Raw genomic sequence first — 72,089 nt, 5'->3', positions numbered from 1 at the left:
CTCCTAAAAGAAATCCTCAAATGAAAATTCCCAGGAACATAATAGCCAAAATCCCATTTCCAAGGCAAAGAAAAAAATAATGCAAGCAGTCAGAAAGAAAGAATAAGAAGGATCACACACCTGCCATAAAGGAGTAGAGAGTTTGGAATATGTTATTCCAGAAGGTAAAGGATATAGTCTTACAGACAAGATACTAACACAGCAAAAGGGAGTATCATCTTTCAAGGGTGAAAATGGCCTTTTAGTGAAATAGTAGTCTTCTAGGCATTACATATGAAAAGACCAGAGCCACATAGAGATTATGAAGTACAAACAGCAGCTGAGAGGTAAACACAAATGAATAATATTAAAAAATGAAGCAAGGATAAGCTGATTACATTCTAATATAGGAAATGATACAAATATCCCATCTGAACCATATCATCAACAGAGGTCAAATGAGGGAGTATAATTAGGACCTAGAAGTGGCTCTACTATGGCTTTTTTTTTTTTTAGTTTTTGCAAGTCAATGGGGTTAAGTGGATTGCCCAAGGCCACACAGCTAGGTAATTATTGTGTCTGAGGCCAGATTTGGACTCGGGTACTTCTGACTCCAGGGACGGTGCTTATCTACTGCACCACCTAGGCACCCCTAGGATTCTTTAAATATACCACCATACCATTTGTAAAGAGTGAGAGTTTTGTTTCCTCATTGCCTATTCCAATTTTTTCATTTTCTTCTCTTATTGGTAAAGCTAATATTTTAAAAACAATATTAAATAATAGTGGTAACAATAGGCACCCTTGTTTCACCTCTGATATTCCTGGGAATATTTATAGCTAATCCCCATTACATATAATGCTTGCTAATGATTTTAGATAAATACTACTTATCAGTTTAAGAAAAACTTCAATTATTCCTATGCTCTCTAATGTTTTTAATAGGAATGAGTACTATATTTTTGTCAAAAGCTTTTTCAGCATCTATTGAGATAATATAATCTCTGTTAGTTTTGTTATTGATATGGTCAATTATACTGATAGTTGTCCTAATATTGAACCAACCCTGCATTCCTGTTATAAATGCCACCTGATCATAGTATATTATCTTAGTGACAACTTGCTGTAATCGCTTTGTTATATTTCATGCATCAATATTCATTAGGGAAATTGGTCTGTAATTTTCTTTTTCTGTTTTGATTCTCCCTGATTTAAGTATCAGCAACATATTGATGTCATAGAAGGAATTTGGCAGAACTCCCTCTTCACCTATTTTTAAAATAGTTATATTGTTCTTTAAATGTATAGTAGAATTCACATGTAAATCCATCTGACCCTAGAGATTTTTTCCTTAGGGAGTTCATTGATGGTTTGTTCAATTTCTTTTTTTCTAAAATGGGGTTATTTAAATATTTATTTTTCTCTTCTGTTAATTGGGACAATTTATATTTTTGTAAATATTCATCATTTCACCTAGACTGCTGGACTTTTTGGCAAAATATTCTGAATTACTATTTTAATTTCCTCCTCATTGGTGGTAAATTTGCCCTTTTCACTTTTGATACCGGCAATTTGGTTTTTCTTTTTTTAAGTCAAATTAACCAAAGGCTTATGATTTTTTCATAAAACCAATTCTTAATCTTATTAGTTCAATTCTTATCTTTTAATTTTATTAATCTCTCCTTTGATTTTTAGAATTTCTAATTTGGTATTTAATTAGGAATTTTTAATCTGTTCTTTTTCTACCTGTTTTAGTTGTATGCCCAATACATTCATCTCCACTTAGTATTTTATTCATGTAAGCACTGAGCGATAGAAAATTTCTCCTAATAACTGCTTTGGCTTTATCCCATAAATTTTGGTAGGTTGTCTCATTATTGTCATTCTCTTGGAAAAAAATTGTTGATTATTTCTATGATTTGTTGTATGATCCATTCATTCTTTAAAGTTGTTATTCAGTTTCCAATTAATTTTTAGTCAGTCTTTCCATGGTCCTTTATTACATATAATTTTTATTGCATCATGATCTAAAAATGATGTCTTTAATACTTCTGCCTTTCTGCATTTGGCTGTATAGGTGCCATGTACTGCTGAGAAAGAAGCATATTTCTGTCTATTCCCATTCAATTTTCTCCAGAGGTCTACCATACTTTTTCTAAAATTCCATCTCCTTAACTTCTTTCTTGTTTATTTTGTAGTTAAATTTATCTAGTTCTGAGAATGGAAGTTGAGCTCAATTTTACTATGTCTCCCTATACCTCCCTGTACCTATGTACCCTGTATCTCCTCTAAGAAACTGAATACTATACCACTTGGTTCATATATGTTTAGTATTGATATTACATCATTGTCTATGACATATTTTAGGAACATGTAATTTCCTTCCTTTTAATGAAATCCATTTTTGCCCTTACTTGTCTGAGATCAGGATTGCTACCCTGCTTTCTCTACTTCAGTTGAAGCTTAATATATTTTGCTCCAGCCTTTTACATTTACTCTCTGCTTCAAATGTGTTTCTTATAAACAACTTATTTTAGAATTCTGGTTTTTAATCTACTCTGCAATCTGATTCCATTTTATGAGAGTTCATTCAATTGGCATTCACAGTTATAATTAGTAATTCTTTATTATCTTCCATTTCCCCTTTCCCCTTTTTTTACTTTTTCCCTCCCTTCCTCCTTCCCCATCCTAACTCCCTATAGGTAAGACAAATTTCTAAATCCAATTTAGTTAGGAATATGTTATTCCCTCTTTGAGCCAAATTTGACAAAAATAAGATTCAAGCAATTTTCACCCACTCCCTCCTTTCCCCTCTACTGTAATAGCTCCTTTGCAGCTCTTCATTACAATTTACTTCATTCTACCTCCCCTTTCTTCTTTTCTAAGTATAATCCCTTTTTTTAAGTCATAATGTCTTTTAAATCATCCCATCAAAATCAACTTATATATTTACCTTCTAAGTATATGCCTTCTAACAGAGATAAAATTGTCAAGAGTTATAAGAATATCATCCTCCCATGTACTGATATAACCAATTTAATCTTATTAAATAGGGGGCTGAGCCAAGATGGTGACAGGAGAGGACCATATCTTAGGTGCTCTCAAAACTTATAAAATAAGAAAGAGACCCCCAAAAACCAACCCCTAGGAATATTATAGCCAAGTTCCAGAACTCCAAAGTCAAAGAGAAAATATTACAAGCAGCCAGAAGGACACAATTCAAACATCATGGAGCTGCAGTCACGATCACACAGGACTTAGGAGCAACTACATAAAAAGCTCATAGGGCTTGGAATATAATATTACAGAAAGCAAAAGAGCTCGGAATGCAACTGATAATCAACTGCCCAGCAAAACTGAACATCCTCTTCCAGGGAAAAAGATGGACTTTCAATGGACCAGGGGAATTTCGAATGTTCCTGTTAGAATGGCCAGAGTTGAACAGAAGGTTTGATCTTCAAATAAAGGACTCAGGTGAAGCATAGAGAGTGGAGGAGAAGGGGAAAATATGAGGGACTTAATGACGATGAACTATATGTATGCCTGCATAGAAAAATGATACTGATAATACTCATATGAACCTTCTCTCTCTTTTTTTTTTTTGGCAAGGCAATGGGGTTAAGTGGCTTGCCCAAGGCCACACAGCTAGGTAATTATTAAGTATCTGAGGCTGGATTTGAACTCAGGTACTCCTGACTCCAGGGCCTGTGCTCTATCCACTGCACCACCTAGCTGCCCTGAACCTTCTCATTTAATTTGAGCAGGTAGAAGGAGATTTTATAGATGAAGCACAGGAGAGAGTTATATTTGAAGATAAAATGTGGTATAAAAATGGAGTCAATAGCTAAAAGGGAAATGTAATGGGAGAAAGAAAAAGGAGAGGTAGAATAGGCTAAGATGATAGGGCCAGGGATCTTTCTGCTGTACCACTCAGCTACCCTACAGCAGAGACAGAGTGAAAGGAGAGAGAAAATATAGTATATGGTAGTGGAGAAGTACAAATGGAGGGAGTTGTGATCAGCAATGGCAATGGTGGAAAAATATGTGATGGACTTATCATAAAGAATGTGATCCACCCACAACAGAGCTGGAGGTGCTGGAACATAGACTGAAGCATATTTTTTATTATTTTTATTATTATTTTTTGGGGGGTACAAGGCAAATGGAGCTGGGTGGCTTGCCTGGGGCCACACAGATTGGTGATTGTTGGGTGTCTGAGGCTGAATTTGGACCCGGGTGCTCCTGGCTCCAGGGCCGGTGCTCTGGCTGCCACCTGGCCACCCCTACTAGGTTAAAACGTTTATTATTACAAAAAACTTTATTATTATTATTACTATTTTATTTTATTTCGGGTCTTTTTTTTTTTTTTTTTTTTTTTTTTTTTGGTTTTTGCAGGGCAATGGGGTTGTGGTGGCTTCCCCAGAGTCACACAGCTGGGTGATTGTTGGGTGTCTGGGGCCGAATTTGGGCTCAGGTGTTCCTGGCTCCAGGGCTGGTGCTCCGTCCACTGAGCCACCTGGCCACACCTACTGTTATTACTTTTTTAATTTTAATTTTTTTCCTCTCTCCCTTATTTTATCACTCATGTGGTTCTATATTGTTTGGGGGGAGGGGTATTATGTTTACTCTTAAACAAGAATATTTTAGTAATGTATAAAAATCATTATTTATACAAAATAAGAATAAATAAAATAAATAAAAAATACATTAAAAATCTTATTGAATAATATTATTTTTCTTTTTCCCTGTTTACCTTTTTACGTTTGAAAATTGAATTTTCTCTTTAGCTTTGGTTTTTTTCATTAGGAAAATTTGAAAGTCACATATTTCTTTAAATGTCATCTTGTCAACTGAAAGAGTATGCTGAGCTTTGCTGGGTAATTGATTCTTGATTGTAATTCAAGTTCCTTTGCCCTCCAGGCCCTTCCATGCTTTAATGCTGATGCTACCAAGTTCTGTATAATCCTGACTGGGGATTCTTGGTATTTGAATGGTTTCTTTTTGGCTGTCTGATAATTCTGGAATTTCGACATCTGGTTATGATATTCTTTGTTGCTTTCATTTTGGTATCCCATTAGGAGGCGATCAGTGGATTCTTTCAATAGCTATTTTATCCTCTGGTTCTAGGATATCATGATAGTTTTCCTTGAAGATTTCTTGAAAGATATCATCCAGGTTCTTTTTTGTAATTATCTTAAATCATCTCTCCTGATTTTTTGGCAAGGAAATGGGGTTAAGTGACTTGCCCAAGGTCACACAGCTAGGTAATTAAGTGTCTAAGGCCAAATTTGAACTCAGGTCCTCCTGACTCCAGGGCTGGTGCTCTATCTACATGCCACCTTGCTGCCCCTCTCCTGGTTCTATTTTGCAGGTCATTTGGTTTTCCAGTGAGGTATGTTACATTTTCTTCAATTTTTTCACTTTTTTTAAATTTTGCTTGAATGATTCTTGATATCTCCTAGAGTCATTAGCCTCTACTTGCCCAAGTCTATTTATTAAGGAATTATTTTCTTCAGTTAGCTTTTGAATTTCCTTTTCCATTTGGTAAATGCTATTTTCAAAGGAGCTTTATCTTTTTTATATCTGCCAATTGTATTTTTGAAGGAATTATTTCCTTTTTGCATTTCCCAATAGCATTTTTAATGATTCATTTTCTTCAGTCAATTTTTGTGCTCCCTTTTACAAGATGCTGAATTTCTCTTACATTTCTTTTCCCAATTTGTCTACTTGACTTTTAAAATCCTTTTTTTAGCTCTTCTAAGAAGTCTCTTGGGGCTGGAAACCCATTCATATTCCCCTCTGGGCCCTTCACATGTTCTTATTCATTTTCAGCTCTGATTCTGGGTCATAAGGGTGCTGTCCCAAGCTTTTTATCTTAGAGGAGGGGTGCTCTAGCAGAACTTCTGTGTTGAGAACATTAGAGGCTTGTTCACTGAGTTGGGACTATCTAGGGATAGAATTTCCACATTGAGAATACTAGCAGTCTACTCACTGGGGATGGAGTCTTCTGAATTGAGAACTCTGGTAGCTTGCTCTCTGGGTTGGTCTATCCAGCCTAGTCATGCTGGTTGAACAACAGGTGGTCTGGGATACCTGTGTAGGAGTCCTGCCAGCTGACCTGCTGCCCTTGGCCTGCTGAGTTGGGACCCCAGGGTCCTCCACTTCAGATCTCTGCTGACCACCACAGTACCTTGCCTATGCTGGTTCAGTTCCATGCCTTGGGCTTCATTCACTTCTCCTGGTCATGCTGTCCCTCACCTGAGACAGATCTTGCTGGAAAATAATTCACTCGGTTCTTTTGTGGGTTCTGTCACTCCAGAATCCATTTAGAGGCTTGCTTAACTTTGTTTCTGAGGGAAGTCCCAGATTCCTTAGGAAGTTCTGGCTTCTCCCATCTTCTAAAGCTGATTCTTAAAGGAAGGCTTTTGTCCTCTTTGAGGCCAAGGTAAGGATGAACTCATTCTATTCTTGGGGGAATGATCAGTGAACAAGCAAAGAAATGAGAGATGGAGTACTGAGGAACAAACAATTAGCTTGACTGCACTAAAGGAGTACAAAAGTACAAGAAGTAATGTCCACTGCAAATGGAAACAAGTTGTGAAGGCCTTGAAAAAAATAAGCAAATAAGTTTGTATCTTTTTTTAGGGGTAATAGGAAATAAATTGTGTTGATAGAACAGAGGAATGATATGGTTGGCAACTGGGTGGAGGATGGACATGACTGGAGATCTCTTTCTCTTTTCTAATACTCTTTTCTCCCTAGGTTTTCAGGACACCACTCTCTGCTAGCTCTCCTCCAACCTATCTGACCATTCCTTCCCTCTCTCCTTTGATGGATCTTCATACAGATCAAATCTTTACCTGCAGGTGTGCCTCAGGGTTCTATCCTAGGCCTTTTTCTTTTCTCCTTCCTTCACTTGGTGAATTGAATTACTCTCTCTATGCTGATGATTCTCAATTTACCTATCCTACCCTAAACTCTATGTTGATCTCCAATCTTGCATCTCCAACTACTTTTCAGACAACTCAAACTGCCCATCAAGTAAACATTTTAAACTCAACATATCAAAGACAGAATTCTTTATCTTTTCCCCTAAATTATCCCTTGCCCCCATTTTATTTTCCCTATTTCTATAGAGGGCAACACCATCCTCCCAGTCCCTCAGGCTCAGGACAGAATTATTGCTAAATTCACCTTTCCAAAAATACCTCACAAATTTCCCCCCTTCTCTCCTTTAACAGTTATCACTTGAATTCAGGCCCTCATTATCTCACACCTGGATTTATAATACCTTCTGGTGGGTTTGCCTTTCTCAATTCTCTTTCCACTCCAAACAGTCCTTCATTCAGTTTCTAATTATTTTTCTTAAGAAAAAAGTCACATCATATCATCCTCCTACTCAATGAACTCCAGTGGCTCCCTACTGCCTTCAGGATCAAATATAAAATTCTCTGTGGCTAAAAGCCATAATTAGTTTCCTCCTAACTTGCCAGTCTTTTTTAACCTTATTCCCTACCATATACTGGCCTCCTGGCTATTCCTCAAACAAGACATTCTATCTTTTGGCTCTGTGCATTTTCTCTCACTGACTCCCTCTCTAGTGTGCTCTCCCTCCTTTACTCCATCTACTGACTTCACTGACTTTTGTTAAATTCCAACTAAAATTTCATCTTTCACTTGAAGTCTTTCACAAACTCTCTTAATTCTGGTGCCTTCATTAATTAAATACTATCTATCCTATATGTAACTTGCTTTTTTTTTCTGTATTTGTTTGCATGTCATCTCTTCTATTCGAAGCAGCAGCAGCAGCTCACAACCTCAGCCAAGAGACAGTAAAAATCAGTCAGAAAAAAAAAAACCAAGGATTCTTTTGCTGGTACTGATTAACAACTGCCTTCCAGGATGGAGAAGAGTGCTAGGGGTTTTGAGAGGGCTCTTGGCTGCAGTTTCAAGGCTTCAAGGGGCCATAGAACCTTCCTAGATTAAAAACCAGAGTGCAGACCAATAGAGTAATGACATACATCTTCTGTGGTAACACTACCTTGGAAGCAACAAACACTTGCAGATCTCCAGCATGAACAGTACAATTAAAAATAAAAAAAGCCTGAAGCTTGGGAGAGTGCCACCCCACCCCAAGGTGAGCAGAGCCAACTTTAACATAAAGTTCAAAGTCAAGGAGGAGTCTGGAAAAAACGAACAAACAACAAAAAGAATGTGACTATTAAAAAGCTACTATGGTTTCATGGAAGACCAAGAGACAATAATGTGGAAAATAGTTACAAACAAAACCAAACAAGAATCCCTAGAAGAGGTTAAAGAAAGAGACAAGGAAAATAAATTGGTGGTGCTAGAAAATTTGTATCATGTTTATATCATAAAAGAGAATTAACAGCTTGGTATTTTTTAAAAGATACAAAATATACCATAGAAAATAAAACTTCATAAAAAGAATAGACTATGAAAAAAGGAGGTATAAAAATTAGTGAAGAAAAGAGCAGCTTAAAAAACAGAATTGGTCAAATGGGAGGGGGGAATACAAAAGTTCACAAAAGAAAATAATTCCTTAAAATTCAGAATTGGGAAAGCAGAAATTAGTGATTGCATAAGACATCCAGAAACAATAAAACAAATCCAAAATAATGAAAAAATAGAAGAAAATATGATCTATCTCACTGGGGAAAAAAAAAGTGACCTGAAAAATAGATCAGGGATAGGTTAAGAATTGTTTGAAACCAGGGGCAGCTAGGTAGTGCAGTGGATCAAGCTGGTGCTAGAGTCAGGAGTTGCTGAGTTCAAATTTGGCCTCAGACACTTAATAATTTCCTAGGCTGTGTGACCTTGGGCAAGTCACTTAACCTCCCCCCCATTGCCTTGCAAAAAACAAAACAGAATTTTAAACTACCTGAAAGCCATGAGCAAAAAAAGTCTAGCTATCATATTTCGAGAAATGGTAAAGAACTGGAAATTGCAAGATCTCATCAATTGGGAAATGGCAGAACAAATAGTGGTATAAGATTACGATGGAATACTACTGTGCTATAAGAAATGATGAGCTCAATGATTTTAGAAAAACATGGAAAGACTTGCATGAAATAATGAAGAGCAAATCTTTTGAATTCAGTAACAACAATATTGTTTTAAGAATGACTTTGATCATGAACTGATGGACTTCAGAAATGCCTGGAAAGACTTGCATGAACTGATGCTGAGTGAAGTGAGCAAAACCAGGAGAATATTGTGCACATTAACAGCAACATTATGTGATGATTAATTCTGAAAGACTTGGCTCTCCTCAGCAGTACAGTGATCAAAGACAATTCTAAAGGACTTGTGATGGAAAATAGCATCCACATTTCAGAGAAAGAACTATAGATTTTGAATGCAGATCAAAGTATACTATTTACCATTTTTAAAATTTATTTCATGCTTTACATTTTCCCCTCACATGGCTTTTTCCCTTTTGTTCTGATTCTTCTTGCATAACATAAATAATATGAAATATATTTAACATAGATATACATGTATAACCTATATTAGATGACTTTGTGTCAAGGGGAGGGGGGAGGGGAGAGAGAAAAATGTGAAACTAAAAACCTTATAAGAAATGAATGTTGAAAACTAATTTTGCATGCAGTTGGAAAAATAGATTTAATTTTTAAAAAAAAATGACCGAGCAAATAAGTCATCTTGTCTTTTATAAATACCCAAATTAATTATAAAGGACATACAAAGAGGCAGCTAGGGGGCATAGTAGATAGAACACTGGCCCTGGAGTCAAGAGGACCCAAGTTCAAATCTAGCCTCAGACATTTAATAATTGCCTAGCTGTGTGACCTTGGGCACGTCACTTAACCCCACTGCCTTAAATAAATTTTTTTTTTAAAAAGGACATATGAAGACACCATCTGTATCCAGACAAAGATCTGATAAACAGAAGTACATATATAAAAATTTTATATATGTATATATGTGTGTATATCTAATGGTAGTCATTTGGGGGGAGAGAAGAAAAGAAAGAAAATGAAATTTACAAGATAATTTTGTTGTAGTAAATTGTATATATTATATTTGTAATTTATATACAATCATATTTTTTATTATATTGTCTTATTCCATAAATTAAAAATTAAAAAAAAATTATCATGGAAAACTGCTCTTATATCTTAGACTTGATGGGCAAAATAGAAATTGAAAGAATCCACTGATCCTTTGTGGAAAGAAATCCAAAAACTGAAAATTTCCAGGAGTATTATAACCAAATTCCAGTACTCCAAGGTCAAGGACAAAATATTGAAAGCAGTCAGAAAGAAATAATTCAAATATTATGGAGTCAAGATTTAGCACCTTCCATATTACAGGAACAGAGGGAATTTTTTTTTTTCTGGAAGGCTAGGATTACAACCAAAAAAACACCTCATCAGCAAAATGATATAATCCTGCAGGGGCAGGGGAAATGGATATTTAATGAAATAGATGAATTTCAAGCATTCCTGAAGAAAAGTCTAGAGTGAATAGAAAATTTGAGAAACACAGGACGCAAGAAAAGTATAAATAGGTAAGCATGAAAGAGTAATCCTAAGAGGTACAATAAAGTCAAACTGTTTATATTACTATATGAGATGTCACAAGGAACTCCTAAGAACTTTATCATTATTAGGTTATATGTAAAGTGGTTTGGAATGAGGTGAAAACTGGGGGGAAGCAGAAAAGGCCTCTTGAAGGAGGTGGCACTTGAGCTGAGACTTGCTGGTGAAAGAAATGATCATTTCTCTTTCATGTTTAATAATCAATTAAATATGAATTAGGATGAGGATTTTTTCAGGACATTGCTGATAATGAGATTGAATTAACTTCTTCCTCAGTCTTGTTCAGACCCCACCAGGAGAGGAAGCCCATTATGCTCTACACAATTTTTTGGGGGGGAGGGGAATAAATTCTTTTGATTAGTGCCCCAAGCTGGGCAACTTCCAAGTAAATAGCATCATCAACGTTACATACCCCTCCACTTCCTTGCCTCTTATTGTAATATTTCATTCTCTCTCGCTAATTTTTAACCACTCAGAGCTGACTGCCAGCCCCAGGAACAGCCGTGCCTCCTCCAGCCTGCCACTGGCCCATTTTACAGATAATAAGCTAGCAATTTGGGACTTTCTACCTAACGCTTCAGTCCACCGCATCATCTAGTTGTCTTATTAATTATAATTCTAGCAAGTGGTGATAAGAACCCAGATTAGACATAGAATTATAAGGAATGGTCATGTGGGCTATAATAAAAATACAAATGTAGTCATTTCGGCTCCATACGGTTCAGCTCATAATACTTTTTATGAAAACATAAATGTTCTAAGTTAATTATTCCCAATTATTAGTATTCTAATTCATAAGGGCAAATAAATGGCACAGTGGAATAGAGCATGCTGATACTTTTTCATGAAACTTATGTTTTAAAGATTTAAATATCAGGACCCGGGGAGTTGAACAGGAAAAGAAAAAAAGGTCATAATGTGTCGTTTTCCTGGGGTGTTACTGCTCCGGGTACGGAGTTGGAGGAATTACCGTCATAAGGATGCCACTAATCGGTTATCTTGATTATAAAATTCTTCACGGGGACGGAAAGCTCGTGTGGAAAAATAATTCGAATGCATGTGGGGGCCAAATTCCGAATTTGCAGCCCCTTGGCGGCACTTTCTTGGGGGGCTGGGTCTTTGCAGCGCCTGAGAAGCACGAGTGCCCCCAGGGCTCTCGTGCCGCCTCCTGGAGGCCCGCCTTCTAGCCAAGGCTCCACGGCGGGGCCCGGGCGGACGGCAGCCTGGTTTTTTCCAGCGCTGAAAGGCCCGCAGCGCCGCTGCGGCTCGGGCGCCTCCGTCCTCCCATCGCTCTCCCCCTGACCTTGGAGGTCTGCCTCTCTCGGGGCTCGGCGTCACGTGCTCCCTGCCCACGGCCGCCGGCGCGCATGGCAGCAGCGGCCTCGGCGCTCCGGCCGAGGGCGGGCGCGGCTGCGCAGGCTCCCGCGTGCTGCGGGGGCGCAAACCGGCCCTCCACGGCGCCCACTTCCGGCGCAGACTGCGCACGCGCGCTTCCCCTCCCTCAGCCGGCCGCCCGGCGCAAGAAGGCGGGCTCAATGAGTCACCGGTCACATGAACGCGGAGAACCGAGAGAAAGGCGGGGCCTGCCGCTGGGACTGCCACCCGGAGTGGAAATTTCCCGGAGGCCTAGTCCCCCGCAGGCCCCACCCAGCGCCCCAGCCCTTCCGCCGCCGCCCGCTCCTCGTTGTGGCCCCGCCCCTCCCTGCGGCTGGGGGGGGGGCGGCGGCCCCGGGCTCGGAGACTACCACGTGACCCCGGGGAGCCCAGTGTGGGGGCGCTGAACCCTGGGGAGGGGGATGCGAAAAGGTGATCCAAAATGCAACTGTGCCCTACCCGCTTTTCATCCGTGTTCTGGAAAGTTTCATCACTGACATTTTGGTGGTTTTCTACTATTGTGTAAATTCATTATTCTTTCAAAATTGCAGAGCAGCTGCAGATCTTGTCTTTAGGGCTAAAAACCTTTCCCCACAGGAAGTTTCCTCTCTACCAAGGAGCTCAGGTCTTGGAATTGGAAAATAATGATGCTCCCCCTTTAATCTCAGTTTATTTTCTATTTATAAAAACAATTCCCTATGAGAGCAACTTTATTGGTCCAAACACCACAGAAGACCTATACATATCATTTAATCATGAGATATATAATGTAGCCGTTTATATTTTACGCAGAATTCAAAAATCACATTAAAAAGTATTATTTTTTCCAAGGAAGTTAAACTTCCCAGAGTGTCACTGTAAAGAGTGGGCAACAGGCCTTGGACGACCACTAGAGCTGCAGCAGACTAACTGCAGCAGACTAACTTGGGCAAAAGTCCCAAGTGACTTATGCCAAGCCAGTAGGAGTTTTACCTGAGTAAGGATCTCAGATCCAAACCATATTTATACATGGTTTCCTTTTAGGGAACAAGAATTGCAGGTATGTTAATGAAAATAAATCTCCACTCCCGCTTTCTGGCCTTAGGCAAAGAAAGATCCAGAAGTGACTAACAAAGCCAAAAATGTAATTTTCTTTTGGAATATGCTCAGCTTTGGGAAAAGGGAAATCAGGGAGGAGAGAAAGTGTCATTTTACTGCTATTATTTCTCTTTTAAGTAATGAAAAGGTAAAAGATGACACATCAAATTAATCTTTCATGGTGGGAGAAAAGAGTTGGGAAAGTTCTACAGGCAGGGATGCATTAGGCATGGTTCAAGAAATTACAGATTGACTTGTTAGCGTTCTTTAGGAATGTATTTGGAGAAAAAGATGTATGTGAGGGGCAGATTGTGGTGGGTAAGGAGCCACTGAAAAATGATAAACAAAACAATGGAATCATGCTGTGGTTTCTTTTTTAAGAAAAGTGAATTTTGTTTCTAAAGTGAGAAGATAGTGGGAGCATTTGAAAAAAAATTTTAATGAGATGAGGAAGAAAAGCACACTTTTCATCAGAGCAGCTCAAAATAAAATGACTCAGTATTTTAGGGAGGACAACAATAAAACAAGTTAAAATAACAACATTTTTGTGCTATATCAACAGGTAAGTTTTTCTGATTCCTATCTTATTGCTATTTGTTCAATGGCATGAAAATTATGAAACATACTCCCTTTTGTTTTCTTACAAGTTTTTGATATAGTTACGATAAAAATAGGAATCTCATGTGATATTAGCTCTTGTTCTAGTTCCCTCCTCAAAGAGAAATAAAAAAATTTGTTCTTAGACTCATTCAAAAGCTATTTATAACCTGAACTCCCAACAATTAAAAGAATTGATCCAATGCCCTGTCTCTTTACAAAATGATAACAAAAATGTCCTACAGCACAGAGAGAAGGAATTTATACCATATGTAGCATCATGAAATAATAATGATGTTTCTTGCACTTTAAAGGACTGCTTTAAAAAGAGGTAAAATAGTTTATTTGTCCTGAGAGAGAAAACTGACAAAGAAAATGTAGTAAGGGGTTGTACCCCAAGTTTTGTTCTAAGAGAGGCTTTCTGGGCTCTTCAACCGCTTCCAAAGACTTCTGTGGCTCAGCATTGGAAGACTCTGCATTTTAAGAATCCATCTCTATATTGGCCTTGAAGCAGGAAGGAGGAATGACTCAGTGCACCTTAAAAGGGGAATGATCCACCCTCTGCCTTTTTTTTTCCTTCTCATATTGAGTGGCAAGTACTCTCTCCCACCCCACCCTTTTCCATGAGGGGTGGAGGAGTCAATTTGTGCCCTTTTCTCCTACCCTGATAGAAAATGGAAACTTCAGGCATGTGGCAGCTAGAGCAAGTTCAACAAAAACAGTTGGTTGGGCTTTAGTTGTCTCCTTTTCTTTGTTTCTTAGGTTAAATATTGCCAGCTATGAAGGCAACCTTCTGGGTTCGAGAGCACTGGAGATCCTGGTCCCTTAGTCAGTGCTTAGAGAGGCCTCTTAGTTTCTCCAATAGTAACTACTATCATAAGGATTAGCCCAAATCCTGATTTGACCTGCAAGATGTAATGGACCTAGAGAAGTTGTTTAGGCAAGTACAAAATTAAGGTAAAATTCAAATTCAAAATGCACAATTTAACAGTTCCGCGTTATGTCATATATACTTAATATCTTACACTCTCCTAAGAGAGTATTTCAAAGTTACTAAATTCTTTTTCTAGTCAGGGTAGGAGACCAGTTTTGTCTCTTTAAGAACTCTGGGACATAACCCATGTCTGCTTTCCTCTTCCAAGACATTTGATAAGTTCCAAGTTGCTGCTCAGTCCTAAAAGGGGAACACTGACCCTGTGAATTACATACTCCAAGTTCTCACACCCCAAATACATTAGATTTGTAAGTTCCTTGAGACAACAACATTATTAACAAATGGGGGGGGGACTTACTAAATGATTATTACTGTGCCAAGAATAAAATTTAAAAAAAAATAAATAAATCTTTGTCTTAAAGGAGCTTATATTGCATCAGAGATGAACAATGCATATATAGGAGTGGCAGCCAGGGAGATGTTTTATTTTGGAAAGTCACAGGGAGAGGGAGTAGCCATAGCAGTGCTGATTTGATTAGAATTACACATTGGAAAAGGATAAGTTGGAGACTTACCAGACAGTTGGCAAGAAGGTAAGTGGGGATAAAAATGAAACATGACTTGAGCTAGCCAAAATATAGCAAACCACTTGAGGAATTAACTAATCATGATTTAGGAAAGGACTGAGGTCAAGGCAGGAGTTCTTGAGCTGAAAGAGTCAAGATCTACAGGACATGTCTTCTAGGCAGCAAGATGGCTAGTAAGCCCAGAAAGAAAAGATCTCTATAGTTTTTTTTTATCCTGTACTTCCTTACACATGATAGGTACTTAATAAATGTTTCCTGAATGAATGGAGTGAATGAATTCTCACAACAATGCAATCTTTCTCAGCCTCTGAGAATAAAAGAATGATCTTTTCATTAGTCTTTATAAAGTCCCTTTGGCATAGCTAGGTAGCACAGTGGATAGAATGATGGCCCCCGAAGTTAGGAAGACTGATCTTCCTGAGTTCAAATTCAACCTTTGGGACTTTTCAGCTGTGCAAACCTGGAAACTTTACCCTGCTTGCCTCAGTTTTCTCATCTCTAAAATGAGCTGAAGAAGGAAATGACAAACCACTCCAGTATCCTTACCCCCCCCAAAAAAAATCTCTACAAGGAGTCAGGAAGTGTTGAACATAACTGAACAAGATAAAAAAATCCCTTCCAGCTCTAGATCCTATTATCATAATCCCAGAAATGTCATAGTAATAATAGACAATATTTTTGTATATTATTTTATTTCTATCTTACATCCCAATGAGGTAATGTTCTAAAAATATTTCTGCTCATTTTGTAAATGAGAAAATTGATGCATATTGAGGTTGAGTGACTTGTCCATGGTCACAAAGTTAGGAAGTATCAGAAGCAGGATGTGGATTGTTAACAGAATATTTTTCTTTGTTTTTGTGAGGCAGTGGGATTAAGTGACTTGCCCAAGGTCACATTAGTGATTAGTAAGTATCATGTATCAGAGGAAGAATTTGAACTCAGGTCCTCTTGACCCCAGTGCTGGTGCCCTGTTAACAAAAGTTTTACTGAGCCAGTCTCTAACCTGGGCATAACAGAGAAAGGCAGAGACAGAGTACCAGTAATCAAGTAGGAGTTTAATTAATTTGCTTTCGTTGCAAGGAATCAGTTTGCTAATCATGGGATTTGCTAATAGTGGAAGCAGACTCTTAAGTGAAAAGAGTCTCTTAAAGCATTCAGTATTGGAGCTTGGGTAATTTTCTCAGTGAAAGATAGTACAATAATCACAGCAAATTTTGGAAGTCTTGGCTATCCAATTAGGACAACACAGACATTGGGACTCTGTAAATTGTATATTCTAGGGGGTACTTGGTTAAATAACTGGTTATACTAAATCACTTCACTTATCACAGACAAGTCCAGGTCAGAAAAAGAATGCAGACTTGTCAGGATTTAACAAATTGCTCTTGCTGTTTTATAATTCCCAGGCCAGAGTCTACCTATAAAAGGGAGCTCTGAAAAAATCCAAATTATTAGTATATGCATTATACAAATCATATTGATCAATTTAAAAACCATAATTCTCTTCATCAGATCCAAGACCATCAATCTTTCTACTATACCAGACTGTCCACTGAGAAAAAGCTATAAATTTTCCGATTTCAGTACAGAAAACAAATTTCATATAAGCGATGAAGAATCAGTACAAGAAACTACAGAAGACAGTAAATGTATCTCAGCAGGTGTGGATGATGAATGGGCAAATGAATTACATTTATTGAAATAAAGGAACTCATTAAATGTCCCCCAAATGAATTTAGTATTTTGTACAAAATTCTTTAACGTTGGAAAAATAGCCAGTAATACAAACAAAAGGGCTAAAGATTGAAATATAATGTCAAAAATGCCTCTTTCAATTTCTTAAGTATAATCTGCATATGATTTTTAAGTAAAGAGAATATATGAGCAGTGAACATACATATATATGTATATATATATATATATATACACACACATATGTTCATTTAATACACCAGTATTAGTTCTGGAGAATCAAAAATAAGATCAAGTGTTGCCTTTGTGCATTACAAACACATTTGGCACATATACACACACACACATATACACACACACACACACACATACACACACAGAGGGAAAGATAAATACTTTAATAACAGCATTTTAAACTGACATTGCCTATACTTTACTCATTCAGCATACCCATCATAAGTAATTTCTCCAAGGATACTACACAATCCTTCAAATATTCTCATTCATTTCTCATCTAGGTTCTCCCAATTCTGGACCCATTCATTATTGAATAAGAGAAAGAGCAAGGTAGATTGGATTTGGTTAATTTGCAGCACTTTCAATGATCCCAAGCTATTCTGTGATACAGCTTGTATTTTTATATATTACATTTGCTGCTTTTGAATACCATCTCCTCTTAGATGTTATTTTCTCTATATTGTTTTTGTAACACTGATCTTTCTTAGTTCTCCTTCTACTTCCTTGACACTTCAATCTCTTATCACCCAAGGCTCTATCCTGAGCCTCCACTCTAGTCAGTCAAGTTCACAACCTCAGTCTTCACCCTTAACTCCTCATTCTTATTCACCCCCACATATCTAGACATTTAGTTGCCAAATATTGTCATTTCTGCCTCCTCCATATCACTTCCATACAATTCCTTCTCCACATTTACACAGCCACCGTCATGTCATAGTTCATGATGTCATTACCACTCAGACTATTGTATAGCCTCCTAATTGATCTTCCTGCCTTGTTTCTCCCCACACCAATCAGTCCACTGCACATCACCAAAGTGATTTTTCCTGAAGCACAGTTCTGACCTTGTCATCCAAACTCAACAAAGTTGGTGGTTTCTTATCCTCATTAGTATCAAATAGAAACTCTTCTGATTTTTAAAGCTCCTTACAAACTTGTCCCATTCTGTTTTTTCAACCTTTGACACATTATTCTTCTCCATACATTCTAGAGTTCAGTCACATTGTCTTTCCCTTACACATGATACTCCATCTCCCATTTCTGTGCCTTTGCATAAGCTAGCCCTGCGGTAGGAATGCTCTCCCTTTAAGACTCAGCTCAAGTACCACTTTCTGCATAAGTTCCTTCCTGTTCCCCTAACTTTTTTTAGTACTTTCCCCTGCAAAGTTACTTTTTATATGTTTTGTATGTCTTTTCCATGAACCTGTTACCTTGAGGTTTGGGGGCTATATTTCTCTCCCCGCTTCCTCCATTTATTTATTTATTTTGTCATTCCCCTCCACCCTCAAGTTGAGACAATTCTTTGTCTCCTGTAATTTTTCATTTATGATCTCTTGAAATAAACTTTGAATAAATAGGCTTTGAAAAAAGTCCATTGTGATTTAAATGAAGCTACTTGACCATGCCTTTAAATCCAAATCACTCTGGCTTTCATTGATTGTCCAACTCAAGCCACTCTTGCTCATAGTTGACTCAGAGTGAGTTTAAACAGCAATTGGTTTTTGGTTTTGGCCAGTCACTGAGGATCTTCTCCTTCCAGGCTGATTTTCTTGTGATGACACCAGGCTATCTTTTGGATCAGTTCTTACCAATAGGGTGGAGCTAAATGGTGCAGTGAACAGAGCACTGGTCTTGTAGTCAGGAGTATGGGAGTTTGAATCCAGCCTCAGATACTTGACTCTTGCTAGCTGTGTGGCCTTGGGCAAGTCACTTAACCCTGATTGCCCACCAATCAGGGCCATCTCCAGTCGTCCTGTTCCATATCTAGCCACTGGACCCAGATGACTCTGTAGGAGAAAGTGAGACTGGTGCCCAATCAGCACCCCCTTACTCAAATCCAATTTATGTGCCTGTTACGGTCCTCTTTGAGAATGAAGGACAAACATCATCATCTTACAAAGACCTTATCACTGTTGCCTCAGACAAACTGAGACCTGGAAAAGACATTTTTCCCCTGTTTCCTTTTTTTGTGTTTTTTTTTGGGGGGGGGGGGAGGCAATAGAGATTAAGTGACTTGCCTAGGATCACACAGCTGGTCTGTGTAGTGGCATTTGTGAGGCGTCATTGAACTCAAATCCGCCTGACCCCAGGCCACCATACATCTATTTATCCACTGAACCACCTAACTGCCCTTCTTCTAGGACACCCTACATCATGACCAGTGGTCTTGACATATGTCTTGCCACTAGACTCAGATGACTCTGGAGGAGAGAGTGAGACTGATGACTTAGCACAGCTCTGTCTCACTTAAATCACAGTCTACTCACAAGTCAACATATCTCCCTCATGATGTCACTGGTCCTCTTTGAAAACAAATGACGAACAATAATAATAATAATAACAACCAGAAACCTATAAGAATATACATTGTCTCCCACATTAGAATGCAAATACCTAGAAGGAAGAGACAGTTTTCCTTTTTTTTTCTACATCCCCAGAATCTAACACAATACTTAGAAGGTGATTGATTTACAGGGTTCAAACAAATGTTTTTCCAGTGATGCCATAGGAATATCAATTATTAACAATGCAATTTCTGAAGAATTAACTGGATGAACAAAAAAAGACATAGTAGATACAAGTAGACTTCAATATATGGTCAAAGGTGAGAAAATGTGAAGCAATGTAGTAGAATAGAAAAGAAGGCAAGATTTAGAAACAGACTGGATTCAAATCTTAGCTCTGCTATTTATTTATAGCAGAAATAGTTATATTTCATCCATGAAATGAGGAGGTTGTACTAGATGGCCTCTAAATCCTTTCCAGCTCTAAATCTGTGATCTTATGATTAGGAGAAAAAAATAACATTAATCCAGGAAATGTGTGATGAAAAAATTTAGTGGGTCAATCATGAAAATAAGAGCATGGGATGGATAGCCCAAGTGGTGCATTGGTGCCCAACATACGGAGAGGAAGAGCAGAGCACTATGTAGCATTTTTTTCCTAGGCCATTTATATATCTGTTCTGTTTCTGGTGTCAACTTCAAACATATTTAACTGTTTGGGGTTCACAAACCACCCAGAAAGTTGTTTGATAACAACCAATTAAAAAAATTAAATTAATAGTCAACAAGCACTTATTAAGTGCTTACTATGTTCTTGTATTTACAAGCAAAAGGCAAGGCAGTCCTACATTCTTATAGGAGAATAAAAAATAACACATGAAAGGAAGCTGAAGGGGGGGTGCAGTTCTGAGTAAAGAAGAAGGTACCTCAAGGAGGGTAGGTCAAAGGAGAAGTCCCAAGAGTAGCTCCTGGAGAAATGAAGAGATGACTGAGCAGTACTCTCTTTTACTGGGCCTTTTGAGAAGAGTCATCCAATTAGAAGGAGAGATCTCTGGGAAGAAGGTTTTTCTGAGTTGAAAATTTTAGAACTAAGTTGATTTTCCAGGATGAAGAGGTTTCTGAGCATAATGGAGATGTTCAGGGCACAGTTTTGATGAGAAGTGAATAAAATTGCTTAGAAGGAATTGAACTAGGTAATCTCTAAGGTTTATTCCAAATCTAAATCCTATAATCCTCAGAGGTATCATGTTATAGGGGAACGAAGACTGGTCTTTGAATCAAAATACCTAAGTATGAATCCTAGTTCAGCCATGTCAGCTAAGTGGCCATGGAAAATTAACTTGGCTTTTTTTGTACCTTTATTTCATCATATGTAAGTTGAGGATAATACAACTTTCACTACAAATCTCATAGGTTTGTTGTGAAGAAACATTGTCAATCTTTAGACGCTAGTGAAATGTTTTTCTAGTAATAAACTTTTTGCTTTGTGTATACAATAAAAACCTGTATCTAAAGAATGTCACTGGTTGCTGTTTTATCCTATTTAATTTTTGTATAGAGGAAAACAGCTTCAAGAATTTCAATGTCAAAGAAAAGTAAGATGACACAGAACTGCAAAAGCATGGTTTTATGTTAAATAAACTGGTTTATGATAAACCAGTCAATCCAAAGCAAGAAAACCAGATAGTATCCCTATTTGTCTTTAGTGTGACAATAAGGACTTTATACCCTGTACAACAACCAATGAACATCAAAACCTATTTCAGCTGGGCAATGCTCAATAAATATTTATTCGGTGCTTATGGAATAGCTAACATTGTTCTTGGACAAAGTTACAGGAAAAGGATTACCTCACACTTTATACAGCACTTTCCTGACAAATCTCTGAGGTAGGTGGTAAAGGTACTATTTCTATCTGGCAGATATGGAAACTAAAGCTTAGACAAGTTATCTGACTTTCACTGTCATACAGTAGACAGAGCCAGGATCTGAACACAAATCTTGACTCCAGGTTCCAGCATTCTTTCTTACAAGGTACTAACTCTTCCATCCTTGCCTAGCATGATGCCTGGAACCCAGTAAGTACTTAATAAGGGACTGTTGACTGATTTGTTGAGGAATTGAATCTTTAATAGAGAAGATGGTAGCTTGTAAAAAAATAGAATTGACATTTATAAATATAGATAAATCCAAAATTATGCAAGTAGAAGTAGATAAACAATATCGCAAAAAAATGAAATTTATTATATTGAAGCAACTGAAATAAGACCTATCTTAAATATAAACATTATTTTTGAGTCAGTATCAGCACTCAATTTAGAACTTACAATAGGAAGAAAAAATAGTAATAAGAAAAAGCCATGTACGGCTAAGTGCATTTCACTCTGGATTAAACAACTGAGAGGCAGTGTTGCATAGTGGATAGAATGTTGTGTTTTGAAGGCAAAAAGGCCTCAATTCAAATCCCATCTCTTAACACACTGTGTGATCGTAGTTAAGGCCTTTAACCTGTCAGTATTCTAGGTAGTTCTTTAATACCATAAATTACAGAGCATGCTAGATCACATGGGTTGAAGCAATTTCCTTATTTCTTTCTACAATTTCCTTAGGAGTTCCCTATGCCAGTGAAATTATAGATACAGTCTTATCCTTAAATATAATGAAAAACAAAAATGAGAAATTTACAATGACATTGACACTTACTAAATAATTTCATACAATTGTTAAAGGAATATAAATTAATTGCTACAAAAAGGAGGCCAGAAGACTTTCAAACACCTCAACACTTAAAACAATTTAGTAAACATTTCACTTCCTTGTCAAATAGAGGGAGATAGCCACCAAACAGTACTGGATTAGCAAAGGAAAGCATAAGAGAGTCAACCCACTCTAAGTGTAAAGAAGGTTTGACAGGATATAAAATTAAGCAAAGTAATCCCAAGTCATTCAAGAATGAAAAAAGAGAAATGGAAAAGATTTGCAAGAGTTATATTATTACAATAAGCTATTTTCTCCATCAAAGATAGTAGGACCTCCACACTTAGACTTGAACATCACAGTCCCTGAGATGCTTGCACATGTATTTAAAATGGAATGAAAGAAAATAAATCTGGGGAAAGTAGGTCTCAAAAATCTTAGTGCAACATTACTAAGGGACAGCCTGTATCAGGGAAAATCTAGTCTAGAGGCCATAAATTTGTGCAAAGTAGGTTTTAGTAAATGTTAATTGAATATATATATATATATATATATATATATATATATATATATATATATATATATAGTTTTAGATTTTTCAAGGCAATGGGGTTAAGTGGCTTGCCCAAGGCCACACGACTAGGTAATTATTAAGTGTCTGAGGTCGGATTTGAACCCAGGTACTCCTGACTCCAAGGCAGGTGCTCTATTCACTGTGCCACCTAGCTGCCCCACGTTAATTGAATATTGATTGAAATTATATTACCCCTTTTAATTTAAAAAATTCCTTTTGCAACTCCACCTCACTTTACTTGATTGTCTCCTGTGACTCAGTTTTTGCCCATTTTTGTAACCTCTATTTATGCCTAATCAAATGGATTTGATACTTTACTACAAAAGAAGATGGAGAATCTTATGACTTGGAGGGCTTGTCTAAGATTCAGTCTTTTTTTTTTTTAGGTTTTTGCAAGGCAATGGGGTTAAGTGACTTGCCCTAGGCCACACAGCTAGGTAATTATCAAGTGTCTGAGACCGGATTTGAACCCAGGTACTCCTGACTCCAGGGCCGGTGCTTTATCCACTGCACCACCTAGCTGCCCCTAAGATTCAGTCTTAAAGTAACCTTGACAGTAAAAAATTCAGAATACTTGACCTTCATGTTTCTATAGTGACCCACTGGGTTGCTGAAGAATGCTGGAGAAAAAGCAGGATGAAATTTTATGAATTAATTCTGTTTAGTGTTTCTTTAATGTAATTTTTTATTCTAAAACCCCTGATTTCAATTATTTCCATCCTATGTAAGATCCAAGCAGGTGGGTCCAGCAGCCCTGTGGTAATTTGGAGAGGGAAAGGTAGGTAAAGAACCTAACTGAATTCTCCATTTAGCTTTCTTGTGGGCCTATTCAGTCTAACTGATGACCTACATGTCTCCTGGAAGGAAATACTGAAGAAGTTTCTCTCTTAAATCAGTCCTGGATCATGTAACTACCATTTGTCTTAAGACTTAGCCACTACAACCATAAGTATAATAGAAATTCATGGTTTCATGAATGATTCTTTTCTTGACTTTTTTTTATATGGAAAATGTTTGCTTTGTTAATGCTAGTTTACTTCACAACAAACAATAAAATTTAAATATAATAAAAAACTTGGGAGGGGGCAACTAGGTGAAGCAGTGGATAGAGCACCGACCCTGGAGTCAAGAGGACCTGAGTTCAAATGCGACTTAGATAGTTGATACTTACTAGCTGTGTGACCTTTGGCAAGCCATTTAACCCCCATTGCCTCACCAAAAAACAACCAATAACCTGGGTAAAGAGACTATTCTATTAGCTTCTCTGAAGTCCAAGAAGTTAAAGAAATTCATGAGCTACCTTAAACTCTAACCAGAGTACTGTCTCCTGCTGGGAAAAGATGTCACGTTCTTGTGTCACCCACCACAGGGGTCTAAGAGATGGCATGAGGGTTATTAAGAAGTGGAGGATAGGGAAGGGAAGGTTGGGGGGGGGGCGGTTAACAAATAGATACCAGAAGCAGCCCCCTGGCATAGAAAGCTAGGAGGATAGCATTAAGCCAAAGGTTTTTATGGAAGAGTTGAACTGTGTCTTAAGGAACTCCTTGAAAATAGACAGTTTTCAGTTTTTTGTCACTGAACCCACAGTTTCTGGTATCATGCCGGGCATTTAATAGATGCAATCCTTTCTCTGCAGTACTGGGTAACCATAAGCTGGAATTTAGAAGCAAGAGACAACATATCTTGAAGAGGTGGGGGAGTCTGCCTGGCCCTGAGTTGAGCTCAGCCTTCGCTAGGTCCTCAGGCAGCGTGTGACCCTTTTCAGGAGCCTTAGTTGTTGGCTATCTTCTTCTTGCACAAGGTGCAATGCCACTTATCCTGCCTCTGTTGCATCTTCTCCACATGGACCGTGGACTTCTCCCACTGCCACTTCCTCTGGTCTGACACTTCTCCCTGTATTTCAAGGTTGGTGGCCTTCAATCAGCCTTATACAGGAAGTTTGTCCACTTTATTTTGGTCTCCATTTCCTGAGCCTTCGCCTCATTCTGTTCCTTCAGCTCCTCGACCTTATTCTTGTGTATGTGTACATACTCCAACAAGTGTTTGTAGGCTTTTCCCGTGAGGGGTTGGGGTCAGGTTCCCCTTTAATTGCTAACTTTTCTTTCTTCTGCACCATGCTGACCTCATTTAGTCCCCTATGGGGGCTTTAGGCTAGCCTCCTTAGTTCCAGTGTCACCTTCAGCAGGCTGCCCTCTCCTTAGCCTTTAGCTCCTTCGGCTTACATTTCTTCCTCTCCAGTTCTAGCTTCCTCTGCTGTCTCTTCTCCAGTGCAACCAGAGACAGTTATTTGGTGCTACCTTGACCATTGGCCTCCTGTATTTTCTCTTGCAGCCACTGGCGAAGAATGTCCACTGGCGAAGAATGTCTAGGGAAGGAACCCTGCCTGCTGGCAGGAACAACTGTGGAGTGTACAATGGAAATGGAACCTGCCTTCCTTTCTGTGATTGCAGATTTGTTGGCGCTAAGAGCCTCAGCTTGCTTGCTTTCAGAGGACTCATTCTAAATTCTGATTGTCTTTTCATCTGGGATTTTTTTTTTTGCGCTCTTCCTTTTTCTTTTTCAGGGCTCCAGTGGTTTCTAGATCAACAAGTTTGGGAGCTCATTTTCATTTCTGTAGTTCCACAGTCTGCTGGGAACAGATTTTCTTGACTAGATTCTGCAGGAAGGAGTCTTTGGCCACTAAAGTGAAGCCAGTGGGAAAGGAAATGAATCACTGAATCCTATTAGAAAACCTCAACTATCCCTTGAAAGGCATAGAGAGGGTCCTTGGAAGAGTTTTCCCACTGTGTAGCCCCCAGCAGGCACAGGGTCACTTCTCTCATTTAGGTTTTTAAATAAATGTATTTGAATTTACATCTTAGAATTGTTGTGATACATATTTTTTGGTTAATTTATATAACCGTACATTGGTTCATTATTTTTGCACTGTGTTTATTTCTCATTATTTGAAATCCTGAAGAACTAAATATAGTGTGTCCTTGAAGTGACTATTCTGCATTGGTATTAGTTCCCCTGTGGAGACTGTAAAGTCCTCCTTAATCTAGTGCTGAGTCTTTTGTCATAACTCTAGAAACTTGTTGTCTCTTTGGTATTAGCAAATTTGTTCAACTAAAAACAAGTATCTATCCCCCTTTTTCTGTAGATTAGAAAATTGAGACACAAAAGGTTTAATAATCTCAGGGAATACAGCCCTCTGGAATAGCCCATCTCTAGAAACTATGGCACCTGACATTTAGCCTGGCATTTGTTTCCTCATGAATGAAATGAAATGATGAATGAATGAATGAAAATAAATTGATGAAACCCTTTCTATGTGCCAAGCAGAGTGCTAATTAATATTTGTCCTTCATTTGTGAAGAAGACGACATCAGGGAGGTGATGCCATGACAAACATATAAATTGGATTTGAGTGAGGGGGTGCTGTCCCAAGTCACCAGCCTCACTTTCTCTTCCAGAGCTATCTGGGTCCAGTGGCCAAATATGAATGAATGTAAATGTCTTTGGATGTAAGACTATCGGGGTTAAGTGACTTGCCCAAGGTCACACAGCTAGTAAGAGTCAAGTGTCTGAGGCTGAATTCCAACTTCTGTTCTGCTGACCCAAAGACCTGTGCCCTATCCACTGTGTGCCACATAGCTGTCCCTATAATGTTAATTGCTGTGGATACAATAGAATAGAAGCCCAGACAGTTCCTGCCCATAAGGAAGTCCAATGAGGGAGACATACAAATATCAGAACTGTGACCAGAAAGAGGCATTATGGTTCCAGGGATCTTAAGAGGGACCATTGGGAAGTAGATTAATTTCCTTCTAGGAGCAATGACAGAATAGAGTTAATTTTTATTCTAGATCTAGTAGGGAGCAGCTATGTGACCCAGTTGATAGTATTGGCCCCTGAAGACTGGAAGCCTCATCTTCCTGAGTCCAAATCTGGCTGTCTGTATACTAGCTATGTGATCCTGGGAAAGTCACTTGACCCTGTTTGAATCAGTTTCCTCATCCATAAAATAAGTTGGAGAAGGGAAAGGCAAACTACTCTAGAATCTTTGCCAAGAAAACCTCAGATGGAGTCACAAAGAGTCAGACATGACTGAATAAAAACTAGATGTGGAAAACTAGAAGTTGGAAGAGTATATGCGATAAAGGCAAGGCAGTAGACAAAAGAAGACTGGAGAGAGGGAAGTAAAGTGAAGAGTGAGTGTGACTAGGCTCTACCAGAAAATCCTCTATGTATTTGGCCTTGTGTAGTGAATCAAATGGGAATTAGATGCCATTTTCAGCGTCATCCTAAATAATAGGTCTTCATACAAAGTGAGAAGTTAGTTCCAGTCTTGGGAAATATCTGGAGCCTTATACATTTTCATCATACAGACAAGAACCGCATTAACACAATCTAAGAAAAATAAAGTGACAAGGCTAATTTTAATAATTACCCCTTTAAATTCAGATCACATTTATTGAGACTAGCTCTTATTTTGGGTAGTATATTATTTCTTGACTAGGACATTAGAGGTAATAATTTTTATCCTGAGATTGCACAGAAATAAGATAAAACTGTAGTGCTTCTGACCAGATACACTTTGGAACTCATTGGTTCAGTTTGCTGGAAATTAAGGGATTACACATGGACTCTAGCACCAATGTCAGCTAGAGTCAGATACTCTCGACCTCAATGTTAGAGTACCTAAATAAGAAATTGTGCCTCAAAATAGCTGATTCAGATTGTCAGATTGTCAAAAAAAAAGTTCCCAACTCACAGTCCAATTTATCTGTGTCCATGCTTTTGAAACTGCCTAAAAGGGCAAGGTTATACAGCTTCTGTATGTATTCAAATGACTCCTGACACTAATATGTGTTGCAAGAGAATCTAAAAGAAGGTCAAAACAAAATAGCTAACATTTGTAAAGCTTCATCACCCTTGAGGCATATCAGCATAGGATTTGCTCTTTGAGTCATACAGCAAAGGATGACCTTTGAGGACCAATTCCAGCATTTTACAAATGAGAAAACCAAGACCAAAGGAGATTATATATTAAACAGTTATATAGTGAATTTTTTGTCACATGGTGACTTAAGTGGTAAGAACTAGGATTTGAAACCAGATATCCATCACTTTTTCCACATCAGCTTCCAGCCCAGAGTGCTGAGGTACTAGAATAGAACTTTAGCAGAAGACTTATCTGAAATGAGAAAATAAGACCAGCAAAGTATTGGTTTAAGTTATAATAATAACTTTACTATGATGATGATGATGATGAAAAAAGTACTTTAAGATTTGTATAAAAGGAAGATGATTGAGTAAATCAAGTAAAGTTGATCCATTCCATTTAATGAAAGTGATAAGATGCTTACTCAAATAGTTAATCTCAATCATGAATCAGTGTGAAAAGTCTTTGGAAGTTATTGCATTAGGTGAAATGACTGAAAACTCTGCTTCAGTTTGCTGAAGGATTTGCTGAAGAATCAAAATTGTTGAAATCAGTAAGTTCTAAGAGAGAACTGAACCTGGAAAGAGAGTATCTTAGCAAACTCCTGAGAGAAACTGCTTGAGTGAGGAGAAGCCTCTGCCTAGATTTTCTCAAAAACCTTTTCTCAATCCCAGGACCTTTTGAGCTTTGAAGGGTGCACAGCACATTGGGCTTCTCATTGCTTCATCAGTATCCTAGTGGCAATTCTGGAACATCTGATGGCAATGTTTATTTTGGTTCCTCGGGGAGTCCAATAAAGAAGCTACATCATGCTTAAAGGAAATTTCTTGAGCATCCCAGGAATGAAAGAGGACTTCCAGCAGCCAGACATTTTGAGTTATTCTTGTGACACACACACACACACACACACACACACACACACACACACACACACATATATATGTATATATATATTCTCTGCATGAGTTCACTTTCCCCCAAATTCTGTGTGTAGTTGTGAGAAAGTATGTAACTGTGAGACAGTATGTCACAGACTTTGGGGATGGGAATATTTTATATCAACTATTCTTTACTGAACCACTTTTTAAAAATTTATTTTTATTTATTTATTTAATTTTTAGGTTGCAAGGCAAATGGGGTTAAGTGGCTTGTCCAAGGACACACAACTAGGTAATTATTGTCTGAGGCCGGATCTGAACTTGGGTACTACTTGACTCCGGGTCCGGTGCTCTATCCACTGTGCCACCTAGCTGTCCCTGAATCACCTCTTTCTAAGAGAAAATACTCCTTTATAAAAAGCTACTTAAATGAAATTGGTTGACAAAAATGACTCTCAAACTTCAAACGTATTTTCTTAGAATAATTTTATTATTCTCATTTTATAATTAGGAATTTGAGATCCCTAATTCAAGCAGAATTTAAAACAGAAACTTTCTGAATTTGTATCCAAATCCCCACTTCTTCAGCTTGCCTTTCTTGTACAGACAATACCTGAAGAACTTGATGGAAGAGAGAGATCAAAGATGGATAGACATGATAGTAGAGAAAAGAACTTATTCTCTGTCATAAGTGAAAGTCTTGAAGGAGGGAGCATGGAGTTGGGAGGGACCATAAGGAGACTGATTTCCTTTTGTGAAATGTTGGAGTAAACGAAATATACCAATAGAAAGGGGAGAATTCATACTATCTTCTGATGTTTGTCTGCTACTTCCACATGCTATTAGTGCAAAATAGAAAGCTTTGGAAGACTTCAAAAGATTGATAGTCTTTCTGAGCTACCAAAATAGAAAATTTCACACGTCTCTCCAGGAAAAAACATTAAAAGAAAAAAAAATTCATACCCCCAACTTTGTGTGCTCTCCACAAGCTTCCCAAGGTTCAAAGAAAAAGAGCAACTGGTAAGATCGATCATCCTGAGTGATCCTATTATCTATCGATATTGAGAATCTTGATGTTCCTGTTCCAAAATGCAGATGTCTACAGTGTCTGCACCTTACCAAGACCATTATAAAAGAAAGGGGAGTGAGGTAGAGCTGATTTGTAATCCCAGTTTGACATTCCAACAAATGGAGTTTTATTTTTAAAAAAAAGCTCTTTAAATGAAAGGAAATCAGGAAAAGGGTGGGGAAAGAGAAGAGATGACAAAAGTCTGAAGAAACCCTGCAGAGGACTGAAGCATCCACACACAAGACACCTTTTGCAGGTTTCTAGTTTATTGGTCAAGTTGTGAGTCTCGCTTCTCTGCTCTCTCCTCCTTCCCTAGTCCAAATCCGGAGGAACCGAGAACAACTCGGGAGAACTGGAAGCGGATTTGGAGAAGAGCGTGGCGAGGGACTGGCCGTGTCTGCGCGGGCAGTGCTCGGGGATCCTGGCTCGCTTCTGCGGCGGGCGGCTGGAGGAAATGTGGAGGAAAGCAAAGCGGGGCGCGGGGGGCCGGCCCGGGCCGGGGCCCAGGCGAGGGTGGAGCGGGGGGCGGAGCTCAGGTGCTGTTGATACACAAAGGAGAGAGCCCTCTCGGCGGGCCGCCCCCTCCCTCCCGCTGACGTCGTCTCTTCCTTCCGAGCCTATAACCCCGAGCTGGGAGGAATTCTTCAGAGCCGCGCGCCGCCCTCCCGAGCCAGTCCTTCCTGCGGCCCGAGTCGCCCGGGCCCGCGCTCCGCCACGCGCCGCCCTTCCTTCCCCGCACACGGCTACCTGCGCTTCCCCCTTCTTCCGGACCGCTCGGGATTTGGGTGGGGACTCGAGGGTTTGAGAGGTTGTTGTTTTTTTTCCTCCCGATTCTCATTTTGGGCCATTTGTAGTTCTTTTGTTTGTTTGACGGTTTGCGGTTTCATTGAAAACTGATCGGCGGCGCGGCCTTTTTTTTGGGTGGAGGTTCGGAAGCAGAGCCGAGGACCCCGAGATCATCGGAGGTAATGCCCGGGAGCCCGGCCCTGTGCGGGGAGGGGGGAAGGGGCGAGGGAGCCGGGGGGTCGCCGGGCGTTGGTCCAGGATGAAGGCCCGCCGCGCCTGGCTGGGCTCTGTGTGTGTGTTGGGGTGTGGGGGAGCTGGGGCCGCTGCTGCATCTTTCTGAGGGAGGGGGAAGGGAACCCCGAAGCCGCCCCCCCCCCGGAGGTCCTGTGACTCATTTGCATTTATCCTTTCTAAATCCCGGGGGCCGGGGTCTGGGAAGGGTGAGGGATGCAGCTTCGGGGGCCAGGAATGGGAAACGCAGGTCGGAGGATGTGACAATCGACGATCGATATTGCATCAGTTTCCTGGCGTAGAACGGGCCCGGCCGGGAAGCTGCCGCCTTTGAACCCTGTTCCTGTAAATGTGTAAACAAACGCAGCCTTCCCGGCTTGGGCAGTTATTTTATTGTCTGGCCGAGCATTTTATCATTATTAAAAAAAAAGGAATTGGGAACTTTTGCTTTAGTTGATTTTTTTAAAAAAAAAAAGTAAATTCTCTTCCCGCGGTTTATCCTTCAAGCTTTGTTGCTTCCAGGAAAAGTACGTGTGGGTGTGGTGAGGTGTGTGGGGGGGCTCAGGACGGACCCGAAGAAAAGTCCGAGACGTGTGAGATGTGTGTCTCACACCCCCCTTGTAGGGCCAGGGCCGGGGGAGAAGAGGGGCCAAGCCAGCAGCCCGCGAGCGCTTCTCGGCCCGGTCCGGTTTGCGCCGATGTCATTAGAACCGCCCGCACGGGGTCCGGGCTGCCCGAGGATGAGTCCGGCCCGGGTGCGGCGGGGGGAGATGATCTTTGTTCTCCTCCACAGACTGTCTTGTACTTTTCCTCTCCCTCCTCGCGCTCCCCCGCCCCTCTCTCTTCTGGTACTTTTCCACTCCTCTGGCTGAGGATGAATCAGCCCTGATGAGCTTCCCTGGCGGCGGCGGCGGCGGCGGCGGCGGCGGCGGCGGGCTGCCACGTGACCCAGCCTGGGAGACCACTGCAGTATTGACGTTTCCCTCTTCCCTTCCCCAGACTGGGCGAGTGCGCGCTGCACCCAGCCGCAAAGGACAAAAGGAGCCGAGCCCAGCCCAGCCGAGCGGCCGCCTCCGCCCGCAGCGCTCCAGGGACCCCGGCCTGGGACGCCGCGAAGCCCCGACGCGTCTCCCCCCCTGCACCCCATCATGACTAAAGCAGAAATGGGCAGGTTCAACATCTCTCCGGACGAAGACAGCAGCAGCTACAGTTCCAACAGCAACGACTTCACCTATTCCTATCCCACCAAACAAGCTGCCATGAAGAAGAGGTCAGGAGAACTTGCGTGTTTTTCTTTCTTTTCAAAATAACCTTTCCAGGAATTCTCCTTTTAGAATTTCCTTAAGAGTTGTGGGGAAAATACATTCCCATCCTGACATTGACAATGGAGAAACAACTTACCTTTCTTTTCTTTATCCTCCCCTTGAAGTAAATGTTTGCATGAATGATCTACACGATGTTTTTGTGTTAAATCAAAAATATTCTAGCATATTTGGGATGCTTGTGACAAAACAGTCTCATTTGCAATAACTTTTCTTGCAGCCATTATGTAGACATGGATCCCGAAAATCAAAACTTTTTGCTTGAATCGAATTTGGGAAAGAAGAAGTATGAAACAGACTTTGTAAGTTGAAAGCAATAGAAAAATATGCGCATCATTTTTTTGAGGAAAACAATAATAGTTTTATACTTTGGATCTCAACATTTTAATAGCATTTTTTTTTAAATAAGGTTTCTGTTTTTTTTTTCCCCCTTTGAATTGACAGCATCCAGGTACGACTTCTTTTGGTATGTCAGTATTTAATCTGAGCAATGCTATTGTTGGCAGCGGAATCCTTGGGCTTTCTTATGCCATGGCTAACACTGGAATTGCCCTTTTTGTGTAAGTATCTGTTCAAAAAAAATGAGCATACCTGATTATGCTGTATAATTAATACATTTTGTAGTTTCATTTAACAGTTCAGGTCCTTTGAAAAAACAAAAATATCTTTTTTATTGTAATGTTTCAGTATTTGCATTAAGGTGGGGTGTTTTTTTAAGTTAGAATATATTCTAGTTATTGAAATCATAAGTTCAGAATATCTAATACATCTTTAGATGTTATGCCATTGCTAACATAGGAACTGTTTTGTTTGTTTATTCTTTGTATTGTTTTCTAGTCAGAAACCAAACATATTGGTTTGAAGGTTGTGACCCCCATAAGTTCTTTAGGAAATGGAACACTTGTAATGAGCAGAACATAATCATTTTTATATCTCTTAGACTTAGTTGGTTTAAATGAAATATTCTAGTTTTCTTTAAAATGATAGAATTTGTTCTGATCATGTGGAGACTGCCACTTTTTGACAAAAAAGGATAGTGAATATATAATTGTATCTTCAAGTTGTCCCACTTGGAATCAGCCGATTCTGATTGTTCCAGCATATTGGAGAATATTAGTAAAAAGGGGCCCTAGAGCTTGATAACTACTAGACAGTGGATTTGTCTTACTGTTTTAAATAAGTGTCATTATAGTTTTTCCTGTAAACAATTTTGGCATTATTTGGGGCGTTCCCTTTGGTTGGAAAATATATATTTTGAACAAATTTATTTTTGCAAAGCTGTGCTTTATGCTAAAATTTCACTGGCCTAAAGTTCAAAATACTGCAATCTCAGAGTCTTTTGATTATATTCAGGGCATTCCAAATTGTAAGATACCTGGTGGGAAGCCAGGTATTCTAAATAGAGAGGAATAAGGAGGGGAATAAACAAAAGCCTAACATTAAACCAAAAAGTTGGTAACATTGCTTCTTTGCCCTTTTCAAGACACTGTATATTATACAGTTGTTGATGCTTTGATCTGTTTTAGATAGCATCATTGTTATATATCAATCTCTTGTGAAGATTTTGTGTGTGTGTGTGTGTGTGTGTGTGTGTGTGTGTGTGTGTCCATATTGTATAGTAAGGGTGGATATAGTAGTGATGGGGGTGTACATACATGTGTGAATGTACATAATACAATGCTTAGTCTAATTAAATAATTTATACTCATGTTTAGTGTTTGCTGAGTCTTGGGAACTATAAAAATATTATTTGTAATGCCATTGAAATTTGTTACATTTCAAAATGAAGATCAGAAAACTATTTTGAAAAAAAATCACAGGTATGTTGATAGTGCATTTAGAAATCACTGTATATTTTAATAGGTATTTTTTTTAACTTAATGGTTCAGGGATAGTAGAATTTCAAAATCATCTATAGATGTATTGAGTGAATGAGATTGAGTGGCTTTTTTTGAAGATTATGGATTCATAAAGAGTTCTTTTGGTATTCCTCATAAGGAAAGAGATTTCCATCATACCTACTTCAGTTTGTAAGAGAAAGTCTGTTTTGACAAAACTGCTTTCCCTGATTTCAGCCCTCAATGAAGAGTAGGGGGACATTAGGGAATTTCTTGTAAAATTCATTCCTAAAGCTCCTTCGTGAGCAATGCCCCTGCCCAGTCAAGTGAAGGGAAAGAGAAGGAATTTGGGCAAATGGCAGTATCATGGATGATCTGTTACCTTGATAAAGTTTATTTTGAGTTTTGGGCACAAATAAGACACTCATTCTTATTTCTGGAAAAAAATGAACATATCATTCTTAAGAACAGTAAGAATTTTAGCACAGGAAATATCACCAGGTCTGTCTTAAGGACCACAAAACTCTCCCATTAATAGGCATCTTATTTCTTGTATATAATTGCTGTGTGTATACAAGCATGCATCCCTCATATACAGAGATAAAAGAATCATACTTGTTTTGCCAAATTTTGTATGGTACATAAATATGATCCTACTTTTTGATAAGCTAGCTGATTGCTCTGTCTTTCTTTTACCAGAATTCTTTTGACATTTGTGTCAATATTTTCCCTTTATTCTGTTCATCTCCTTTTGAAGACAGCTAATGAAGGAGGTATAGTAGAATTAATAATTTTTTAAAGATAATTTTAGCTATTTTTTGTTAAAATACATATTTATAATTAATGTATTTAAATTTACAGGGTCTCTATTATATGAGCAATTAGGACATAAAGCATTTGGAATGGTTGGAAAACTTGCAGCTTCTGGGTCAATTACAATGCAAAACATTGGCGGTAAGGACTCTTGAAAAGTCATTTGAATCTTACTGTACTTTAAATTAATTTTGTTTTTTGGCAAGGCCATGGGGTTAAGTGATTTGCCCGAGGTTGTACACCTAAAAGTAATTATTAAGTATCTGAGGCCAGATTTGAACTCAGGTTCCTCCTGGTTCCAGGGCTGGTGGTATAGCCACTGTGCCACCTAGTTGCCCAATCTTGCTGTACTTTAACTGAATTTGGTCTTCCCACTCCATTTATTTATTTATGGCATAGCACATCACCTCAATATTTGAATATTGACACCATTTGATGATTGTGGATACTAGACTTGTAACGGTATAATTTTGTTTTCCTCCAGCTATGTCAAGCTACCTCTTCATAGTGAAATATGAGTTACCATTGGTGATCCAGGCATTAATGAGCATTGAAGACAATAAAGGGTAGGTATTAAGATTCCTCATAAGAGAACTAATATAGACTTAAAAAGAAAACCAACATAGAGAGTTGAATTTTGTTGTGGTTAAAAATGTGGTAAAAAAAATTTAGAGGAATCAGGACTTGTTTTCCATATTAATCTGTCTATAACCCATTATGCACAGATAGTAGCTATATCATATTTCCTACTAAGCTCAGATGAAGTTTTACTGTTTTGACTTACAAATTTACAAAATTATTATTTGTATTTGTACAAAAATTATACAATTATACAAATTATAAATAGTTGTACAAAAAAATCACAATAACAAGTCTTAAATTTTTTTGGCTGGTATTAAAATGACTAAATGGCAGAATCAAATTTTTATAACATTTACAAGTGAAAAGCAGTAGTGGAAAATTTAGACTGAGTGTATATTTAGGAGTCAAATGTATTTTAATACTTCTCCACGAGTTATCACATAATTACGACTATTAATTTCTTTGGTAAATACCATTACCTAAATAGACATTTTATCGAGTAGATGAATTTCAGCAAAGAAGGCTGTAACATTTATGATTTACCATCTATAAGTTTTAATGCTAATTAGAAAATTGATATATATGGTCCAAAAAAGCCCCTTCTCAATTGGACTGAAATGACTTAAGAACTTTTAATCAGTAACTTAATTGTACAGATTATAAATTCATCTTAGATCTTACTTTTTTTTTTACTTTTTGTAAGGCAATAGGGTTAAGTGACTTGCCCAAGGTCACATGGCTGTGTAATTATTAAGTGTCTGAGGTCAGATTTGAACTCGGGTCCACCTGACCCCAGGGCCAGTACTCTATCCACTGTGCCATCTAGCTGCCCCTCATACTGGATCTTAGAAGCTAACTTTTTGTTTTGGTTTTCTAGTAGTTGTCATATAAGCTAGACTTAGCACACTATTCTGATAAATATATTATGTGCACTTAGGCACATAAAACCAAAGTGAATTAATTGTATACATAATAGTCTAGATTTGAAAAATGAGAAGTATCAAGAATGTCATTCTTCCTAGGTGCTGATTATGCTATGGAGGCCTGCATCTTCTAGGAAAGTTGTTTTGCCAAGTAGACTAGCTTGTGTCAACTAAAGTGTACATGGGGAAGCATTTTTTTATTTTCTGAGTAAGACATTCTTGATATTTCTTAAGACTTAAATATTTGAAAAGATAGATATTTTAAAAAAACTCGAGTTGTTAACCTAAGCCTTGAAATAAATTTTTAATGATACGCTAATATATTAAGTGTAAAGAATAGAGTCCTTGGGGGGTGATAAAGAATAATACAAACTAAAGAGTATTTTTTTTAGTAAAAAAAATTGTTATAGAAATATTTCTGATGCTCCTATGGAAATGTGACAACCTATGGAATATAGTAAATAGACCGGTTATTACACGGTTTTCCAATAAGCTTAGGAAAAATTTATAATTTCTTGTTTAAGAGTAAGTTTTCCAATATTTTGGGCTCTTGTTTCATGATTATGTCTATATTTCATCCAAGTGTGAAAATGTTTTCTTGTTGAAATGTTCATTAGTTAAATACAAATGACTCTTGAAAATTAAAGATTTATAAAGTTTCTTATTTCCAACTTCAAAAATGGAAAGCCATAGCAATGACAAAGTTGGTTTATAATCTTTGTAAAAATTCTTGAAGATAAAATTACTTGCTTAACAGTGCTGCTTTGTATGGTGGCATTAGTATCAAGCCTTTAAAGGAACATTTTATGTTATGAATTAGTTGGCAATGCTCCCAGAATAAACAGTGGGACAAAAGTTACACTGTTAACCTCTTGGTTTCTAAACTAAGTGAATATAGATATAACCATCTAATACAGCAAAGTATAGGAATTTTTTGTTTCCAAAACCAGCTTTCCTATATCTCCATAAAAGAATGAACTTTTCCAAATTTGTTCATTTTGCTTATTTTTTTAAGCCCATAAAATGATTCTTGTCTAGGGTTTATGGTAGCTGTCTACAAGGTTTATTTTGAAGCAAACATTTGGTTTAAGGAGGCTGATAAACGTTTTTTTTTCCTGAGGAGAAACCAAATTTTCATTTGTGATCAATTTTTAATATTACTGTTCTCTTTTTATTTAGAGAGTGGTACCTGAATGGAGACTATTTAGTTTTGCTGGTATCAGTGGTGCTTATTCTTCCATTGTCATTGTTGAGAAATTTAGGTAAGTATGCCTAACTTTAAACAGGACAATCATTGGTTATATACATTGTTGGTTTTGGCACCTAGAAATAGCTCTATCAGTTGGAAAAGGTAATGAGGGATTCCCAGGAAAGCCCAGCATCTGTCCAGGGATCATAGCATATTAAAGATCAAGATTAGACTATTTCTGGGGCTTTGAAAGATTAGGGCTACTACTGGTAAGTGTTTTATAATAAGTAAAAGAGAGGGCTTGTCTGAAGCTAATTTCCCTCTCCATGCCTTTACAGGATATCTAGGATATACAAGTGGCTTCTCCTTACTGTGTATGGTGTTCTTTCTGATTGTGGTAGGTATAATTTCATTTATGTATCATTTATGGTATCACTTTTCAGATGGGACTGTTTTATGTTTTGTCACAATATATATAGAATAATAAAAATATAAAACTTTATTTTTAGGTTATATGCAAGAAATTTCAAATTTCTTGTCTTAATTTAGAAGCTACATTGAATAAGACAATAAATAGCACAGTAGTGTCACCGTATCCGTCTCCATCAGAAACCTCACATAACATGACGAATGATGATTTCTGTGAACCACGGTACTTTATTTTCAACTCACAGGTAATTTTCTATAAATTTTTCTTTTTTAAAAGCCTGAATATATAGTCAAGAGAGAAATGAAATCGTTTGACTGAAAATATCTTAATCAGAAGAATAAACAAGGTTGTATAATTTAAATAATGATTAGATGAACTAGTCAGTCATGGAGAATTCTATGAAAAGCATTGGGTTTTTTTACCAGATTTAAAAAAAAATTCAGAGCAACAAAGGTCACTGAAAAGAATAGAATGATTAGATTGTCTTCTCTAGTCAAAAAAAAATGAAAGGATAAGAAGTGTTTCGTAAATAATAAAAAAAATGAGCTTTTTAACATCCTCATTATGTTCAGTCCTCTTAAATTTGCTTTTCAGACTGTCTATGCTGTGCCAATTCTGACATTTTCATTTGTCTGCCATCCTGCCATTCTTCCTATTTATGAAGAGCTGAAGGGGTAAGCATTTTATGTGTTTGATACCGATTTGTACACACAAAAGTGGAAAAATGAGAAAAGGTAGCATACTGTGCATTTTTATTGCTAAAGATCTATCTGCATGTTTCCTTCCAATTAAATAGCCGAAGTCGTAGAAGAATGATGAATGTGTCCAAGATTTCCTTTTTTGCCATGTTTCTCATGTACCTGCTTGCCGCCATCTTTGGATACTTGACATTTTACGGTAAATAATGTCCAGTTTACGATTAAAAAATCATCGATTAGTTAACAAACAATGAAATTGATCCATATTTATACCTCAGCATCAAAGAATATAACATTTCAAAGTGCCCCACCCCAAAGAGAAGTAAATTTTAAAGCTAAGAATTTACATTATTGGATCTACCATAGAACAATAAAATTCTTCTCAGAAGAAACCTTAGAGATGTCTAATCCAAACCCTAATTTCCCTGCATAATGCATGAATGTAATGAAAGTCTCCAGTAAGCTCCCTCCTACTCCACTAGATGGAGTGCACCCTCAACCCCCCCCCACTAATTACCCAGTGAATCAACTCATTCCATTTTTTGATAGTTAATTATTACTTTCTTATATTGCACTAAAATTAGGGAGGGGCCTACATGTAAACCCTTTCTCATGAACATAGAACAAATCTAATCCTATTAATTACATGCCATTTTTCTAATATTTGAAGGCTGCCATAGCACATGTCTAAAATAGGTTTTTTTTTCTTTTCTCTAGGGTAATATAATTTATCCTGCAATTTAGATCCTACAAATTTAATGTATTATCCATTTGCTAATACCCAAATTAATAGAATTCCGTTTTAAGGGATTTCCCCCCTGCTTAGCTATCCTTTCCCCAACCACTCCCCCCCCCCCCAAAGAAGGTATTTTAAGCCAAGTATTAAGATTTAGCCCCTTGGCTCCTGTTGTTTTTAATGGAATTCATGTGGCTAAATCTACACTTCATTCTTTGAAAATATGCCACTTAATGTTTTTTTAATTGTATTAACTACATAATTCCAAATTAATCTTATTGGCATCTTACAGCCCTGTTTTGTGAGTAGCTACCAACTTTTGGGCCAAATATTGCTCAGTTACTTGTCCACAGATCCTGTTGAAGTCATTTCGAGCATCTAATGGACACAATTTATCCCTTTGAAAACACATTGTGACCTCAGTTTCTTTAATCTTCCTTATAGGACATGTTGAACCGGAACTGCTTCATACTTATTCTGCTGTCCTGGGTGCTGATATTCTTCTTCTCATTGTCCGTTTGGCAGTATTGATGGCTGTTACACTGACGGTACCTGTAGTGATTTTCCCAGTAAGTATTGTCAAATCTAATATCATCTTGAATCTTTTTTTTTTTTTTGGTTTTTGCAAGGCAGTGGGGTAAAGTCACGAATTTTTTTTTTAATGTGAACTTGAGCTTTTTGGTGTGATTTTCTCCCTTTTTAACACTGTTAGATGTTCCCAAATGTTTGCTATTTTGCTTTTCAAAGAAAAACTTTTTTAAAAAACCAAAATTTTAAAGTTCTTCTCAGCCTGATGCATATTTGTATAATCAAAAGTATGCAACCTACTCAAATTTCCAGGGGAACAAAAGGGGGGAAAAAATTCACATTAGAAAATTAGAAAATATTTGTAGTTTGCCTGTTAATCATCGATTTATTTTATTTTTTCTACTAGTGTATTAATATTTCTATTAATTCTTTTTCCTTTCCTTCATAGATCCGGAGTTCACTCATTCAGTTGTTGTGCCCAGCAAAGGATTTCAGCTGGTGGCGTCATAGTTTTATTACTGTCTCCATCTTGGGATTTACCAATTTGCTTGTCATCTTTGTCCCAACTATTAGAGATATCTTTGGTTTCATTGGTAAGTTTTGAATTAAAATCAGTTCTACATTGTTTAGTTACCAGAAAGTGTGATTTTTTTGACATGCTAATATTTATTCAAACTTTGTTTTTGTAAATAGGTGCCTCTGCTGCTGCCATGTTGATTTTTATTCTGCCTTCTACTTTCTATATCAAACTAGTAAAGAAAGAATCGATGAAATCTGTGCAGAAGATTGGGGTGAGTGGGGGAAAAAATCTATAACTATAGCAACAATTAATAATTTGCCCAATGCTGGTTATTTATAGCCAGACTTATTGCTCCAGAAGAAAATGAAGCTATTTTATGTAATATTAACTTAATTTGATTGTAACTAGTTTAATAGAAAAGCCTAAATGTATGCTTCTCTTATATTCCGTCTAGGTAAAATAATTGGTTGATTGGTTTGCATCCTGTAGACTAGTCATAATCTAAGATAGTTGACAGAAATTGTTTTTATAAAAGAATGAATGAATGTATTAGTAATTATAAAGAATGGTTACGATAAAGTGATTTTAAAAGTGAGTATGTGACATGGGTAGATGAAGAGACTTTTTTTTACACTTAGTATGTAGGTGCTCTGAATAATTTCCTTGCCACATAGAATGTAGTTTAGTTTTTGTTTTTCAGAATTCCTTTATCTGTTCTGTAGATTATTGTTGCCATCCAAAGAATGATATATATTGGCAATTCAAAGTTTATATGATGATCAGATATCTAGCTCTTAAGGCCTCCTGAATATGTTTAATTAGTTAATACTTTATGATATTGTAGAAAATTGTAGAAATGTTTCTAGCCATGATACAAAATCCTTTCTAGTTGATTTCATTTGATAGTCTTTCCAAATTTACTGACCAGTTTTTCAATTGTGTTCCTTTATTCTAGGCTGTATTCTTCTTGCTAAGTGGCATTGTCGTAATGATTGGAAGTATGACTTTGATTATTCTTGATTGGATCCACAATGCCTCTTCAGATGGCCATTAGCTGTCATAACGGCAAACTCGAATACCAGTCAACTCTCTACTAAAATGGAACTTCACTTATGTTTGCAGTTTCACTTCCTTTTGCAATGCAGATTTTTTGCTGGTTCTTTCCTGTGCAGAATTTACGAACTCTAAAAGAAGCTGTTCTGCCTGAAAAAAATGGAAATTAGCAACAAACCACATGAGTCTCCTGCTCAAGGAAGTGACAATTTTATTCCATTCCAGAGAATGGACAACTTTAACTTTTATCAAGCCACATGTTTGGCTTTTTTTCATTGTTTAACTTGGATATTTTATGATTTTACTTGAATGTGCCTAATGGAACCATTTGATGTAAGAAATAATTATTAATTTGCAGTGAAGTGTTGAAATAACCATTAGAGAGAACACTATTATTTTTTGTACCAAAAAAATTACAAAGACTTCAAAAGCACTATTTTACTTTTAAGAAATTGCTTTTTTGAACTTTATCCAGATAAGGTCAATAGACCAAATAAAAATATTTCATTAGTGTTTAAAACTATTAGTATTATGAATTAACTTGCCTTTTTATAGGCATGATAAGCCAAATACTTTTTTTATCCAAACAAGTAATTTTTAAAGAAAATTATACATTCAAACCAATGTGAGCAAAAATATATCATTGACTAGAAACAGATTTCATTCAAATCTCCATTAATTAAAAGGTATAAAACATTTAATTGATATTCTATCCCAAATCAGATAATATTAAGTCTATTTTTTTTGTGTTCCTTCTTCCTGTATCCCCCTAAAATTACCTGGTTGATTCAAATTACAAAATTTTTAAAGACTGCTACCAATTAAAATGGAAGATGATGAAACAAATATTTCTATGGTAAATAATTAATATATAGAACTTGAGGTACCAAATAGTGCAATTGGATAAAACAGGGTTTATTCAGTTGCACCACCTATTTCTAGAGTTAAGTTGACAGTTATGGTTAAGATTTTTAGTCAGCTGAAAATTCATTTGCTCTTTTGCAAATGACTAATAGCAGTGGATGACTAGGATCTGCTTGCTGTTGATGTTAACCATTCAATTCAGAAACTTCTGAACTAACAGGATTTCTCATTATTTTATCCACTATTTGAAGTGTGAATTACTTGATTAATAACTGATTAGTTCTGTTCTTGTCTTAGCTACACTAGAGGCCTAATACATGGGTTATAAATACAGTATTTGGTTTATGATACAAGTTCTCTGTACAGGCAATTAGGATATTCATGCAGTGATGCTTCTTTAAACTCATATGCACTGAATTGTCATCTCATACTTTTTCACTTTAGAATTGTTTATGTTTGATCAATGACTAAAGAAACTAGTGCAATGTGAGCGTTAAGAAGCTCTTTTGGTTCTGCATGTTCAACTTGTTTCATTTTGATCCCAGTTAAGAGAAAAATGTGAATTTAAACCTGGCTTCTAAGAGAGCATTTATGGTGTGTTAAGATTTATGGTGAATATGTTATCAAACAATTGTGGTACTATACTTACTTATTTGGCATAATGTCTAGAAACCTGAATTTACATAATTCCATTAGTGTTTGGGAGAAGCAAATGTTGGAATTTTATCTGACTCAAAAATTTTCTCTTGAACTCAACTATGTTCAGTTCTAGGAAAGAATCAGAATTTGGCATATGTGATTTATGTCATTCAGCATTCTTACATACTCGATGTGACTGGTAATATTTTGGACCACGAACATCTATAATTTATAGATTTCATGCAACTGGAAGATAACCAGTAGAGATATATGGAATGAGACCAATGGTTAATTTTGTATTTAAAATTATTAGGTACAATCTAGAAAATATGCACTGTGTTGTTTTAAACATTTTTGAGTGATCCATCAAACTATGGTTTTCAGAGCCCAGCTCTGGTTTAAACCAAGAATTGTCATTCTTCCTTGAGCTCTTGGAAATTGCAAAATTAGCACCTGAAAACTGTAGGGAAATGCCATGTGAAGATTTTTTTTTTTTTTACATATCTCATTCTTAAATGGATGGGATAATTTTAGTGTTTTTTCCCCAGCAAAGTCAGGAAAAAAAAGAACAATTCCTTGGTCAGGAGGATATCAGAAGTCTCCTCCATCATTTTTGGCTGTTACCACTTGGCTAGGCTGTACTACAATGCATGATTTTTCCTACAAGTTAACCTGTCTGCCTTGAGGTTCCTAAACATATCCTCATTAATGAACAATCTTCAGTATTAAACCACTGTCTTGTCACCTTGTTTTTACATTACAGTCTTCCACGGATATTTCAGTCATAACTGTAATATAATTTATAGAACAACATTAATCCATTAAAGCTAACCTATTTTTCAATATTTATGATACTCTGTACATATATCATGTGTCAGTATATATTTGTAAATAGGTTGTATATAATACAGGTTTGGGTATTGGGGTTAAATGTACATAGTCTTCTTAGTTTATTACTTCTTTATGATGGTATGTCTCTGTATTGTCCCCCTAAAATTTTCCATATGGACAATTAACAATGAAATGAGCTGCAAGTTGTATAAGAACACATACTAAAATTTAAATTGTATTTGCAATAAACAAGCCTCTTTTAAATCAGAAACCTTTAAGAAATCAAAATATAGCAGATTAATTTTTGTTTCATGGAGGTTTTTTAAAAAATGCAATAGTTATAAATGTGATCTGTTTTAAAAGGCCTTCCTACACAGGTGTTAAAAATATGTACATACTGTAAATACTCACACAATGTAAGGTCCAACAATGGTTTGTTGGCAAAAGAGTGCTTCACCGTTTCAATGAAACATTGTATGTTTTAAATAAACTAAAATAAATATGTGCTTAATCTATAAATGCTTTTTTTTATTAGAAATGTGATTTCCAGAATGTAATTGTTAGTAATTAGAGTAACTAACTTGGAAGGGTAAATTTTTTTTTAATTTAGTTTTTATTGATTCCTTTTTATTTTAATTTCCAAATTCTTCCTTCCCTTCCCCTTTTCCATCACTTTTTGTTCAGTTGTTTCAAACATCTTTGACTCTTTTTTTACCTCTTTTTGGGATTTAAACAGACTAAAAAGATAGGAAATAAGTGAAATATTGTGACAATTTCTGGGAGAAGAAAGATCTTCCTGGTCTTCCTCCACCTGTAGACCCATCCATAGGTAATTCTTACCATTGAAGATGAAAACCAAGTACTAAATATCAAGATGAATATATATCAGATTTATGACCTTTCAAGCCAATGGATTAATCTCTCTTTGCAAATTAGGGACAGCAAGGTAGAGCAGTAGATAAGAGGACTGGGTCTGGAGTGAGATTCTCATTTTCTTGACTTCAGATCTGGCCTCAGACACCAGATCCTAGTCAAGTCATTTAACTCCGTTTGCTGCAGATCTTCATCTTTAAAATGAGTTGGAAAAGGAAATGGCAAATCACTCTTAGTGTCTTTGCCCAAAAAAACTCCAAATGGAGTCAGAGTGTGGATGCAATTGAAACAACAGAGAAACTCCACAATCCTCCACTACATACATATATGCAAATATTTGGCAGCTAAACTAGGTAAAGGACTCATTCACGTTACTGTATCTACCCAGCCACCTTAAAATTGAAATGAAATAAACTATCCAACATATAAAAAGGTTTCTCAACAATAACATAAAGTAATTTTCAGAAAGGGAATAGGCTAATTGATGTAAACAGACTTGCCCCCAAATGGAAATGCATCTTGTCAGAAAGGTGTATTGACTCCTTTGGCAATGAGTCTGAGGGGAGCATTCTTGGGCTGGCCTTTTAATGCCCTATATGAACAAGAAGCACTTCAGTTCCTGGACCAGTTGGGTCTCAAAGCAAGTTCCCTTTGAGGAGAAAAGGAACAGCTCCTATCTCAGTCATTGGGAAAACCTGATTTGAGAGATGCAAAAAGAGGCAGCACTATAGGAGGGGCTTTTTGCTGGTAAAAGGGAAAAGGAAACAATGTGATGGTCGCCTGAAGGAGTGCAATGGAAGAGAAATGTAGAAAAAAGTTGCTCAAGGGATGGAGAGATAAAGTGAGGGTTCGTTTGGCTTTAGATTTGGGTTTTCTTCTCTTTGAGATCGATCGAGGGGAGATAGCCATGTTTGAAGGCAATGGAGAATTAGACAGAAAACAGTGAAACACTAAAGATTAGAGAGAGTCATTAAGCATTTAGAATGTTCCAGGGACTAGGGATACAAAGACAGGCAAAAGATATTCCCAGCCCTTAAAAAAACTTAGATCTAATGAGAAGACAAGAAGCAAATAGGAAATAACAGAAGAAAGGCATTAGAATTGCAAAGGACTGGCACAGTATTCCTTTAAAAGATTGAGATTTAGTTGGGACTCTAAAAGAAGGCAAGGGCATCAAAAGATGGAGTTGAAGTGGGAGAACATTCCAGACATGAGATACAGCCAGTAAAAATGACTGAAGCTGAGAGGGCATGTGTTGTTTGTGAAACAACTGAAAAAGCTAGTGTCATTTGGTCAAAGGGTATGTGGCAGGGAGTAAGGTATAAGAGGCCTGGAATGGTTGATGGGAAAGGGCTAGAGTATGAAGGACTTTGAAGACAAATCAAAAGCCAAAAAAAGCGTTTTCTATTTGATCCTAGAAGTGGTAGCCTCTGGAGTTTATTGAGTATTGGAGGAAGGGATGAGTAGGTGGTGTATGTGTGTGTGTGTGTGTGTGTGTGATATAAGTCAGTTCTATACTTTAAGAAAATCACTGGTGCTGCATGGAGAATGGATTGGAATGGTAGGATGAGAAGAGAATTGAGTCAGACCAAACAGGCTATATCACTAGTCCAGGAGAGAGGAGAAGGGAGTATATTTCAGAGATATTACAAAGATAAAATGAGGGGTGGCTAGGTGGCGCAGTGGATAAAGCACTGGCCCTGGAGTCAGGAGTACCTGGGTTCAAATGCCGTCTCAGACACTTAATAATTACCTAGCTGTGTGGCCTTGGGCAAGCTACTTAACCCCATTGCCTTGCAAAAAAAAAAAAAAGATAAAATGAACAGGCCTTGGCAATAGATTGGATTTTGGGGGTAAGAAATGATGAGGGATTCAGGATGACAGTGAAGTTGAGTTGAGGGATTGGGGTGGTGTTGCCCTCTGAAGTAAAAGAGAAGGTGGGGCAGAAGGAATTTTTAGGGGAAAGAAAGAGATAATGTTTCAGATGTTTACTGGACATCCAGTTTAAGATGTCTGAAAGACGGTTGAAGATTTAAGATTGGAGGTCAGCAGAAAGGTTGGGGCAGGATTGGTGGATTTGAGAATCATCAGTGAATAAGGAGGGTAACTTGGGAGTTGGTGAGATAACCAAAAGAGTAGTGGAGAGAGGGAGAAGGCTTAGGACAGAACCTGGAGGGACCTCTCAGGTAAGAGGGCATGATCTGGATAGTCCAGATGATCCATGTTCCAGCAAAGGAGACTAGAGAGGAGCAGTCAGATAGGTAGGAGGAGTCAGAAGAGAGTGGCACCCCAAAACCTAGAGAGGACCACAGTGTCCAAATTGTAGAAAAGCTGAGAATGAGGACTGAGAAATTAAGAGATCATTGGTTACTTTGGAGAGAGTCGTTTTGGAAGAATGATAAAGCCAGCAGTCAGATTGTAAGTACTTAAGAAGTGAGTGGAGAGAAAGTAGAGGCTTCTATTTTGAGGGTATTTTTTTAGTATATATCTATATCTATATCTATCTATCTATCTATATATATATATATATGGCACAAGATTATATGATAGATAAAATAAAAGGGTTTTTTGAGGTTGGGGAAACAAAGTATTTGAATGTTTTTGCAGGCACTAGAGAAGACATTAGACAGGGAGATATTAAAAATAAGTATTAACAAAGGAATGATAGAAGGGGCAATCTCCTCATGAAGAAAGGAAGAACCAGGATTACTTGTACATGTAGAGGAGTTAACCTTTTAAGGAGAAAGGTCATCTCTTCACATAATGCAGGGATAAAGGAGGAGATAATAGGGGAATAGGATAAAAGATGAGCTCAAATGGCCTCATTTTTTTTTTCATTGAAATATTAAGTAAAGGAGGGAAGCCATGGTAGGTTTCAGGAGGAATGAAAAGGTTTGAAAAAGCTGTTATAGTGAGTAGGTCAAAAGACTCTTACATGTTACTTGCCTACCTGCATGTTACCACCACTATTGTTCTATCTGTGGGATCCCCATGAAGAAGGGTAAGAAAAGTGATACCAGATCTTTGTTTCTTTAGAGGCCTCTGATGAGAGAATCTCTCCTCCAGTCTGCATAATAAGGAAATCTCTAACTCCATAGGGAGACTCAGGATTGTCATCAAGGCAGTTAAGGAATCTGTTTTCTTCTAGGTACATTGACATTCACCAAAGTTGGGAAGAGTTTAATATCTACCATGTATATAGAAAGCAAAGCATTTCCAAAAAATTCTATCCTCAGGGTCTCACAGGCCTTTTGTGTATATATGAAACATTCCTCAGTAAAGAGCTGTTAGTTGAGATGATCTGATCCAGGGTGTGTGGAATTGGGGGGGGTGGAGAGGAGGATGAGGTAAAGGAGGAATTGATCTTGAGATTCAAGTGACTCCACTCAGGGGAAGAGAAAAATCATACTAGATACTTTCTTGGGAGCTGTATCCCAAAACTCTCAGAACTGGAGAGTGTTCCACTTCCTTGGATAGTGGTGATGTGCTAATGATACAACTTCTAGCAAATAGAACACTCAATTCCTATAATGAGGCATAAAAACAAAACTATTAATTCAAGTGGCATATTTGCAACTGTCTGAGGATAGCCTGAGGAGGGGGAAAACTAAGATGTCAGTAACATCCAATTTCAGTGCTCCTTCACAGTGAAGTATCTATCTGTTGAAAGGCAATCTTGCAGAAAGGAGGATATATGTTCTAAGAGAGATTGCCACATCCCAAGTAATATCTCTCCAGTAAAGGCAATGTAATCAACTTGCCGGTTGAAGGCATATTAGATACCATATGGGATTGTGACATTGATAGAACTTTTGGAAGTGGGCTACTCTAGTTTCACCATAACATGGCATTATGTCACCCATGCCCAATTGACTGCCCAAGTTTTGCCATTCTCAAACACAAACAACCCAATTTGTTCAGATGCTGACATATTTGGTGGATGCTGACAAGCTTCACAAAAAAAACTGCATTTGGAGGCATCAACAAAATTTCTTCATTGGTACTAACACCAAAGAACTCATCCAATCCTATTCTCTCCAAAGTACAAACCTTGGAGAAATTTCTGTTTTGTGAGACGAGGAATCATCATGTAATAAAAGGACTATTGCTGAAGTAAGGGCATAGTTTTTAATTTTGGATAACATTAATCTATAATGTACCAAATCAGCACAACTGTGATACTGTCTCTAATTCTTCATTAATTCCTGAGTAGGAGAGGGATCAGTGTTGACTCTGCTCCTCAGTATAGATGAAAATATCTACATATGTATCCCTTATAGAGGATATAGGATCACTAGGTGATAGGGTGTGGTCCCTGAAATCAGGAAGATTTATCTTCCAGGATTCAAATCTAGCCTCAGATTTCTATTAGTTGTGTGACCCTGGAGGCTCAATCTTGTTTTAATTTTCTCATCTATAAAATGAACTGGAGAAGGAAATGGCAAATCACTCCAGGATCTTTGCCAAGAAAATCCCAAATGAGTTCAACAAAGAGTTGGATGTGACTAAAATACCTGAATGACAATCCCTTTAAGGCTCTCAAGGGCCCAGAGCTCAGGCCTCTGCAAGGATTTACCAAACCATCTTTCATCCTATAGATGCTAAAGTCCAATAATATACCTCTCAGAAAGAGTGGTGCTGTCTGAAATCAGGAGTTAGGTAAAGGTGCAATAGCATAGTTGAAGTAGTAGAGCATGCAAGCTGTCCTAAAGGTTTGATGGAGTCACAATCTGTTTACTAAAGTTATTAACACTGAAAGTTATGAACATTGGCCATGGAGCTATGTCTCTCATACTCATTTTATCTACTAACCCTCACTAGGATACAACTTACCCCAAATGATAGAGCAGCTCTGGGTATGCTCTACATTACAGTTCTATAATAAACTTTCATTCCTCCCATCCCAAACTCCTTCCCCCCTTTACTCTCCCCCCCCATTCTCTTTCCCCACACACTGGTCTTTAGGACCAGTTACTAAACTTCATCCTAGGCAAGGTTCCTCTTTGCCAGTCCCAGATTATCCCTTTGTCTCCATCGTGCAACAATTTCTTCTTGGAAGAAATTTTCACCCTGCCTAAATTGTTGTTACAGCATACTAATGTGCCAGGACTCCTCCCTCCTTTCTCAAGGTCATTTGCTGGTTTTCACTGTCTTCTTCTCCTTCACAACTTCTGCTTTTATACTAGGAGACAATATTTCCATTGATGCTGTTCCCTCAAATTCTTTAGCCTCCCAGTTCTTCTCAACCTCCTTAAATCTCATGTCCTATTCCATTCACATACCTCAGTCACACATATGCAGTTCACACCTTGGATCTCACCATTACTCATAAGCTTCTACTTCTTTAATTAGAAATTCTGATACTTTTGTCCACAACCTCCTAACTTTCTTCCTTATACTTCCCCTATACTTCCTCTGCCCTCTCCCCTCTCTCTTAACCTTTGAGAAAAACACGGCACTCACAGTGAGTCTTGTCCAGTTCTATTTCAAAATCCCTAATTATTATCTCCCACAATTACAATTCAGGAGATGGAAGAAGAGTATATGACACTGGAGTAGTGTCTGCCCTAGAATTCACATAAGCAGAAACACCAATTATGGGCCTTAGACCTAGTGACAGCAACAGCAGCAGCAGCTTTGGGAACTCAAGATAGAAATGGCAAGGAGAATGAACAACTGGTTAGAAAGAGATTACAGAAAGTCCTTGTTTGCTTTGGGCATTGTTTGGCAACTCCATTGCCCATACCTGCATTTCCAGGTGTGATAGGATAGAGGAAACACTCATCACCATGGAGCAGAGACTTTGAAGAGCCTTATTAATAAAAAGTACTTGTGGCCACAAGCAATCAGGAACCCTTCTTTGGGTAAACAGGAGATTACAGACAAGCAAAGCAGTAACCACATCTCTTCCAGGATAATCCCACCTTGGGAGCACTGAAAATTCCAAACTCCCATAACTTTTCCTGGAAAGAATAACATAAAAAATCCTGAAACTCTGGATAGTGCCTCACCACATTGAACTTTAAGCAGAGCCCAACTTTTAACATAATATTTGAAGTCAAAAAAATAGAATGGAAAACTGAGTAAACAACAACAAAAAAGAACCTGGCTATTAAAAAGTGTTATGGGAAATTAAGATACACATTCTCAAAGGAAGACAACTATAACAAAGTCTCAAAGAAAAATGCAAATTGGACACACACTCAAAAAGATTTCCTAACTAAACTAAACTAATTCCTAACTAAATTAAAAATGATTTTAAAAACCAAGTAAGAGTAGTGAAGGAAAAATTTGGAAAAGAAATAAGTGCTATGAAAGAAAACTATGAAATGGCCATTAACAGTTCAGTAAAAAGGTATAAAAATACTACAGAAAAGAATTCCATTATAAAAACCAGAATAGATCAAATTATAAACAAGGTATAAAACTTCACTGAAGGAAAAAATTTCTTAAAAAGCCAAAATTCATTAAATGATAAAAGAGGTACAAACTTTCACTGTTAAAAATAACTGCTTAAAAAGCAGAATTGACCAAAGTAGGGGAAAAGAGGTACAGAAAGCTCATTGAAGAAAACAATTTCTTAAAAATTTGTATTGGGGGTGTGGGAACACAGGCTATTCTAATGGCACCACCACTGGGACAGTCTCAGGAGCTGGCATGCCTCCCTGAGAGATAAGGTGCACTAGAGTCCTTGGGAGCTGGTCATTCTGCCCCACAGCCCAAGGGCACAAGACACAGCTGTGTTTTACCACCTCCCCCTAACATACCCCCTTATCCTGTAATGCAAGATGCTGCACATATACCCCACTTGTTTATCCCCCCCATTACCTCATTTTCTTTGTTCCACCCTGGAAGACCTAACAGTATATATGTAGAAGCTAAGCAGTAATAAAATTGAGCTGGAGGCATAAAGAAGTGGTGGCTTGACTCCTTATTCTCAGCTCCCCTCTGGGAGGTAGGTCATTGCTGTGGGCCCCAAGGTGAAGCAATCCACAACAAGGGGGCAGCTAGGTGATGCAGTGGATAGAGCACTGGCCCTGGAGTCAGGAGTAACTGAGTTCAAATCTGGCCTCAGACACTTAATAATTACCTAGCTGTGTGGACTTGGGCAAGCCACTTAACCCCATTGCCTTGCAAAAAAAAAAAAAACTAAAAAAATTTGTATTAGGCAAGTGGAAGCTAATGACTCTAATAGACATCAATAATAAAACAAAACCAAAAGAATAAAAAATATAATAAAATGTGAAGCATCTTATTGAAAAAACTGACCTAGAAAATACATTGAGGAGAGATAGTTTTAGAATTATTGAACTACAGAGAGCTAGAACAACCCTGGGAGACCTGTAATAGATTATACCATTCACATCCAGGTGCAGTAAAAAACAACTACAGAATCTGAATGAACACTTATGTTCACTTTTTAAAAATTTCTCTAAATTTCACTTATATTTTTTCTTCTTATTTAAAAATTTCTTTTATGTTTTTCCTTCCTATACCAAAGTTTTCTTTTCCTTAAATCCTAATTCTTCAAATATAAAATAAGTAATATGTAAGCATGTTTAACACAAATGTACATGTACAATGTTCATTATACTGTTTGTTGCTGAGGTGAGAAAGGTGGGAAGGGAGGGTGGAAGAAAATTGTGTAACATAAATATGTATGTGGATGAATGCTGAAAAATTTTCATGACATGTAATTCAAAAAATAAAATATCAATTGAAAAAAGAATTATTGAACTAGCTGAGAGTTATGTTGGGGGAAAAAAGTCTAGATTTCATAGCTCAAGAAATTAAGATCAAGGAAAGGATCAGGAACAGCTAGAAAGAGATCATTCAAATACTATAGGAGTTGTAGTCAGTCTCATACAAGAACAGTCTGAAAGAGATCAAATACTATAGGCCCAAGGTCAATCTCACACAAGACTTACCAGCTGCCATATTAAAGAAATGGAGGCTTGGAATATTATATTCTAGATGAGAAGGAGCTAGGATTATTACCAAGAATAATCTACCCAGAAAAAATAAATATAATCCTTCAAAGTAAAAAATTGATGTTTAATGAAATAGAATTTTCAAACATTCCTGATGAGAAGATGAATCTAAAATTTGACATTCAAATACAAGACTTGAGAGAAGCATAAAAGGACTTTCATAAGGTTAAGCTGTTTACATTATTTGGGCAAGTTAGAAATCTACTTAGAGATGATTTCCAATGCCAAGATATCTCTGAAGCTCTCACAAATTCCCCTCTAAACCACTAGAAAACTGTCTCAGAATTGATCTCAAAGCAAGGAAGCAACTTATCTGCATGGAAGAAAAGGTCTGTCTTGCTGGGGGGTGGGGAAGGGGAGAGTCAGTGATCACCTCCCAGCAGGGGGTTGTAGCAAGGTGCCAAGCCTGGGGCAATCCACCAATGAGGAGGGCCCTGCTCTCCTGCAAAGCAGCAGCCCCCTGGGCCAGTGAGCAGTCTGTGAAGCACAAGGTCTCACCGAAGTCCCTCCATTCCCAACAGAAGCCGCCACTGTGGCCTTGACCTCATTGCTGACCAGTAAGGAAGCCCTACCTTGGGGCTGGTTAATAACAAAGAATTATCAGCAAAGACCCTGTTCTCATAGCAACTCAGTGGCAGGACCCAACCTCATCTACAAAATGACTCTTCCATGACTTGCTAGCCAGAGGTTCAATTTCTATAGCAATTCAGCAAACCCTGGGGAAGACTAGCATCTAAACCCCATACCCAGGGGAAGCCAATGAAGGGAAGCTCATTTTCCAGTTCAAGCCAGAAAGGAAACCTCAAGCAGCTAAGCCCTGAAGCCCAGTGAAAACCAGCAATAAGACCCAGAGCCCTAGCACAAAAAGTTTGAGACAGTCTAAGACCAGAGTCTCACTCTGGCATCAGTTACAAAAATAGCAGTGAAAATGAGCAAACAAACAAAAAACAGTTTAACACTATAAAACGTTACTATGGTGATAAGGAGGATCAAGGCATAAACTTAGGATTGTGGAGTGCTTAGAGCTTCTCGAACCATTACCAGTTGTCATGACCCTGTTTTGTTACTGGACTGTGATGTCTCTGGAAGAGAGCATTGATGACTTCATACAACTCTCCCTCACTTAAATCCAGTTTACACATGAAGCAAAAGACATCATCCATAGCATTTTATCATTTTTAACTATCTCAAAGTCCTAATGATTGAGGCCATAGAATTGACTTTTTAAAAATTTTTACATTTTACTTTTTTTAATTTTAGAATGTTTTTTCTTATTCTTGCTTCCCTGCCCTCACCCCCATAGAATTCAGTCTGATAGTCTTTCCGTTGTTTCCATGCTACACAATGACCAAAATTGAATGTCTTGAAGGAGAAATCAAATCCTCGAGGAAAAAATGAAATTTAAGAGATAGAGAAATTATATAATAGCATAACATTTTTTAAATTAAAGGTAATAGGGGTGGCTAGGTGGCATAGTGGATAGGGCATTGGCCCTGGAGTCAGGAGTACCTGAGTTCAAATTTGGTCTCAAACACTTAATAATTACCTAGCTGTGTAGCCTTGGGCAAGCCACTTAACCCCATTGCCTTACAAAAAAAAAAAAAAAACTAAAAAAAATTAAAGGTAATAGTCTTTGGTCTTTGTTTAAACTCCACAATTCTTTCTATGGATACAGATGGTATTTTCCATTGCAGGTGCCCTAAAATTGTCCCTGATTGTTGTACTGATAAAATGAGCAAGTCCACTAAGATTGACCATCAACCCCATATTGTTAGGGTGTACAGTGTTCTTCTGGTTCTGCTCATCTCGCTCAGCATCAGTTCATGCAAATCCTTCCAGGCTTCTCTGCATTCTCATCCTTCCTGTTTGCTAATAGAACAATAGTGTTCATAGAGATGACTTTTCATTGGAAGCAGCAGTGGGATTCAGCAGCCCCTTGGGGGTCAGAGCAGTCTTTTAAAGTTCACACAACTCATCTCTGGTGTGAGGAAGGGGCTAGAAAAGGTGCCCTAAAAATTGTTTGCTCATCCAAACATGGCCTGATAATGGAAAATCCCACACTGTGATCAAAAAATGAAAAAAAATACAAAAACTTCTTCAAAGATGATTCTACTCACCATCAGTACATGAAATGTGCACACACTCATAGATAACACAAGATCCAGCAGATCTGAAATAACTCTTGTAACACAATTATAAATCACCCTTCACCCAAATAAAGCCAGATCTAAATAACTGGGAAAATGTCAAATTAGGTTGAGCTAATATAATAAAAATTCTACCCAAATTAAATTGCTTATTCAGTGACATACCAATCAAACTACCAAATAATACTTTGCTGAGCTAGAAAAAAATAATAACAAAATTTATCTGGAGCAACAAAAGAGCAAGAATAGTGGGAACTGATGAAAAAAAACTGTAAAGGAAGGTGATCTAGCTCTACCGGATTTAAAACTTAAAAAAAAAGTTACCATAGATAATGAAATTATATCAATACTAAACATATGCACCAAGTAATATAGCATCTAAAGTTTTAAAGAAGTTAAATGATTTATCGGAGTAAATAGATAGTAAAACTATACTAGTGGGGGATCTCAACTTTCCCCTCTCAGAACTAGATTAAACCCAACCAAAAAATAAAGAAGTAAAAGAGCTGAATAAATGCTGGAAAATTAGATATGAAGGTCTCTGGAGATAATGGAATGGAAATAGAAATGAATATATCTTTTTTTTTTTAGCAGTACATAGAACCTACACAAAAGTGTATTGGGTTTTTTTTGTTAGTTTGTAGGTTTGTAGGTTTTTGCAAGGCAATGGGGTTAAGTGGCTTGCCCAAGGCCACACAGCTAGGTTATTATTAAATGTTTGAGGCCAGATTTGAACTCAGGTACTCCTGACTCCAGGGCCAGTGCTCTACCCATTGCACCACCTAGGCACCCCCCACAAAAGTACATTGGGACACAAAACTTCATAACCAAATGAAGAAAAGCAGAAAAAGTAAATATACCAATTCAAATCATGATACAATAAAATTATATCCAGTAGGACAATAGAAAGAGAGATTGCAATTTAATTGGAAATTAAATTATCTAATTCTAAAAATAATTGGGTGAAAGAACAAATCATAGAAGCAATCAATAATTTAATTAAAGAAAATAACAAGGAGATAAGATACCAAAATTTATGTGATGCAGTCAAAGTGGTACTGAGGAGGTTTTATATACACATACACACACACACACACACACACACATATAATCGTATATATCAATAAAATAGTGAATATATCAGTAAAATAGTGAAAAGGGAGATCAATGAATAAGGCATACAACTAAAAAAAGATTAGAAAAAGAACAAATTAAAAATCCCCAATTAAATACCTAATTGGAAATCTGGAAAATCCAAGGAGAGATTAATAAAATTGAAAATAAGAAAACCATTGAACTAATAATAAGACTAGAATTTGATAATACGATAAAATGAATAAAAAGAAAAATCATTAGTTAATTTGATTAAAAAAGGAAAAGAAGAATGCCAAAGTACTAGTATAAAAAATGAAAGGGGCAAGTTCACCACCAAGGAAAAGGAAAATAAGACTATTCTTAGAAGTTATTTTTCCCAATTATATTACAATAAACTTGACAATCTAAATGAAATGGATAAATATCTATAAAATGTAAATTGCTCATATTAACAGAAGAAATAAAGTACTTAAATAGTCCAGTATTAAAAAAAAGAAACTGAAGTCATCAATGAACTTCCTAAGAAAAAATTCCAAGACTAGAATGGATTTACAAGCAATTTATACTAAATGTTTAAAGAATAATGAATCCCAATATTATGTAAACTATTTTTGGTGAAGGAGTTCTACCAAATTCGTTTTATGACACAAATATGATACTGAAACTCAAATCAGGAAGATGTAAAATAAGAAAATTATAAACCAATTTCCCCATTTTTATTTTCAATTATATTTTCAATTATATATATAATTATATTTTTAAATTACATATATATAAATTATATATATTATATATATTTTTTGTTTTCCAATTATATTACATTACTTCCATTACTTACCAATCATTTTTTTAGCAAGGTTTTGAATTTTACAAATTTTTTTCTCTCTCCCTCTTCCCTTCCCCTTCCCCCAGCATAAGGCACTCCAATATAATCCTTACATTTGATACAAAAATAAAATAATAGCAAAGAGATTACAGCAATATAGCACAATGATTATATACTACAAGCAGGTGGAATTTACAACAGAAATAGAGGGCTGATTCAATTTTAGGAAAACTATCAGCATAATGCACTATATTAATAATAAAACAACAGAAATCATATGATTATCTCAATAGATGTAGAAAAAGCCTTTGTCAGAATACAGCACCCATTCCTATTAAAATAATTAGAGAACATATGCATGAATGGAACTTACTTTAAAATTATAAGTAATATTTATTTAAAATCACCAGCAAGCATTATCTGTAATGGGAATAAGGTAAAAGCCTTCCCATTTATATAATCAGGGGTGAACCAATGATGCCTGTTATCACCTTTATTATTCAATATTGTACCTCTTGTATTCAGAGTTAGCTATAGCAATGAGAAGAAAAAACTAAAAGAATTGGAATGGGCAATGAGAAAACAAAACTATCATTCTCTGCAGATGACACGATGTTATAATTAGAGAATCCTAGAGAAATAATAAAAAAAACTAGTTGAAATAATTAGCAAATTTAGCAAAATTGCAGGATACAAAATAAAGCCACATAAATTATTCACATTTCTATATATGTTACCAATGAAGTCAGTCCAGCAGCAAGAAATTCCATTTAAAACTTCTGTAGATAATATAAAATACATGAGATCTACCTGCCAAGACAAACCCAGGAACTATATAAATACAATTATAAAAAACTTTAAACACAAATATATGTCAGATCTAAACAACTGGAAATATATTAATTGCTTATGAGTAGGCTGTCAGTATAATAAAAAATGACAATTCTATTTAAATTAATCTGTTCAGTGGCATATAAAGCTATCAAAAACATTTTTATATAGCTAGAAAAATCACCATTCATCTGGAAGAGCAAAAACTGAAAGGATATCAAAGAAATCAATGAAAAATGATGTGGAAGAAGATGGTCTAGCCATACCAAAACTTTTTTATAAAGTTGCAATTATCTAAGCAATTTTGTTAAGAAATAGATAGTGGCAGATCAGCGAAACAGATTAGATACAAATAAATGACCAGAGTAATCTAGTATATGATAAACCCAACTTTTTAGAACTAAAACTCATTATCCAATAAAAGCTTCTGGGAAAATGGAAAACAGTATGGCAGAAATTAGGTATGACAAAAACTAGTCAAAAACATAGTATAACAAGATAAGGTCAAAATGGGTATAGGATCTATACATAAAAGTTGATGTCATATGCAAATTAAAAGAGCATGGAATAGTTTATCTGCCTGATTTATGGATAAGGGAAGAATTTATGACCAAAGATATATCGAGGTCATTACAAAATATAGAATAGATCATTTTGATTGTATAATGAAAAATTTTTGCACAAATAAAAACAAACAATACAACCAGAATTATAAGGAAAGCAGAATATATATGGGGAACTAAGTCAAATTTAAAGGAATATAAGTCATTTCCCAGTTGATAAATGGTCAAAGGATATGAACAAGTACATTTTAGACAAATCAAACCTATATTTATATGAAAAATTATTCTAAATCAGTATTGATCAGATAAGTGCAAATTAAAGCCACTCTGAGGTATAACCTCACACCTATCAGAGTGGCTGTGACAAAAGAAGAAAATTTTGGATGTTGGAGGAGATGTGAACTGATCCAATCATTCTGGAAATTATGCCTAAAGTAGTATAAAACTGTTTATACCCTTTAATCAAGCAATAGCACCGCTAGATCTATATTCCAAAGCTTCTTTTAAAAAAGGGGCAAGGACCTATTTGAAAGAAAATATTTTAACAGTTTTTTGTTGAGACTAAGAATTGGAAATGAAAGGGATGCCTATCAACTGGGAAAAAGCTCAATAAGTTGTGGGATATGATTGTAGTAGAATAGTGTTGTGTTATAGCAATGACAAGCTGTGTGATTTCAGAAAAATCTAGAATGATTTACATGAACTGATACATAGTGAAGTGAATAGAACCAAGAGAATGTTGTATACAGTAGGAGCAATATTGCTGGATGATGAATTGTGTATGATTTATCTAGTTTCAACAATACAATGATCCAAGACCATACAAATGGACTAATGATGAAAACATGCTATCCTCCTCCAGAGAAAGAACTGATTTTGACTTAATATAGACAAGCATAATATTTTTCACTTTTATTTTTTCCTTTTGAGTATAAAATCATTAATATAAAAATGTTTTACAAACTTGTCTACATGTTAGATTCATAATTGTACATATTTATGAACCTATATCTGATTGTTTATTATTATCACTGGCTCATAATTATAAATACAGAGTGATTAAAATGACTTTTATTAACTCTCTCCTAATGAAAGAAGGCCCTGAATTATGACAATTATGACATATGTAGTTTGAAGGGCTTGTTGCTCCCCTTCAGGCCAATTATAGGCCAGGGTTACAATATACTTAATACACTCACCCTTATATGTTTTCCCTACTCTGCTCATTATATTGATGAGCACAGGGGAATGAACAGTAATGTATGAAACTCCTTGAGCAGGTGCATGTGTAAAGGACAAGGACGCTAGGTCAACTTGGAACTGGATGGGGAAGGTCTGATCTAATATTAGTTCTTGATCAGGTAAAGGTCAATTCTTTTGTCTTACATTCATATACCTGATCCCAGTCTTTGCAATGTAAACTGACAATATCCCCTTACATTTTTGTGGAAACCAAAAAACTCACATTACTTACACTTATTGGCTAAGGGGGAGGGAGTGATTGAATTGGAACTCGAAACTTTAAATAAAAACATTTTAAAAAATCTGAAGTCTACATATTTAGAGCTTCCTGAGGAAGAATGGGGGTGGTGGGTGGGGTGGACAACAGTTGAAGTTTGGACAATGCTGCTATTTCTTCTCCTTCTCCTCCTCCTTTTGTTTCTCTGCACAAATGGGATGTCATGCCCTTGTGGGTGCTTTATCCAAAGATATAATTTTTGATCACTTATGCCTCTTAAGGTATTGTGACCTAGAGGAGAATGATGTTGGTGAACAGAAAATTGGAACTTCTAAGCCATTCATTTTTTGTCAAAAAATAAATATTGCTAAATGGTATGTATATTGAAATCAAACTATCAAAGAACATGACTGGTTTCTCCTTGATGATCATTGAACCAACAGATAATTGAAGTTATAAATATTCTCTCTTTGTCAAGAGGTTCCTGGTGGCAACCTAGCTCATCCTGTTCACACTAAGGATGTATTTATATCCAACATCATGCATCCATGGAGATTGCTTGTGTTTTAAAGTGATTGGGAAGTGTGAGGGGGACTTCCAGCCAAGATGGTGGAAAAGAGCCAGGCCCTGTGCTAAGGTCTCCTGAATTTCCTTCATATATAATATGAAACAAACTGCTTAACAGAAATTCAATAAACAAAACATAGAAAAAAAAGAAGGTAGGAGAAGAATATCTACCTCAAAGTCTGTCTTTGGGGATTGTGGGTGAGCCAGGGGCAGAGAGCAGAGAGCCTGAGGGATGGGGTGAGAATAAGACTAACCTAAGATCAGTCACAGAGGTGTTGACTGTGGGAGCTTCAGTCTAAAAGTCAACTGGGGCACAGAGGCTTTGACAATAGGACTGTGGTCTGGGGAACTCTGGCAGGGTTGGAGGGTGAGTTCCAGGGTGGAGAGTTGTAGACATTGATCCACTGGGCTCCTTAGGTCTGGAGGACCTCAGACTCCATACTTTCACTTCAGCAGAGTCTTCTTCCCAGAACAAACATAGTAACAACCCCCCTACCCCCACTCCCAGGCTCAGGCATAGGCAGCAGAACTTCCTCAGCTGAATAGGGAGAATAATTGTCTTGCCCCAGGACATAGCCCACATTGTACAAGGATAAAAGTATCTAGCAGGGCCAAACTCATCCAGGTCTAGGGAAAAGGCCTCAAATCAAGGCCACAGATACTCCAGAGAAAACAATCAGTACTCCCTACTGGCCAGCCCACTTGGAGTTTTTAAACTCAGTGAGTAAAGCCTCTAGGGATCTCAGCACCAAACTTCTGTGAACCAGACCCTCTGCCAACACAAATTCTCCAGAAAATGAAGAAAGGCCAGGGGAAAGAGGGGTCCATAGAAAATTACCTAGAAAGCAATCTCCTAAATCAGAGAGATTTAGAACCTCTGAGGAGAATATGATTTGGTCTCCAGCCCAGAAAGACTTCCTTGAAGAAATAAGGAAGGACTTTAAAAATCAATTGGAAAATTTGGGAGAGAAAATTAACACCTTGCAACAAGAAAACAAATCCTTGGAAAATACAACTGGACAAATGAAAAAAGAAAATTCTCTCAAAATCTCAGTTGGTCAAATGGAAAACTCTTTCAGAAATATAATTGACCAACTGAAAAAGGAGTTGCAAAAGGTAAATGAAGAAAATTCTTCTCTATTAAAAACTCTGTGGAAATTAATGATTTCATGAGAGAACAAGATTCTGTTAAAACAAGAAAATTGAAAAATAGAAGAAAATGTAAAATATCTCATTGGCCAAACCACTGACCTCAAAAATAGAACAAGGAAAGACAACCTAAGAATCACTGGGCTTCCTTAAAATATTGAAGAGAAAAAAAAGCCTGGACTTAATATTACAAGATTTAGTGATGGAAAATTGCCCCCGACATCATGGAACCAAGGGCAAAATAGTTATTGAAAGAATACATCGGGGCGGCTAGGTGGCGTAGTGGATAAAGCACCAGCCTTGGAGTCAGGAGTACCTGGGTTCAAATCCGGTCTCAGACACTTAATAATTACCTAGCTGTGTGGCCTTGGGCAAGCCACTTAACCCTGTTTGCCTTGCAAAAAACTAAAAAAAAAAAGAATACATTGATCCCCTCAGAAGGATCCCAAAATGAAAATGCCAAGGAATATTGTGGCCAAATTCCAGAACTATCAGATAAAAGAGAAAATTCTGTAAGCAGCCAGAAAGAAAAAATTTAGATACCAATGAGTCACTGTAAGGATTACACAGGATCAGGCTGTATCAACATTAAGGGATCAAAGGACCTGGAATTCGATATTCCAAAAAGCAAGGGAGCTTGAAATGCAGCCAAGAATTCACCATCTGGAAAAACTAAACCTTCTCTTCTAGGGGAAAATATTTAACATAATAGGAGACTTCCAACTTTTCCTGATGAAAAGAGCAGAGCTTAATAGAAAATTTGGACTTCAAACAGGAGACCCAAGAGACATATGAAAAGGTAAAAAAAAGGGTAAAGAAAAAAACTGCTATCCAATAAGATGAAACTGGCTATATCCCTACCTGGGAGAAAGACTCTAATAACTCTAGAAAATTTTAACTCTATTAGAGAAAATATATTTAGCCAGAAGTATTGGACACTTGTCACTTTTCTGTGACTCAGATAGAATGATTTAAAAACAATAGCTCGTTGAAAAGGGGAACAATAAAGAGATAGAAGGATGGAGGAGATTGAATGGGGTAGATCTCATTACATAAAGAGGTACAAAGGACCTATTTCAATAGAGGGGAAGAAAGGAGATGGTGAGAACTGCCTGAATTAAGATTCTCTCATCAGATTTGGCTAAAAGTTAACATACATACATTTAAGTTAAGAAACTTATCATTCAAATATTAAAAGGGAAAAAGAGGAGGGGAGAGGAAAAGGGGAACTAACAGAAGGAAGGGAAGAAAGGGAAAAATGAAGGGAGAAAGAAAGGGGAGGGTGGTTGGATATAGGAGGGTAAACACACTGAAGGGGGTGGTATTCAGAAACAAAATACTGGGACATATGGATAAAGTGAAAGAAGGGGAAAATACAAGCAGAGTGAAAGATAGCATGGAGGGCAATAAAGAATTACTAATTATAACTTTGAATGTGAATGGGATGAACTCTCCCTTAAAATGTAAGTGAATAGTAGAGTGGATTAAAAACCAGAATCCTACAATATGCTGCTTATAAGAAACTCATTTGAAGCAAAGAGATACATATAGAGTGAAGGCAAAATGTTGGAGCCAAATATATTTTGCTTCAGCTGAAGTGAAAAAAGCAGGGGCAGCAATCCTTATCTCAGACAAAGCACCTACAAAAATAGATAGCATTAAAAGAGATAAGGAAGGAAACTATATCCTCCTAAAAGGTACCATAGAAAATAAAGCAATTTCAATACTAAATATCTATGCACCCAATGGGATAGCATCCAAATTCTTAGAGAAGTTGAAAGAGCTACAGGAAGACATAGACAGCAAAACTCTACTGGTGGGAGACCTCAACCTCCCGATCCCAGATTTAGATAAATCTAACCATAAAATAGGGAAGAAGGAAGTTAGGGAGGTAAACTGAATGTTAGAAAATCTAGACATGATAGACCTATGGGAGAAACTGAATGGGGACAGAAAGGAATAGACTTTTTTCTTTGCAGTACATGGCACACAAAAACTAACCATGTAATAGGGCATAAAAACCTAATAATCAATTGCAGAAAGGCAGAATAGTGAATACATCTTTCTCAAACCAGGGAGATATAGACCCAAAACTAATTGGAAACTAAATAACCTCATTTTAAGGAATGAGTGGATCAAGCAACAAATTATAGAAAGAATTAATTATTTCATCCTAGATAATGGCAATAATGAAACAACATACCAAAACTTTTGGGATACAGCCAAGGCAATTATCAAGGGATATATTTTAAATGCTTACATGAATAAATTAGAGAAAGAGGAAATCAATGAACTAAATAGACAACTTAAAAAAATTAGAGAAAGAACAAATTAAAATGCCCAATTAATAACAAATTGGAAATTCTAAAAATTAAAGGAGAAATTAATAAAATTGAAAGCAAGAAAACTATTGAACAAATAAAACTAAGATTTGGTTTTATGAAAGCTCTGGTTAATTTGATTTGAAAAAAGAAAGAAGAAAACCAAATTGCTAGCATCATAAATGAAAAAGGTGTACTTACCACCAATGAAGAGGAAATTAAAGAAATAATTTGGAATTATTTTGACCTACTCTATTTGATAATCTAAGTGATATAGATAAATATTTACAAAAACATAAGTTTCCCAGGTTAAATGAAGACGAAATTAAATACCTAAAGAACTATCTCAGAAAAAGAAATTCAACAAGCCATTACTGAATTTCCTAAGAAAAAATCTCCAGGGCTAGATGGATTCACAAGTGAATCCTATCAAACATTTAAGGAACAATTGGTTCTAATTCTATATAAACTCTTTGGAAAAAGAGATGAAGAAGGAACTCTGCCTAACTCTTTCTATGACAACAATATGGCTCTTGATAACTAAACCAGGAAGAGTTAAAACAGAGAAAGAAAATTATAGATATCTCCCTGTTGAATATAGATGCAAAAATCGTAAATAAAATCTTGGCAAAGCGATTACAGCAAGTTATCACTAGGATAATATATTCTGATGAAGGAGGATTTCTCCCAGGAATCCAGAGTTGGTTCAATATTAGGAAAACTGTTAGTATAATTAATTATATTAATAACAGACATATCAGAAATAATATGATTATATCAATAGATGCTGAAAAAGTTTTTGAAACATACAACACCCATTCCTACTAAAAACACTGGTAACTGTAGGAATAAATGAATTGTTTTTTAGAATGATAAGCAGTATCTATCTGAAACCATCAATAAGCATTATATGCACTGGGGATAGACTAGAGGCATTCCCAGTAAGATCAAGGGTGAAACAAGGATGCCCATTATCACTACTACTATTTAATATTGTATTAGAAATGTTAACTTCAGCAATAAGAGAAGAAAAAATTTAAAGAATTATAATTGGGAAGGAAGAGACAAAACTCTTACTCTTTGCAGATGATATACCTAGAGAATCCCAAGAAATCATCTAAAAAAACTTCTAGAAATAATTAGCAACTTTAGCAAAGTTGGAGGATATAAAATAAACCCTAATAATTTCTCAACATTTCTATATATGACTAGCAAGATGCAGCAGAAAGAGCTAGAAAGAGAAATCCCATTCAAAGTGACTTCAGATAATATAAAATACTTGGGAGTCTACCTACCAAGGCAGACTCAGAAACTTTTTGAAAACAATTACAAAACACTTCTCACACAAATAAAATCAGATCTAAATAACTGGAAAAATATCAACTGCTCCTAGATAGGTCAAGCTAATATAATAAAAATGACAATTCTACCTAAATTAAACTACTTATTTAATGCCCTATAAATCAAAATTCCAAAAAAATTCTTTAATGAGTAAGGAAAAATTGTAAGTAAATTCATATGGAGGAATAAAAAGTTGAGAATTCCCAGGGATTTAATGGAAAAAAGTGCAAAAGAAGGTTCTTTAGCCCTTCCAAATCTAAAATTATATTATAAAGCATCAGTCATCAAAACTGTCTGGTATTGGCTAAGAAATAGAGGGGGTGGATCAGTGGAATAGATAAGGCGCAATAGCAGGAAATGATTATAGTAATCTGCTGTTTGATAAACCCGATGAGTTCAGCTATTGAGATAAAAACTCTCTCTTCGATAAAAACTGTTGGGCAAATTGGAAGTTAGCATGGCAGAAACTTGGATTAGACCAACACCTCACACCCTAAACCATGATAAGATCAAAATGGATACAGGATTTAGATATAAAAATCAATATTCTAAGCAAACTAGGAGATCAAGGAATAGTTTACCTGTCAGATCTATGGAGGAAGTAATTTATGACCAAGGAAGAGATGGAGAACATCATTAAAAACAAATTAATTACTCTCTGTCAAGGAAAGGAGGTAAAAGAGAGGTTGAAAAATGTGAAATGGGGTGGCTAAGTGGTGCAGTAGATAGAGCACCGGCCCTGGAATCTGGAGTCCCTGAGTTCAAATTTGGCCTTAGACAATAATTACCTAGCTGTGTGGCCTTGGGCAAGCCACTTAACCCCATTTACCTTGCAAAAACCTTAAAAAAATGTGAAATGCAAAAACCTCACAAAAATGTTGAAAACTATCTTTACATGTAATTGGAAAACAATTGAAACAGTAGATAATTTTGATTACATTAAATTAAAAAGCTTTTGCACAGACAAAAACACTATAACCAAGATCAAAAGAACTCATCTAACCTTGGAATTATGCCCAAAGGGCATACCCTTTGATCCAGCAATACCACTACTGGTCTACACCCTGAAGAGATTATGGAAAAGAGTTAAAAACATCACTTGTACAAAAGTAAATTGGGAAACAATTTTTATAACTAGTATTTCTGACAAAGGACTCATTTCTAAAATATATAGAGAACTGAGTCAAATTTTTGTTTTTAGGTTTTTGCAAGGCAAACGGGGTTAAGTGGCTTGCCCAAGGCCACACAGCTAGTTGATTATTAAGTGTCTAAGACCGGATTTGAACCCAGGTACTCGTGACTCCAGGGCTGGTGCTACTACACCACCTAGCTTCCCCTGAGTCAAATTTTTAAGAAAACAAGCTATTCCCCAATTTACAAATGAAAAAAGGTTATGCAAAGGCAATTTACAGATGAGGAAATCAAAGCTATCCATAGTCATTTTGAAAAATTGCTCTAAATCACAATTTTTTAGAGAAATGCAAATTAAAGCATCTCTGTGCTACCACCTCACACCTCTCAGACTGGTCGATATGACCAGAAATGTACAATGATCAAATGTTGGCAAGGATGTGGGAAATCTGGGACACTAATACCTTGTTGGTGGAACTGTGAACTCATCCAACCTTTCTGGAGAGACATTTGGAATTATGCTGAAAGGGCCTACCCTTTGATCCAGCAATACCACTACTGGTCTAAACCCTGAAGAGATTATGGAAAAGAGTTAAAAACATCACTTGTACAAAAATATTCAAAGCAACCCTGTTTGTGGTGGCAAAGAATTGGAAATTGAGTGAATGTCCATCACTTGAGGAATGGCTTAATAAACTGTGGTATATGTATGTCATGAAACACTGTTGTACTATTAGAAACCATGAGGGATGTGAATTGAGGGAAGCCTGGAAGGATTTGCATGAACTGATGCTGAGTGAGATGAGCAGAACCAGAAGAACATTGTACAACCTAACAGCAACATGGGGGTGATGATCAACCTTACTGGACATGCTCATTCTATCAGTGCAACAATCAGGCACAATTCTGGGGTATCTGCAGTGGAGAATATCACCTATATCCAGACAGTTTGAACAAAGACCAAAGACTGTTATCTTATGTAATTTTGCTATCTCTTATACTTTTTTCTCCCCTTAATATGATTTCTCTCTCATCTCCTTCATCTTAGATCAGTGTATACCATGGAAACAATGTAAAGACTTAAAGACTGCCTTCTGTGGGGGGGGGGTAGGGGGAGGGAAGCAAGATTAGGGAAAAATTGTAAAATTCAAAATAAATAAACAAATGTTTAAAAAAAGAAAAAAGTGATGAGCATTAGCTTTATTTATATATGCACACATCTTAGACACCAAAAATCTTATCAGAACAATTTAAAGTATGGCCTTTTCCCCATTCAACCACTTCCTCAGTTGCCCTACTTTGTCTTTGCAAAAGATTTGAGCAGTTTGAAGCTTTGCAACCCTCGTGCTTATAGTCTTTTAGTCCCAAGCAAGTATTTCCCTTCCTTGGTGCTGCTTCTTACCTGTCTGTCACTGCTAGGATAAATTTTCCCAGAATGGAACAGGGGTTTCCAAGGACTGGAAAGAGGTTGGGGGGAGGCCTAGAGTATGCAATGTTTTGTTTTAAGTCTGTGTTACTTCCTTGGGTTTACTTGTGCAGCCCTGCTGTTGGTGTCTGGGATGAGGGAGAGGGTTACTAAGTGAGATCAGGGTCAGTGAGCGTGGGTTTTAGGTTAGTTTGTTTGGTATTTTTTTATACATTATTTTGGATTCTAGGTGCCCTAGACCATAGAGATAGTTGAAGTTCCTTTATTTTTAGAACATAATTTGTGAAGAAGTTGGAAAGGTTTAAAAGGATGTAGAGATTTAAAAAAAAAAGTCTAGTCTTTCATCTCATTGCTCACATAGCCTGCAAGTCTATAAACATGATTTTCTCATGAGATAATAATTGTATTCAGAGTGCTTGGTACATAGTGACATATAAAATTAGCTATCATCATCATCATCATCATCATCATCATTATTAATGTACCATTTCCATTTAGCAATAGAAGTATTCTGTGTCCTTTACCTTTTTGAAGATCCAGCTTATAACCCAATTCACAATTGTCAACTCTGGACAAGGACAATTATATTCTCTTTGTTATCTGTTTATTAGTAACTGGAGTCCAGAAATTGGCAAAGCAACTGATTTTCAAATGTGGCATAATCAATTGGCCACTGTAGAGTCTTGTCTCATACTTATTCTGGTTTCCTTATGGGACACCAAAAGACATTGATTTAGATTTTCCCTATTTGAAAGAATAGGTAATGAGACTAATTGGTAAATGAAAGCAATCAGGTTACCCAGATTGGGTAATTTTCATTCTAAAAAGTCCAATAAAGTCTTCCTTCCTTATATCAGAGGAGAAGCTAGAGTCAATAATTTATTTTGGACTATATCTAAAAATCTTCTGGGTTTTCTATAAAATGACTGAGAAAGTTAAAATCTGGATTTTTTTAAAAATTGATGTTTTACCACTTGTCCTCTATATGGGCCACCATCTTATCTAGGGTCTCTTCCACCAAGACCTAATCTGGACTGATTGATATGTCATTAGTGTAGTGGTGCATATCAATGCTTTCAGAAAGCTTTTTAGGTCTTTTGTCTACCACAATGTGACAATATTAAGGAGAGTTCAAGTAGTCCTGGTGAAGGACAGTGAAACTATATTGAATTCCTTCCCAGGTGAAAGCAATTTGATTCTGATTTATCTCAGCCATAGGAAAAGAGATGGAGGGGGAAATTGCCAAAGTTGATAACCCCATCCCATTCAGTCTGAGCCTGGACTCTGCTTTACAACATTGATAAGGTCAGGAACTGCTGTTATCTTGGGCATGATGATTTTGTTCATCTCCTTGTAGTCACTGTAAGATGCCAGATGTTCATATACTTTCCTCATATCACACAGGATTAATGAAAGGAAAGTTAGCATATGCAACTACTCCAGCTTCTTTCATCCCTATTGCTAGAAGAACAAATTTGTTTTCTATAGAGAACCAATATTGTATGGTATTAATTAATTAGGATGCTTATCTTTAAGGGTTCCAATTTGACTTTTCCTATGGTAATGTGTTTAGAAGTTGTTGAAAGGGATTGCACAGATACTGAGTCTGTAATACTCTCCCTCCATTGTCTGCAGCTTGGTGCTGCACTGGATAGAGCAGGACCACAGTTCAAATACAGCCTCAGACATTTGACACTTATTAATTGTGTGACTTTGAACAATCATTTAACCCTGCTTGCCTCGCATCCAAGGCATCTCCAGGCATCTTAATTCATATCTGTCCACTGGACACAGATGACTCTGGAGGAGAAAGTGAAGCTGGTGAATTAGCACAGTACCCCTCACTCGAATCCAATTTAAATGTGCTTGTCATGGCATCACCTTTCTGATGTAACAGTCCTCTTTAAGAATGAAGGACAAATAACATGCAGCATACCTTCTATAAACTCCTCTGAATGATCCAAGTTTGGTAGTGGTTTTAGAGAATCCCTCAGGTTTAAGGGAGCTGAAGGATCCTTGTTGCCCTGGCATTGATTTTTTTTTATACAATTTTACTAGCACACCCATAGGCTGGGAGAGAGTAAATTTTCTTTGTTCACTTAGCCATGTATTTAGGCCCTGTGATGCCTTCCCCTTTTCTCAGAGTGTCTATTCATATTGATAACAGTATCTGTCTGAGTCACAATTGATCCAATCTCCTGCTTAAATATTACCAGTTAATTAGTCCAAACCTTTATAGTTGTATAGAAGGGGAGGCTTATAGTTAAAGTCTAAGTCATTGGGTGGGGCTTCACTCAGAAAGTGTGATCAAATTGCTCCAGAGACAACTCAGGGAACACAGGTATAGGTTACATGTGTGCTTGGGGGTGGGAAGTTTTTTAATATTATATATCAAATTCATTTCTTTTTAGAACTTCACTTTCTTTCAGATCTCCATGGAGAGCTGTTGAAGTTTCCATCTTTATGGGGCTATGTGTAAATAATTATTAAGAAATAATTTTTTTGTGACAAGTCAGATTTATATTAAGGTTGAAAATATAGTTCAATATTAGGCAAGTAATATGAGTCAACATTTTAAGAATAAAAAAAATCTCAAACATTATAACACTTAACTCCCCCCCACACAAGGACCATTTTTAATAGCATAAAATATGTATAAATATAATATATATACATACACACATATATACATAATATATATTATATATATATTTGTTTTTTAAGTTTATAATTAAAGATTTCATATATTTTGAGTTTTACAATTTTTCCCCAATCTTACTTCCCTCCCCTACCCCCCCCAGAAAGCAATTTGTCAGTCTTTATATTGTTTCCATGTTGTACATTGATCCAAATTGAGTGTGATGAGAGAGAAATCATATCCTTAAAGAAGAAACATAAAGTATAAGATCAGACAATAAGATAGAAGGTTTTTTTTTTTTTTCTAAATCAAAGGTAATAGTCCTTTGTCTTTGTTCAAACTCCACAGTTCTTTCTCTGGATACAGATGGTATTCTCCATTGCAGACAGTCCCAAATTGTCCCTGATTATTACACTGATAGAATGAGCAGGTCCATCAAGGTTGATCATCGCCCCCATGCTGCTGCCAGGGTGTACAGTGCCTTTCTGGTTCTGCTCATCTCACTCAGCATCAGTCCATGCAAATCCCTCCAGGCTTCCCTGAATTCCCATCCCTCCTTGTTTCTAGTAGAACAATAGTGCTCCATGACATACATACATATATATATGTATATATATATACCACAGTTTGCTAAGCCATTCCCCAATTGAAGGACATTTACTTGATTTCCAATTCTTTGCCACCACAAACAGGGCTGTTATGAATATTTTTGTACAAGTGATGTTTTTACCCTTTTTTCATCTCTTCAGGGTACAGACCCAGTAGAGGTATTGGTGGATCAAAGAGTATACACATTTTTGTTGCCCTTTGGGCATAGTTCCAAATTTCTCTCCAGAAAGATCCACCAACAATGTAAAAGTACCCCAGATTTCTCACAACCCTTCCAACAATGATTGTTATCCTTTTGGGTCATATTGGCCAGTCTAAGAAGTGTGAGGTGGTACCTCTGAGAAGCTTTAATTTGCATTTCTCTAATAAGTAATGATTTAGAACAATTTTTCATATAATTATGCATTGCTTTGATCTCCTCACTTGTAAATTGCCTTTGCATATCATTTGACCATTTGTTAATTGGGGAATTGTGGGAACACAGGCTATTCTAATGGCCCCGCCACCTGGACAGTCTCAGGAGGTGGCATGCTGGCCTGAGAAATAAGGTACGCCAGAGTCCTTGGGAGCTGGTCATTCAGCCCCACAGCCCAAGGGCACAAGACACAGCTGTGTTTTACCACCTCCCCTCTAACATACCCTCTTATCCTGTAACGCAAGATGCTGTACGTAACCCTCGCTTGTGCACTTCCCCCATTACCTCATTTTCTTTGGTCTACCCCGGAAGACCTAACAGTATATATGTAGAAGCTAAGCAGTAATAAATTTGAGCTGGAGGCATAAGGCAGTGGTGGCTTGATTCCTTATTCTCATTCCCCCCCCCCCCCCCCCCCCCTGAGGAGGGAGGTCATTGCTGTGGACCCCAAGTTGAAGCAAGCCACAACAGAGAATGGCTTTTTTTTTTTTAAAATGAGACTCAGTACTCTGTATATTTTAGAAACGAATCCTTTGTCAGAAACATTAGTTGTAAAGATTGTACCCAGTTTACTATATTTCTTTTGATCTTGGCTGCAGTAGTTTTATCTGTGCAAAAGCTTTTTAATTTAATGTAATCAAAATCATCGTTTGATTTTAGTGACATTCTCCATCACTTTCTTAGTCATAAACTGCTCCCCTTTCTATAGATCTGACAGATAAGCTAGTCCTCGATCTTCTAATTCGCTTATAGTAGTATTTTTATGTCTAAATCTTGTATCCATTTGGATCTTATCTTGGAATAGGGTGTGAGGTGTTGGTCTAATCTAAATTTCTTCCATACTAACTTCCAGTTTTCCCAGCAGTTTTTAACAAAGAGAGAGTTTTCATCCCAATAGCTGGACTCTTTGGGTTTATCAAGCAGCAGATTACTATAATTGTTTCCTGCTATTACGCCTAGTCTATTCCACTGATCCACCACTCTATTTCTTAGCCAACACCAGACAGTTTTGATGACTGATGCTTTATAATATAATTTTAGATCGGGTAGGGCTAAGCCCCCTCTTTTGCACTTTTTTCCAATAAATCCCTGGAAATTCTTGACATTTTATTTCTTCATATGAATTTATTTACAACATTTTCTAACTCATTAAAGTAATATTTTGGAATTTTGATTGGTAGGGCACTAAAAAGGTAGATTCATTTTGGTAGAATTGTCATTTTTATTC

General features: G+C 37.0%; 1 protein-coding gene and 1 pseudogene across 1 annotated transcript; one reads left to right on the top strand and one right to left on the bottom strand.

The window, feature by feature from the left end:
• Positions 1 to 24,154: 24,154 nt before the first annotated feature.
• LOC141494280 (surfeit locus protein 6-like) lies at positions 24,155 to 25,320 on the bottom strand (annotated as a pseudogene).
• Positions 25,321 to 30,144: 4,824 nt separating this feature from the next.
• SLC38A2 (solute carrier family 38 member 2) lies at positions 30,145 to 43,982 on the top strand. The gene is made up of 16 exons (XM_074194889.1): positions 30,145 to 30,461; positions 31,513 to 31,783; positions 32,056 to 32,137; positions 32,280 to 32,395; positions 34,373 to 34,446; positions 34,535 to 34,627; positions 34,971 to 35,052; positions 37,171 to 37,253; positions 37,519 to 37,577; positions 37,690 to 37,854; positions 38,205 to 38,284; positions 38,407 to 38,507; positions 39,489 to 39,613; positions 40,021 to 40,165; positions 40,266 to 40,363; positions 41,048 to 43,982. The coding sequence occupies exons 2-16, from the start codon at positions 31,662 to 31,664 to the stop codon at positions 41,144 to 41,146; spliced, it is 1,524 nt and encodes a 507-aa protein (XP_074050990.1). The 5' UTR covers positions 30,145 to 30,461; positions 31,513 to 31,661; the 3' UTR covers positions 41,147 to 43,982.
• Positions 43,983 to 72,089: the final 28,107 nt, after the last annotated feature.

The sequence above is a fragment of the Macrotis lagotis genome, chromosome 7, assembly GCF_037893015.1.
Source record: "Macrotis lagotis isolate mMagLag1 chromosome 7, bilby.v1.9.chrom.fasta, whole genome shotgun sequence".
NCBI lineage: Eukaryota > Metazoa > Chordata > Mammalia > Peramelemorphia > Peramelidae > Macrotis > Macrotis lagotis.
The sequence above is the reverse complement of the archived record's forward strand: the minus strand, read 5'-3'. Positions and strand labels throughout refer to the sequence as shown.

What these genes read in the sequence shown, in the direction of transcription:
- SLC38A2 (XM_074194889.1), top strand. Translation starts at nt 31,662, where the DNA reads ATGACTAAAGCAGAAATGGGCAGGTTCAACATCTCTCCGGACGAAGAC. An exon ending in ACTTTATTTTCAACTCACAG is followed by an intron (nt 37,855 to 38,204) that starts GTAATTTTCTAT and finishes TTTGCTTTTCAG; the next exon opens with ACTGTCTATGCTGTGCCAAT. An exon ending in AGATATCTTTGGTTTCATTG is followed by an intron (nt 40,166 to 40,265) that starts GTAAGTTTTGAA and finishes TTTTGTAAATAG; the next exon opens with GTGCCTCTGCTGCTGCCATG.